Source organism: Camelus dromedarius, chromosome 4 (assembly GCF_036321535.1).
Source record: "Camelus dromedarius isolate mCamDro1 chromosome 4, mCamDro1.pat, whole genome shotgun sequence".
Classification (NCBI taxonomy): Eukaryota; Metazoa; Chordata; class Mammalia; order Artiodactyla; family Camelidae; genus Camelus; species Camelus dromedarius.
This window is the reverse complement of record NC_087439.1, coordinates 3630565-3692309: the sequence shown is the minus strand read 5'-3', so window position 1 is coordinate 3692309 and position 61745 is coordinate 3630565. Positions and strand designations below refer to the sequence as shown.

Below are 61745 nucleotides of genomic sequence, written 5' to 3'. Positions count from 1 at the left end.
CAATGATCTGAAAGAAGGTGCTGAGATCCCAAGACCCTGCAGCCAGACTCCAGGAAACATCTGTGTTTACCAGGGGTCTGTCACTAGCCTCAGGACCTGGCTTCACCTGCCAGTGGGTAGGTAACAGCCACAGTGTCTTCAGGACCCTAACTCCATCCAAAAGTGAGCCAGCACTAGCCCTGGGGGCCCCCTAGGATTCTGCAACCGGGTCCCTCATGACTAGGCCCCACTAAACAACAGCCAGCAGCATCTGCACAAGGCAGGGCCTGGCAACCACCTGGGCTAGGGGCCAGCCAAGCCCCCCCCAGCCCACCCACACAGTCAGCCCACCACAACAGAAGGACCCAAGCAGCTCTCCTAGGGGGAACCCCTAGAGCATACAGCTTGGGTGACAAGAGGGCAGTGCACTGCTTGGACACATAGGATGTCTCCTACAGAAAGCCACTTCTCAGTTTGAGAAACATAACTAACCTACCACATACTTAAAAATACAAGTAGTAACTTAAACAAGATGAGGTAGCAGAGGCATATATTCTAGAAAAAGGAACAAGGTAAAACCCCGGAAGAACTAAGTGAAGTGGTGATAGGGAACCTACCCAAGGAAGAGTTCAGAGTAATGATTGTAAGGATGATCAAAGAACTCGAGAGGAGAATGGGTGCACAGAGCAAGAAGTCAATGAATAACTGAAATGAAGAAATCTGCAAAAGGAATCGATAGTAGACTAAATGATACAGAAGAACGGATCAGTGAGCTGGAAAATCGAGTAATGGAAATCACTGCCACTGGACAGAAAAAAAGACTGAAAAGAAATGAGGACTGTGTAAGAGACCTCCGGGACTGTCAAGTGCACTAATGTTCACATTATAGTGGTCCCAGAAAGAGGAGAGAGAGAGAAAGGGTCTGAGAACATATTTGAAGACATAAAAGCTAAAAACTTCCCTAACCTGGGAAAGGAAACAGTCATTCAAGTCCAGGAAGCGCAGAGGCCCCTACAGGATGAACGCAAAGAGGACCACACCAGGACACACAGTAATCAAAATGACAAAAAATTAAAGATAAAGAGAGGATATTAAAAGCAAGAGAAAGCAAAAAATAACATACAAAAAATAACATTCATAAAATCGATAATAAGCCCATAAGGTTATCAGCTGATTTTTCAGCAGAAACTGCAGACCAGGAAGGAGTGGCCCGATATATTTAAAGTGGTGAAAGGGAAAAACCTAAAACCAAGAATCTACCCAGTAGGTTCTCATTCATATTTGATGGAGAAATCAAAAGCTTTACAGACAAGCAGAAACTAAAAGGACTCAACACTACTAAACCAGCTTTACAACAAATGTTAAAGAAACTTCCCTAGGCAGAAAAGGCCACAACTAGAAATAAGAAATTATGAAATGAAGAAGCTCAGCAGTAAAGGCAAACATACAGTAAAGATAGGAAATCATCCACACACAAACTAGCAGGGAGGTTAAAAGAGAAAAGTAGTGAAAATCATCTGTATCCACAATAAGCAGCTAAGGGATACACAAAGCAATTAGATGTAAAATATAGCATCAAAAACAGTAATTGTGAGAGGAGGAGGGTACAAATGCAGAGTATTTAAAATGCATTTGAAACTAAGAGATCAGCAACTTGAAACAATCATATATATATGTATATATATATACCTATATTGCTATACAAAAAGCTTACAGTAACTGCAAACAAAAAACCTATAATAGATACACACACGAAAAAGAAAAAGGAATCTAAACATAACACTAAAGATAGTCATCAAATCACAAGAGAAGAGAACAAAAGAAGAAGAAGGGGGTGGGGGGGAAGATCTACAAAAACAAATCCAGAACAATTACCAAAATAGCAATAAGAACATATGTCTCAATAATTATCTTAAATGAAAATGGACTATATGCTCCAACCAAAGACACAGAGAGGCTGAATGGATACAAAAACAAGACCCATATATATGCTGCCTACAATAGACTCACTTTGGACCTAGAGACACATACAGACATATACAGACTTACAGTGAGGGGATGGAAAAAGGTATTCAATGCAAATGGAAATCAAAAGAAAGCTGGAGTAGTGATACTCTTATCAGACAAAATAGACTTTAAAATAGAGACTGTTAACAAGAGACAAAGAAGGATACTACATAATGATCAAGGGATCAATCCAAGAAGAAGATATAACACAGGAGCACCTCAATATATAAAACAAATGTTAACAGACATAAAACAAGATATCAACAGTAACACAATAATAGCAGGGGACTTCAGCAACCCACCTACATCAATGAACAGATCATCCAGACAGAAAATCGATATAGAAATACAAGGCTTAGGTAACATGTTAGACCAGATGAACTTGATTGATTTATATAGAGCATTCCATCTGAAAGCAGCAGAATACACATTCTTTTCAAGGGCACGTGGAACACTCTCCAGGATAGATCACATGCTGGGCCACAAAGCAAGCCCCTGTAAATCTAAGAAAATCGAAATCATATCAAGCATCTTTTCTGACCACAACACTATGAGACTAGAAATCAACTACAAGAAAATATCCAATCTTTTCCTCTATCTATCTGGATATATTTGGGAGTCATATAACTTTTTTCCAGCTTTTTATTGGGGTGATATATACATAACATCTCAACAGGAGGCCAAGTTAGAAAATTATCTCAACAATGTCTGTGGATGTGGCTTTTTCTAAGGCAGTGAAACCTAGTGAAATCTACAACAAGGACCACAAGGTTCTTGAGAAGTTTATGTCAGCAGAAACATTGCTATTTGTACTGACAGGGATAGAGAAAGTACAAAATGAAAGTTGGACCCTCTGATTTCTCCTAGCAAGAAGCAAGATGATAGGACTATTCAGGTGCAAAACATATGCTACTTTCTGTTAAAAGGGACATGATAACTGTCCACAATGATTATTTGCTTCATAATTTTTACAGTGTCTCCATTATTTCAAGTGAATTTAGAATAATATTTTTAAGTTATTTAAAATAGAGTAATTGTGATTACAGCCATAATTCATAATAATTATCAACTAACTTAAAACTAAGTGAACCATACAGAAAAGCTTACAACTTAATTCATGGAAATCTCTGAAGTATTACAAATGTTTTTTTATATGGATTTTTAAGACTTCCTATTAAGTTTAAGGAAACTTTAAAGAACAAGAAAGGTAAGGAAGAAGAAAAGAAACACAAAGCAGTTTAGAGACTATAAAAAGATCCAGTATTAAGAATAAAGAAAAAGAAAAGAAAGTTGACCAAGAGTCTACAGGGCAGAGCCAAGAGTGACAGAGAATCTTTTCCCCAGGCTGACACCTAGTGGAGTTTGCCCAGTAGGGTATAAACCTTATGGACCAGTGACTTCTTTTCACTTTCCATCTCCCCCCGCACAGCCCCCTTCCAATGGGAATGTCTGTAACTCTTTTCCTATGCCTGTCCCACCACTGTATGTTGGGAATGTTGGGACAAGGTAGTTAATTTAGTTTCATAGGCCCACAGATGGGAAAGAATTGTGCTCAAGAGCTGTATTTAATGGATTACAGCTAGGAATCTCATCCCCACTTGACTTAGAGGATTTAGATGAAGAGATTTTTGGACTCTGAGCTGATGGGATAATGATATTTAGATTTAGATGATGATGTTGGTTCAAAACCTGGCCCCCCCTGCAGAGGACAGGGAGAGGCTGAAGAGACAGTCACTCCTGATTAGTAGGTGGCTGGTTTAATAAACAAGGGAACTTACAAGGCTTGTCTTGGGCACCACAAGACCCATAGATTTCTACACCTGCCCCACCCCCCGCAAGAATCTTAAAGTTCATGCAGTAGCCTTAACTAGGTCCAGGCATGGAAACCATCCAGATGGTCTCAACAACACCCTCCTCTCTTAGGGCTGTGTCCTTGGAGCAGCATCCACGGAGGGAACTATGGGCAGAACTACATTCTAAGGACAAAGGAGGCGGGCGAGGAGCCTGCAATTGCCCAGGTCTGGCTTCAGGATCAACCTGTGATTATATCCTCTTGATGACTCCTCTAACAGATGAGACTTTGAATTTTAAGTTTAACAAGATAGGACTCTGGGGAACCTTGAGATGTAGTGAATGATTTAGCACTTGGGAAGGACATGAGTCGTTAAGAGGCCAGAGGGTGGACCTCTAATGACCGCTATTCTTATGTAATTCCCTCCTGCTGAGTACAGGAAAGACCTGTGAGTATCTACCCCATGATAGACCATGCTGTAGGGTACCAAGTGAGTTTAAGAAAGGGCTGTTATCCTTGGTGGCCCTGACCCAATCTCATCGAGCAGGGGGTGCAGATGAGTGCACTGGATCTTGAAAGCAAGCTGGACACATTCGGTGACACTTCCATAAGCACCTGACCTCTGATCATTAGCAAACTGGGGGCCCTTGACGGAGGGGTCCTATGTGTCCTCTGCTTCCTCCGTCAGCCCGCGGGCTCCCAGTGGTGACTGCCTTCCACAGACCTGGGGCTGCGAGCTGCGGCCGCCCCCGGCCCGCCGCGTCTCCGTCTTCGCGCGGGCGCGTGGTGCGGCCCGGCCAGCGCCGCGCACACGGGGAGGCGGTTTCCCGGCAGCGCCTGCGCCTGCGCGCGCCGCCCGCCGCTCAGTCACAGCGCAGATGCAGGACCGGCCCGATGGGGATCCCGGGGGCTGGGGCGCCGGGTCCAGGCCGGCGGGGAGCCCGCGCCCTGGCCACGGCCCTGCTCTGCCTGCACCCACTGCTGCTGCACAGCCAGATGGCCTGGGCCGAGCGTGAGTGAGCCGGCGGGTGAGGGGGCCAAGGTCGCCCGCCCTTCTTGCGTCCCCCCTTCAGCACACCGTCGACGGTAGACAGGCGGACCAACACCTGGCCGGGGGCTCTGCAGTCCCTGGGTCCATGGTGAAGGGCGCGGAGGGCATGGGAGGTGGGGGAAGGGACGGCCGTCTTCCCCGCCGGCTCTTTCTGCTGGATCTCGAGCCTCCCTGCCGGCCCCTACACCCTCCCCTCTTCATTCTGAGAATGGCAAAGTACTACTTCAGAAGGGGAACTGTCCAGCAGACTGTGCTCCTTTTGGCCTCAGTGTCCCTAGAATGCTGGGCCAGGTGAGAAGGGTGCGACCACTTAATCTCAGTGGCCTGGAGCCAGTGGCACCACTCTGGAAGGCTTCAGTTTCCAAGCGGTGTGCTTGTCAAGTGAAATTGGTCTGGGAAAGTGGTTGGGACAGCACTGCCTGCAGGCCTGGACCTCCGCCCGGATAGTGTGCTGATGTGCGCCCCCGCAGCCGCCCCCCTTCCCCTCCCCCTCCTCCAGACCCACAGACTGCTTCCTCAGCGCTGCCATCCCAGCGAAGCCAGGTGTCCCTTTGTCACATGAGCCATGTCACTTCACCCTGGGGCTTGGATTTCCTAGCTGCAGCGGACTTGGGTCCTGTGGATGCTGACATATGATGCCAAGGCTGGCATCCATAACACAGGTGCCCCATGGCTGGGACTGTCTCCACAGAGTGTGGGAAGCCTTCCGTAGGCGGGAAAATCTTTGGTGGCCGAGATGCACCTGAAATGCGGTGGCCGTGGCAGGCCGCCCTGTACTACCAAGGCATTCACATCTGCGGAGCCGCCCTCATCAATACCTCCTGGGTGGCCTCAGCTGCCCACTGCTTCCAAAAGTATGTCTTCCCCACAGCCCGCTGCCGGGTGGGACGATGGGGAGGGAGCACAGGTGGGCAGAACAGAAGAGGATGAAGGTTGTCCCAGCCTTTTTGTCCAGGCATGGCCTGGCATGACCGCTGCTGCCCCTGTCTTTAACGCATTGTCCTTTCTCCCTGGAAGGCCATCCCTGCTCCTCACTGGGCTCCAGTCTCCTGACTCTCTGAGTCACACATCCCAGGATGAGGGCCATTTACTTCATCTCTACGTCTGGGGACGCCCCGGTCCCCCACCTCCTCACACTTCAGCGATACTTGCCAAGATGCTGTGGTTATCTGGGCTACATGTACTTTCCTCTTAAACAGCCAAATGGAAACTAGCTCCAGCCGTGACTATCAGCAAATACAGGAAAATGGACTTTAGTTCCATAGCCAGTGCCTCCAGCCCACTCTGCATCTTCCCTAAACTTTAGGAATTAAATCCTGTTCCCATTCCAGGTGGACTCTGGTTTCTGCATCTTGCCCAGCTCTAGACAGTCCACAAGATCTCAGTGAGCCTTACTTCCCTCTTGTGCAAAGGGTAGTGGGTGTGTTGTATCTCTGGCCAGGTACTTGGCACAGGCTTTAGGCTTTATGTTGGAGCCACAGTCCCAGGGTCCCCGCTTCCCGGGGCTGGGGACATCCATCAGTGCCCGGTGTGGGCAAACATCATGCCCACTTCCTACTAGGCTATCTGAAGGCTATCTCCAGCACAACTGCTGGAGGTTTCCCAGGGTCCTGACCACCTGGACCCTAGGGCATGTGTCTCTCTGGAGGTGTCCTGGGGCCCAGCTCCTGTCGTTTCTGTGGAAATAGGAAGCTCCTAAGAGGAGCTGTGGTCACCACCATCCCCACAGGCCAGAGTGAGGTATAAAGCACGTGGCCTCTGTCCAGGAAGATGGCATGCAGCCATCAAGAAAGTGGGCTGCCCGTCATGGGCATCCCGAGCTTGCTCTGTGCCCAGAGGGAGTGGGGAGAGTATTACCCTCCAAGTCAGGAGGCTAGAGCTGCTGGCATCAGGTGACCTTGAGACCCCCTTCAAGTTCCATTCATTCATTCAGCACCCATGGAGAATGTGCAGATGCAGGACCCACCTAGAAGCTTCTTCTATCAGGAAAGGGAGACACAAGCCCAACCACTGTGGTGCAGGGTGGGAGGCCAGAATGTGCCAGAGGAGAGACCCTGGCCACTGTAAAGGGGAGCGCTCTGGGTCCCATCGGAGGAGGCGCCTTGTGGGAGGATCCTGGGTAGGGAGACAGCCCAAGCAAATCAGGTGGGTGGAAAGTTGCTTTTTTTCTAGAAGCAAGAAGCTCAGTTCCACATGCTCCAGTTTCTACTTGCTCCACAAAGACCTGGGGGTGCCTGTCAACAGAGAGGGACCAGCCTTTAGAGAAATCAGCATGTGAGGCCGGGCGGGAGGGGGACGCATTATTCTGGGCTGGGAAACGGGGTTTTTGAGAATCATTACAGGTCACAGGAACTTTCAAGGGTTCTGGTCAGATCTGGGGGCGAGCCAGGTCTCCGCTCATTAAAACTGAAGGAGTACAGTTTTGATGTGCCCCCAACATTTCTTTCCGACACGAAGCTTCTCTGCTCCTTTGATTCCGGGGCATGCTGGGAAAGCCATCAGAATCTTGCAAAAGACAAATGTCTAGAGGCTCTGGATAGGAATCTACCTGCCACAAGAGAACATTAGGAAGGGAGGAGAGAGAACCTTCTGGAATCATGGTGGGGTCTGGTCACTCACCAGCAGGAGCGGGTGGGAGGTAGGCAGCTGGGGTGAGGATGCTGGCCCTGCACTCAGAGGATATGGGTGACGATGTAGCCTCCCCACTACAGGTCCCACAATCCGGCCGACTACCGGGTCCTGCTAGGGTACCATCGTCTAAAAACTCGCACTGCGCACGGCCGCACGGCGACAGTGTACCGGCTCTTCGTCCACATGGACTTCAACAAGCACTACTTCATGGGGCGTGACATCACCCTGTTGCAGCTGCACCGGCCCATGAAAATCTCTGCCTACATTCAACCCGCCTGCCTCCCAACCAGTGACATGCATCTGCCCTCTCACTCCTGCTGGATAACCGGCTGGGGGATGGTCACTGAGGAAGGTGAGCGGGGGTCAGGGCTGCGCAGGGGGGAAGGGGCGTGCCACCGAAGCCCCAGGGGACATGGTTAGGTACGTCACTGCCACCCCCTGGCCGAGCCAGGTCTCCCCGCCTCCACTTTCTGGCCTCTGCTTCTGTCTCCACATAGCAGCCAGATTAGTTGCTTTTAAAACACAAGCAGACCCTTCGGTGGTTCCCCAGGGTGCTTAGAATGGATTCCAAACCCCTGGACCCCGCCATGACATCTCGTCTTCTCCCCCGCCACTCCCAGCCCACGCTGACCGCCCCCCGTCCTCCCCTCCACAGGCCCCTCACGTTGGCTCTCTCCTCTGCCCCATGGGTCTTTTCCCCCTCATCTCCGCACCATACTCTCTGAAGATTTCCCCAACCCTGTCAGTTAAAACGGGCAGCATCTCCAACAGCAGGAAGACGGGCAGGGAGCTGGCCTCTCTCCCAGGGCCCCCCCCCCACATCTGAGCCGCTCTCTCCCCTCCCCACACAGTGATGTTGGGCCCACCCTACACGCTCCAGGAGGCAGAAGTCGGCATTTTAGAAAGCAACCTGTGTAAACTATATTTCCAGGGGCCAGGCCCCGAGGGCTCTGAGTATTCTATACATGAGGACATGTTCTGCGCTGCGGACTTCCGGACGGGAAAGTCCGTCTGCCGAGTAAGTGACACTCGCTACCTCTCCTCCCCGGGGGCATCTGTCCCGTCTCCTCTGTGTCTTCTCTGGACCCAGCCCTAGCCCCTGACTTCTTCCTAAGCCCACCCCAGCCTGAGGTGTCGGAGCTGAAGCCCAGAAGCCCCCAAAGGGTGCTCGTTCCGTTCCATCGCTTTCTTTAAAGCTTTTAGAAACTTTGTTGAAGCCCTGCACCTATAGAAAGGGCAGGCTTTACAAGTGTGCTGTTCGAGGCACTTGTTTAGAAATTGACGCTCACGTAACCAGCGTCCGTGTGGTCTTCCTCATACCCCCTTCCTGTCACCAAGTCCCCCAGGAGAGCCTTGCCCTGGCTTCTCACGCCCTGTGGGTCCGTGTCGGGACCTCCATAAACGCAGTGTCACCGGACACACTCTCAGCGGCTGTCTGCTGGTCACTAGTACAGGTGAGAGGCCTGTCCACCTGGTGAGGAGTTGATAAATTGTGTGTATCTTATTGCCGTCCGGAACTCCTGCTGATCGCTGGGCGAAGACGCCGTAATTTTCTTGATCGGCTCTAGTGCTGGTGCCGTCTGGGTAGTTTCCGCTTGAGATGGTTGCCCATGGCGTTGCTGTGAACACCCTCCTGCATGTCTGTTAGTGTACGTGGGCTCACAGTTTGGTTGGGCGTGACCCTGGGTGTGGAATTACTGCGCTGTAAGATGTGCACATGTTCCCCTCTCCTGGATACAGGAGAGCAGCTTTGCAAGCCTCTTGGACCCCTGTGCGCTCCCACCAGCCTTGGCTGCTCCACATGGCAGCCGCGACTTCACATTTTTAACCATCGCGTGTATTTTTAGTTTGCATTTCTCTGGTGACGAATGAAGGCCAGCACTTTTTCATATGTGCATTGCCTTTTTTTTTGTACCATCGATTCAAGTTGTTCTTGCCTTTATTTCAAGTTGAATTTGCGGGCTGTGATGTACATTATTGGCTGGTGCACTCTGAATGTCTTGTGGTTACCGAAGGCAAGTTCGTGCGCCCGATGCACCGTGAGGCCAAAGAAATTGAAACATTGGAGTCTGGAGCAGAGAAAGGTTTATTGCAAGGCCGAGCAAGGAGGACAAGGTGGCCCATGCCCAAGAAAACTCCGAACTCCCCGAAGGGTTTCAGCAAAGCATATTTAAAGGCCGAGTGAGGGAGGGGCGTTGCAGGGCACGTGATCAGCTTGTGCACAATTTTCTGATTAGTTGATGTTGAGGGAACAGGGTGGTCAACACCATTAACCCTGCCTCTGCTGAGTGTCCTTCAGTGTTCCCTTCACCTCCACCCCCTGGCTGATGAGGGCTGTGGGCTGGCCTTGCGGCTCCTTGGCCTCAGCCATGCCAAGCACTCCGGTCACCTCAGTCTGCCTCTTCCAGAGTCAGGCCGTGTTCATCGCTCCAGTCTTGGGTCAGAGAAGCTCTCTGAAGACCCTCCCCTGGGCACCTCTGTTCCACATCTGGGGCCTGCAGATGTGTGGAATGTATTGTCTGTGCTGTGTTATGTGTCACCTCAGTGTCTCCTGCAGTCACGTTCCTTCAACAGAAGGCTGGAGTGTGTCCTTGGTCCCCACTTTGTGGCCTATGGGATGGAAGCACTATGCCTCATGGTGGCAGGTGCCTTCCTGCCTGGAGTCCCACACTCAATGCCCCCCACATTCTTCTGGGCGCCCCTGGGGGTCCCCTGCAGCTCCAGCCACCCCGCCAGCCTGGGCACGGCGTCACCTCTTTTCCTCTGTGCACACCCAGCAGCTTGGCTTTTTCTAATTCAGAAGCTCAACCAGGAAACTGAGTCAAAACTAGACTCTTAGTCAAGAAGAAAGGCCCTGGGGTGCTGCAGTGGATTTAGGGCTGAGGATTTAGCTAGAGGCCTCCGGGCCGGCCACAGCCATTGTGTCACGCCTTGGGTGGTGCCTTCTCCCACGGGGGGCTGGGAGGGCAGAGCCTGGGGTCCCCCTGTGTATTCTTGTAGGTCTGTGACTGCCGCCCGGAGGGCTGTGCAGGGCCCCCTCTGGAGCTCTGTGAAATGGGCTTCAAGGCCCCCCATTTGTGATTTTGACCTGGGAGGCCTACAGCGGGACACTGTGTCTGGACTTTCCAAATTGCCCAGGCAATCCGGATGAGAAGAGCTGCTCACGCCCCCACCCTGACCCGGGGCTGCCTGAACTCTGCTGTGGTCTCTTCGCATTGCCCGAACAACGTGTGTCCCTCTCTCTCTTGGGCCCCAGGACTCATGTTCTCTCTTTCTTCAGGGAGATTCTGGGGGCCCCCTCGTCTGCAAGCTGAATAATACCTGGTATCTGATGGGGCTGTCCAGCTGGAGCCTGCCCTGCCAACAGCCCATTGGCCCCAGTGTCTTCACCAGGATCACCTACTTCTCCCAGTGGATCGCCAGGCATCAGGCGGGTTCACCCCCGCCCAAACCTTCTGATATCCCTCCGGAAGACAACAGGCACCCTCAGAGCAGCGGCCCTCCCACTTTGACTAACGTCACTTCTCTGGGCAACGTCCCTCAGCCCAGGAGCTTCCAAGCCCTTGTGACTTCACAGGTCTCCTGCCTGCTGCTGACTGCCCTCTGGATGCTGTGACAGGCCACATGGTGCCCCCCCCAGCCCTCCCCCCAGAAGCCCGTCCGCCTTAGCGTGTGTTCCTCTCTGCGCTCTGAGTCCATCGGAAGTCTGCCCCAAGCCTGATGAAAACAAATAAAGGAAGAAGCTTCCTGCTCCTGTTTCTGACTCATCAGACCCCACTGCACCCCTGCTCCGCTATGCTGCGGGCTCCCGCCTGGGCTGGGTGGGGACACTGAACAGCTGGCTGGCCATCTGGAGCGGAATCCTCCTCCAGGAGTCTTCCGGAAGGGTTGGCACGGCTCAGGGCCACGAAGGAAGTGGCATGCCCTAGGGCCTGCAGGACACTGATGGCCAATTTACTGGGGGCAGGATCATCCGAAAGATGAATGATCTGATCTGACCTGGGGATAAAGAAGAAGCTTCCGGGCCCAAAGGCTCAATTTGAAGCAGATTGCAAAGGACTGTGGCCACCAGGCTTAGGTCAGCAGTTAGCTTCCACTCCAGGGCTCAGCTCCAAGACTGTTCCTCCTGTCCCCACAGCCCTGTCCTGGCTGGCCCACCACCCCCTGTGAATCTGCCGTGTCCTCCAGTGGTTGAGGTTTGGCTGACTCGGGACTTGCTGATCCAACACTGAGCCCGTAAGCCATATCCTGAGCTGCCCTAGCAAACACATCTGGGTCACAGACTCTTAACTAGTTAGCAGAACTCCCAGAAGAGTTTTACCACCACCGCCCCTGCCCCGAACCCGTGATTATCAGGGAGCAGCCCCTGGTCGTGGCAGGTCCACTGCATCCATCCACCTTCAGGTGTCCGTGCAAATTCTTTCCAAACCTGTTGTCGCCCACATAACCCTGTCACCTCTCCAGTGAGTGAGAACAGATGAAGTCACACGCACGTGGTCAACAGACTTTGCTGCCACTCATGCCGAGGTATCCTTCCCAGCTCAGCCGTGTCTGGGAGTGAGAAATCCCCCCGCCCCCAAAAGCGGGCTCTCTAATGGGCTCCAGGGCAGGGCTGCGGGCCTGAGGTGCAAGGTAGCACTTAGTCGGTTCCCGTCTGGGGCGGCAGCCACCCGCGGTCCCCAGAACTGCCACCTTCCTTCAACCGCGTGGCCTCATGCTGGCTGTGCTGGATTTCCCTCCCACGGTGACTTCTGCTTTGTCCAGCAGCAGCATGTTTCTGTGGCTAGCATGGAGTCATGGGACTGCTTGCTTCTCCATGAAGTTCCCTGGGCCCCCAACTCTGTAGATGCAGATGCCTTTCCAGGCCACTCTGCACATCTGACAGGTGGTAGCTCCGACACCAGCCCCCTTTCTTCTCACCTGGAATCAGCTCCAGTGCTCAGTTTCATTGTCCAGGTTTGGTCTCTTTAGACAGATCTGGAGCCAAGGCCTAGCCTGGGTAAGTAACTCATCTGAGGTCTATGGGTCATCAGAACCAGAGCAGGAATTCCAGCCCAGACCTCCCAACAGCGCTCAGAAGCCTCTGTTCTCCGAGTGGAGGCCACTCACAGACTCCTCCAGCCCTGGCTGACTTCCTCTCGCAGGACTGACCTGTCCCAAATGTGGCCCAGAATGCCCTCTGGTCAGTGGCAAGGAAAGGTTCCAAATAACAAGATCCAGGTCAGAGTGCAGAGCAGACCTGCGGAGCCGCGGAGTCTGGGGCTGGGGGACAGGCTGGGAGTGGCCCCTGCGGTGGGTTTCACCAGACCTGCCATCAGGACCTCCCCCTAGGCTGCTGCTGCTATCCCAGAATCAACCGTGACTGAGCTGGGGAGGTGACCGGAAACCGAAATCAATGAGAAAAACCCAGAGAAACTGGAGCGAGCGGTGGCTGGGGGAAGAGGGGGGGGGGGCGGCGAGAGGACGGGCTGAAGAGGCCTCGTCCTTGCTCTGCTCTGGCCTCTTTCTGCCCCACCTCCTCGTGCTGGAGGCTGCCTAACCCTCCTCTCGTGCCAGCATGCTTCAGGGTGGCCGTGGCAACTGGTGTGTGGGTCCTACCTGCCACCTTTGAGCACTCGTCCTCCATTCCTCTGCTTCAACCCGCAAGGGCAGGGACAGGACCGTCTAGGGAGACGTGGTCCTTCCACTGTGACTTCTTCTAAGGCTTTAAAGCTGAATCCCTGACTATAGGGGCTGCCTGGTGGGTCAGTAGGGAGGAGAGGTTGAGAGTGGCCCTTTGAGGGGAGGGCATAGCTCAGTGGTCCTGCTTGGCATGCACAAGGTCCTGGGTTCAATCCCCAGTACCTCCATTAAATAAACAAACAAACCTAATTACCTCCCCCTCAAAAAAAAATTTAAAAATAAAGTGGCCCTTGGGTGCCTGGGGCCCTCCACTCTGGGGACACTCCCCTGTCTCCTTGAACTCGTCAAGACCTCAGCCCTTCTCCGGTGCACTGCACCAAACTGAGTGACAGAAGAGCTGCTAACCCCTGGGAAACATGAGCACACATGCCCAAATTATTTCCCCCCCGCCCCGGAGAGGTGGGACTGTCATATGAGATAGACAGCAGACTGGGCATTATAGATTATTTGAAATAAGGTTATTGGAAAAGACAGATCAAAAAATTTTAATAAGCATAAGAAATATCCTTATGGATATAGGAAAATATTCTTAGCAGTAAGACCCGAGACAAAGACACCACCGAAAAAATCAAGTCAAACTACTACATAGGAATGAGATAGTAGTTGAATTAAAGAGCACACTAGATTGAGTGGATGCAGGATAAACATCACCCTGTATGGGCATTACAGTTTGGAGCTGGCACAAAGGGGGATACTCTGCAGAGTGTTTATTTACCAAATTGCTAACCACCAAGGTATGGTTGGGGTATAAGGAAGCAAGAAGGCCCAGAGCAGGAGCAGCAGAGATGTGGCCACCCCTGGGCCCTGACGGTCCAGAGAGAAGGCTGCTTTCAGGCTGCTTTCCACCTGGGAAACCTCACACGAGGGGTTTTCATGGGCACAAATTCCCTGAACACTTTATTTCCTTCCTCAAGTATTCAGCTGAGGCTCCCCCTTGGCTGACCCTAACTGCAGCTAGAAGGAATGGGAACCTGTCCACACCCTCCCACTTCCCACCCCATCCCACAGATCAGCAGGAGAATAGGAGAGTTTACCTGGAGGGAAGATTGGCAGACGACGGCCAGAGATGGTCTAGACAGCTCAGTTTGACTCTCCTGCTTAAAAGAAAGGAAGGAAGGAAGGAAGGAAGGAAATTAGAAGTTTGGATTAATTTATTTTTTAAAAATCTTCATGAAGCAGTAGAGAGAGAATGGGGATCTGCCCGGCCAAATTCTGGAGGAAAGCCTACAATCAGAATGTAATTAACACAGGGAACTATATTCAGTATCTTGCAATAACCTTTTATGAAAATGAATATATGTATATGTTTGTGTGTGTGTGTGTGTGTGTGTGTGTATATATACACATATATATGCATGTTGGGACACTGTGCTGTACACCAGAAATTGACACATTGTAACTGACCATACTCCTATTAAAAAAAAGAAGAAGAATATAATTAGAATAAATTAGAATAACCAAGACCCAAAGTTGTTTTTGCTGCAAGGATATTCTCATGCATAGTCAAAAAAATAAATCTTATCTAAAAATACCTACTATATGCTATTATTTATTTTATCTCCTGTCTCTTTAAAAGTAATATTTCTGGGGAAAAAAATACATGTTTTTAGTAGAAAATTCAGAAATGTTTATCTATAAGAAATTTAAAGTGGACTTTATACTATCCAAACATTTAAAAAAAAAACAAATTGGGCCTCCTCAGATATCTGCAAAGGCAACAGGAAGGAAGCTGTGTTAGTCAGGGTTCTCCAGAGAACCAACCACATGTTTACGTACCTATATATCCAGAGAGAGAGAGATTGGAAGGGGGGCTGGTTTAAGGAATTGGCTCAAGTGATTGTAGAGACAAGAAATCCAAAATCTGTCAGGTTGGCCAGCAAGCCAGAGACTCCGGAAGGACTGATGCTGCCGTTCAAGTCCGTATTAATCATATTTTTTATTTTTTAGATTTTCTCATGGTTTGACATGTTGAGGGGGCATTGCTGGCCAGGGAGTGGCTGCTGCATTGCTACAAATAATAATCAAGCAGGACTTACCTTTCATACGGAAACCAACCATCTCAGATTCCTACCCACAACTGCCTCCTCGATCTAACACTTATTTTCCAAGCCAATATTTCCCCGCCCTAAATCACTGCAGAAAACTAGAGACCACCCCTAGAGCCTAGAGCACACTAACATTATTCGTACTAGCCAATCCTAAGCTGTTTTCTTGTCCATGGAAACCACAAGAAAGGCTCTGGGCCATGCTTTCCCCTCACTCCGGTTTCTGTCTCCTGAGCAGACTGGTGCTTCACCGTGTGGCCCTGCATGGGGTGGAGGGGAGTGTAAGTAATGCAAGTCTTCTCTCAATGGCATTAGCCTGTCTGTGTCATCACCTCGTCACCCACATAAGTTAAAATCTTACAGGTAGACTTTAATACAAAGTCCAAAGGCTGTTAGGCTGGAGACCTAGGAAGAGATAATGTTGCAGTTCAAGTTGGAAGGCTGTCTCTCAGCAAAATACCTTCTTACTCAGGGACAGTTCGTCTTTTGTTCTATTCAGGCCTTCAACTGATTGGATGAGGCCCACCCACATTATGGAAGGCAATCTGCTTTCTTCAAAGTCCACTGATTTAAATGTTAAGCTCATTTAAAAAAAAAATACCCCTTCACAGAAACATCTAGAATAATTTTTGACTAGATATCTTGTCACTGTCACCCAGGCAAGTTGATGTGTAAAATTAACCCTCTCAGGAATCTTAGAGGAAACACTCCCCATGTTACACTGGGACTTCAAAGAGCCTAACAGGATAAGAAATGCTGTAAACTCTCAAGCCCAAGGGCCTGGCAACAAAATGAAAGGAGAAGGCAGAGGAAGGGGTGGATTTGCACTTGCAGACTTGCAGTTTGACCAGCCAGGGGTCACATCAGGCTGTGAACGGGGTCCATGACCCACGCAAATGCAGAGCTACCTAGAGGATGGCACCTTCATTCTTGGTATGAGGAAATCCCTAGCATTCATTTTTTTCAAGAATAATACCCAGCATGTGGTCACACATAACCAACCACAAAAGGAAACAAAACTCCCCAAATAGGAACCAGAATAGGAGAAAGCAGAAATGGACATAGACTTCAGACTTTATAAACGCCAAAGATTTTTGAATACCTCTACTTATGAACCTGCATCCATTAGCTTTTACTGAATGACGGATGACCTCAAACCCCGCCTTGGAGTACCACTTTCAACTCCCCAGTGAAACTGGTAAAGATTCTTTTTCAAAAATTAGTCTCCAGAAATGGCCCTATGAGTATATAGCAAATGAAGAAAAATTTATTCAAGAAAACCTACCAAAAAACACTTAGTAAGAATAGCAAAAATCTGCGGTGCTTGAATCACCACCAGCTGCCTCCCTACCCTCTCCCAGCTCAGCAGGACAGCAAGTCTACCCTGGATGGCTGCAGCCAGGGGCACAGGCTCCCACTCCCTCCAGCCCCCAGTCAGAGGGTTACAACATCCTCCTGGGAGGGCAGGATGTCAGCATCTCTCTCTCTCTGTCCCCAGGTGCCCCTTGCAGAGGCAAAGTGCTGGGCAAGAGTGACCAAGAGATTGGGGCTCTTTCTTCTGTCCAGCCCCTGTTCTGGACACTCTCCCTTGGGTGTGATGCACTGACAATACTGGAACCTCAGCTGTCCTCTCCCTGGCCTGCAAAGCAAGGTGTCCCCGCCAAGATGGGCAAGCCAAGACAGCCTGGCTACCAGTCCCCTCCAGCTCCGAAAGTAGGTGACAGAGAAGTGTGCCTGTCCCCACCTTCCACTCTAGAGCTCTGGTTCAAAGATTTGGCCCAGAGAGAGAAGCAGGTTGTACAAAAAAGAGATCTGGAAGACTTCCCAAAGGAACTGACTTTATTTACAACGCCAGAAAATGGGAACATCCAAGCTAAAGAGTTCCCTCAAAAATAACGGAGCTGGTGGTCAAAAGTAATTAAGAGGAGACTGGTAGATCCATTAGAGATAAAAGCTAGACTGTGGGCTGGCTGGTTTACCAGAGAGAACCAGGGAAAGGAACAGCCACAAAGAGCCCTCCTGGGGCCAGGACAAGTCCCAAACCCTGACTTCAGAAACCATCCCTGCATAGGACCCCAGAAGCTTAACTGGATCAGGCCAGGGGCTGGGCTGCACATTTCCCACGGTGACCTGAGCCTCCACGTGCACGTGCCACCTACGGCACCTTCTCTCCTGTCCTCACGCTCTGTTACAAATCATAGGTTCAAAGATAAAAGTTACTGTGCTGCACATCTCAGCAGAGAAAAGCCAAGAATGTGATATTCTTGTCTCTGGATCTCCGACCCTGGGGGCAACCAGGGAAAGCCCCTCTGCTCCCCATTTGGAAAGGAAGAGTAGGACAAGCCTGTAGCTTAATTATGTAAATTCTCATCAGTCTGTAAGTGATGTAGACCAAGGGTCTTCCCACCGAGCTCTGTGCAGAATATGCTCACGTTGCCCATGGGACACTGTCACCCTGGCCCAGGGTTCATCCATGTCACACACTGTCGTCCATGGACTAAGTCAGCCTTTCCTGGAAGATTCCGGGACAGGGCTGCGGGATCAGGTCTTGAGGGGGCCGTGTATGATGTAGCTATGTCCTTTGGTGAAGAGAGATGCCAGGGGAAGGTGTTTCAGATGCACCTGTGACCCTGATTCAATGACTTCCTGCACGGACAGTCTCCCGGCTGTGAGTGGCACAGAGTCTCTAGGCACAGGAAGCCTGGAAGTGCATTTCTGAAATCCTAGAACATGAGCCCATTTGTTTGCAAGAGAGCAACATTTTTGTGTTTTGAGCCACATAATTCTTAGCTTAGGTGTATGTTTTCAAGATCCTCAGTAATCAGATTCATTGTGGACATTTCTTATGTGCCCTTAAATTGTTTTTAAAAAATAAGTTAAAAAATTTAGAGTTATTACTTTTTAGAGGCTATTTCCAAAGCACTGCTTTTACATGAAGTGTGGGTGAGTATTTAAGACAATACTATACTATATGGAACTAACCTAAATGTCCATCAGCAGATGACTGGATAAAGAAGTTGTGGTGGTTATACAATGGAATACTACTCTGCCATAAAAAAGAATAAAATAATGCTGTTTGCGACAACATGGATGGACCTAGACATCGTCATTCTAAGTAAAGTAAGCCAGAAAGAGAAAGAAAAATACCATATGATATCATTCATATGTGGAATCTAAAAAAGTAAAAAAAAAAGGACACAATGAACTCATCTACAAAACAGAAACAGACTCTCAGTCTTAGTAAACAATCTTATGGTTACCTGGGAAAGGGGGTGGGAGGGGATAAATTGGGGAGTTTAAGATTTACAAATGTTAGCCATTATAATATAAAAATCGATTTTTAAAAAAGACTATATTTGGGGGCCCTGTGACAGTACACCAGGCCCCGTGGGGAACCTGGTGTCTATGCCTGATTGCCCTTTGCTGATAAAGTTGCAGGCCCAGCCAGATGTGAGTCTACACCTACACAGCTAGGAGTCTAAAGAGCTAGAGGTAAAAAACAATCACTTAAAAACTAAAAATAGGGGAGAAGGTATAGCTCAGTGATAGAACATATTCTTAGCATGCAGGAGTTCCTGGGTTCAATCCCCAGTCCTGAGGCGGGAAGCCCCATAAAGACTGCAGGACCCCCAAGCAGGGCCACTACTCTCCTGCCAGCATCATCCGGTTCCCTGGCCCAGAGGTTCCCTCTCACTTGTTGCCTCTGAAACAGCTTACTTACCCCTAAAATTCTATTGGTTCCCTGAGCTCACTCCTGATTGGGTATTTCCTTCACTCCTGATTGGTCCATTTCCCTAACTTCTGATTGGTCCATTTGTAGTACTTCATTTGCATGGAGCTCACTCCTGATTGGTTATTTCTCTCACTCCTGATTGGTCCATTTCCCTCACTCCTGATTGGTTATTTCTCTTCCTCTTGATTGGTCTGTTTCTACAAAGCTTGTTCCCAGTTGGTCAACTTTTGTTATACTTTATTTGTACATGATGTTGCAAAGTGTAAACTGGCAGCCTATAAAGGCTTGTGTAAACCTACAGATGGGGTTCAGAGCTTGGAGTGTTAAGTCCTCTGGGCCCACTGGCGTAATAAATCTGAGTTCTCTAACTCTCCGAGTGCTGCGTGGTCTCTTGCCTGGATCCAGGCTGCTGTCACAACTGAGCTGTAACATATTTTTCTACAACAGTACCTCCATTAAAAAATAAAATAAAAATCTTTCTGAAATCCCGCAAAATAGACAAATCTGATATAAATAAAATGATAACCTTCAGACTTTGCATATGCATCAAATTTAATTCCTTTTCTTCTTCCAGGGAGTCCAATGTTACCACTTCCCCCTTTACCAGCTACCTTAGGAAGAGACAATCACCACCATAGAATTTCATTTGTATACTCATAAATGACACTTAAAATATTGCAATGTATTTGAGGTTGTCTAGGACTGTAAGCTTCTTTGGCTGGAATCTTAATCTGATGAATTTTTTTTCCAAAAACCTAGCACAGAGACAATTGTGTTTGCTAAATAAATTAATCTATTATCATTTTTAGTTAAATGAATAAAATTAAACTAAACAACTCTAACATCAAATGACTCAAATATAAATGACAAAAATCAAAGAAAATCCATGACTAAAATAAGAAACTAAAAATGAATAATTATTATACATATAATACACATATAATATTACACATGTATATAATTATTATACATATAAAATACATATAATAAAATAAGTATTAAGATGAGTTAAAAATAACTCAGAAATGAAATAATTTTAAAAGATATATAATTTAAAATAACTTTAAAGCTGAATCTGAAAATATATAACCATTTAAAGGGGCAAGCTGTAGATTTAGGGGAGATGCTGACAGTCCTAAGATGTTGCCAGGCCCTCCTGGGCTATACAAGATGCTCGCTTTATCAAATAGAACAGGGCAGCTGCTGTGGCATAATGAAAACACAGACCCCCAGAGAGAAGGCAGGAGAACAGAGCTGAGAAAATTCCAGAAGCAAGATACCCTTTTTTTTTTTTTAGCATTTCACAACAATTGCAGGAGAGAAAAGCTATTTACATCCTACTGCTTTTACAAAATTAAGAAAACAAATTTCTTATAAAATTTAGTGACAGGAAAATATTGATGTTGAATCCCAGGTACTTACAGGGCGTGAAGGGGAAGAATATCAGAGTAACACCACTACAGATGATGGCAGCCTTCCTCCTTGCTGTACTTCATGGACTGGAATGTGCTTTCTTCAGAAACAAGGTAAAAGACAGTAAGAAAATGATACAAGACACTAAATGACATCATAAATTAGAATAATAAAAACTCAGATGAAAGGACAGAATTTAGGAAAGAATGAGAAAAAATGGGAAAAAATCACTTCATGCATGAAGTATAAAGTCATAACAGCAAAGTGACAGACAGTGCCTTGTGAGAAATGGAAGTTGAAAAGAGGAAAATGCTAAAAAAGGAATCAAGCAAGAGATGATAAAGATTTGTGAGAAAATGTCGCAATTTGAAGATAAGCATGGAAGTTGAATCATTGGACTGCCTGAAAAAGAAAACCAAAGGCAAGACACAAAGCAAACATTAAACGTTATAACATATCTTATAGCACAGGGAACTATATTCAATATCTCATAGTAACCTATAATGAAAAAGAATATGAAAAGGAATATATGTATCTATATGTGTGACTGAAACACTATGCGGTACACCAGAAATTGACACAACACTGTAAACTGACTATACTTCAATACTTCAAAAATAAATAAAGAAATGTTGTAATTCAGAAAATTTCAGAATGTAAAGAAGTACATTCAAAGTGCACCTGGACAGGCACACTGGGCAGTGACTCAGAACCACCAGCAGCAGGACGTGGTCTAGTGAAGAAATCCTTGAGCATCTGGGGGAAAGGGGCAAATGATACACTGTATAAAGGAAAGAAAATGAGGATCTCACTCACGATTTCTGAGTGCAGTATTTTGTGTCAGAAGGAAATGGAATTACATATTTAAAGACTCCCAGAAAGAACTATGGGCCATGAGTTTTATAGCTAAAAAATCTGACCTACAGATATAAACCTATTGACATCCAAGTCGTCATGCAAGACCTCAGGTGGCATTGTTCCTGGGACCCCTAAAGAGGGATGATCAAACTACTTAGCACAGTGAGATGCCTAGGAAGGGCATGGGACACATGGTCAACCCTAAATCCACACTGACTTTGTCCAACTAAGAGTGCGTGACACAGATACTAACTACTATGTGTAAAATAGATAAACAAGAAGTTTCTTATGCAGAGCACGGGGAACTACATTCAATATCTTACAGTAATCTATAATGAAAAACAATGTGAAGAAGAATGTATGTGTGTATATATATGTATATGTGTATATAGATATGGCTAAAATGTTATGCTGCACATCAGAAATTGACACAACATTGTAAACTGACTATACTTCAGTTAAAAAAATAATAAATATTTATAGGGAAAAAAAAGAGTGAGTGACAGAGAGCATGATGCCAGTGGAAGGCACAGGGGTAATAGCTCAAGTAATTTCTTTTTGCCATGTGAACTTTATTTTAATTGCAGTATAGTCAGTTACAATGTGTCAGTTTCTGGTGTACTGCACAATGTCCCAGTCATGCATATACATACATATCATTGTTTTCGTATTCTTTATTAAGAGCTATCTTTGTTTTTTATTTTATGTAAAAATATTTCTTAAACACTGGCTGTAAATAGTGTTTAATGTAAAAAACTCCAATGTTAAATATAAAGAAGATCACCAAAACTTATTCTAAATCCATATGACTGAGAAACTGAATACCTGGGGCCACATGAGCTGATCTGTGAGAGGGGTATTCAGGGAAGAGCTGCGGGGGCAGCTGCTGTTGGCCTCGTGGCTGACTGAAGCCCCCACCATGGGTGCACTCCAGCCCCTCTGAAACCTCTGGGCTCCTTGGCAAGTGGGAGTATTGGAATCTGGTACCCGCAGGGAGGCACAGCGCTGAATGGAAGAGAGGCTCACCAGGTATGGAGTGTGGGACCCAGAAGGGCCCTCGGGCCCTGGGGAGAGGACCTGGGCCCCTAGCAACCCCAAGGGTAGATCCATGGGGTACGGAGGCCAGTCTGCAGCTCTGTGCTGACAGCATGATGTGGGTGATGAGCCAGCAGCTGCCAGGGACAGGCTCCTGGACAGTGAGATAAACAGAGGAGAGGAGAGGCTCTAAGTCACCTGGGCTGAGTGAGGAGCAGGTAGTCTCAGGGCTCAGGGACCAGAAGTGGAGGGAGGCCTTTAAATTGCCCTTCATTTTCAACATGTTTCTAGGTCAATCTCTGACTAACAGTGTCTCGACAAGGACTGGTTGTCAGGGGACTTCTGGAAGCAGGTGAACATAAAAACTGGTTCCCATCCCAGCCTGAGGAAGAAATGGCTGCAGGACCTCTGGGTCTCCAACCCGATCCTGCAGTCCCTGGTCATGGGCTACATGCTGACCTGTCTCCTGGCTGGTCTGGTTGGAGAAGTGGAGTTCTCTCTTCTTTCCCTGCCTCCCCCCACCAAGCACCTGGTGTGTCGCACAGGTAGATGGAGAAGACAAGGAGATAGGAAGACAGCTTTGCGTGAGCCTCATCCAGCTCAGGAGCACAGATGCCACATGGACAGAAGGTCACGGCTGCACTTGGATGAAGATGCTCTGCTCCTTCTCCTGATCTTGAACCTTGGGGACCCTCCCCCAATGTGGCCTGGGGCACCTAGTGTCTTCCTTCGCCCTCCTAAGTCTTCCCCTCCTAAGGTCCAGCCCTAGGCTCTGGGTGCTGCTCTTATAATAGAGAAGAACAAATCTGATTCCATATTAGATCTGTTCCTTGGGGCTAACCCTGTGCCCTGTTGTATGGGCTGAGTCATTCTGGTTCCTCACCTTTTGTAAAAGGATGTTGCCTACAGCCTAAAATATACAAGAGACCCCATTCTCAAGGCTCTGACCTTTAAGGGTATGACACTTTCCCACTCATATAAAGATTAAAAAGTTGCAGAGTAGAAAATAACACTTGTCTAGTGGGAGGTTTACAGGGACACCATAAACTGACCCACATGGAGAGCTGCAAGAACAAAGGATTCCAGCACCAAGAAGTTTGCAAAAACCAATCACACTCCCTCTCCTCCCCTTTTTAGTATAAAAGGAGCCTGAATTCTGCCTTGAGGAAGATGGTTCTCCAGGACATAAGTCTGCCATCTTCTTGATCTGCTGGCTTTCCGAATAAAGTCGTTATTCCTTGCCCCAACACATCATCTCCCAATATATTGGCCTGTCAAGCCGTGAGCAGAAAGAGTTTCGATTTGGTAACACTCACCCATGGCCACACTGGCTGGCTGTCTCCCAGTTCCTAGAGACTCCCTGATGATGGCATGGAATCTGTGATCTGAAGATTAAGGATTTCTAGGAAATCAGGTCAAGAGAAGGGAGTTTCTGGGGTGAATAAGTGATGTTTTCCAACTCAGCAGTCTCAACGTTTTGTTTTGCAGGGGAACTATTGACACGTCCAGTGCAAACAAATTTGGTTCGAACACAATGTATTTCACCCATATGCCTGATCTGAAAGGAAAATTCAAACCACAATTTGTCTTATACTTAAATTTACTCAAAATGATGACCTAGACTTGCTCCCTTGCAAACAGCTAGGACCTATTTTAACTGGCCAGCTCGGTGGGAACCTGCCCTTGCTTTTCCTCTCCCACTGCTGCGCTTTCCTTCCCCAGCCCTGCAAAGCACCACCTAGTCTTTTGTCCTCCGAGGAAGGAAGCCAAGTGCCCACCTTGATGCTCAGTCCCTGGAGATCTCTTGCTTCTCTTGTTATCTGACAGTGTTTCTTGCTCGGCACACAACAACCGTGGGTAGCACAAGTGTGAGAGGGAGAGGGAGACAAGGGGATGGCATTTCCTATTATTGGCAACATTATCTGAAGTGCAGTATTAGACCCCAGCTGGGGAAATTTGGAGTGCGTGTCCCCCAGCTCTGCCTAGAGGTGCCTTCTTTCCCCAGATTCCTTCCAGAGCATGGGGGTATCCCAGGGGTGACCTATAAAGGATGGGGCATGGCCCCAGCACCCCAAGCTTTTTAAATTGTGGGAAGGTTATTCCGAAGTTGCCTGTAATCAAAAAGGTTTGGAAATGAGGAAAGGGGCAGGAGTGAAGCATCAGTGCAGCGAATGTCCACTTGATGCTAAAGCGTTTGAGGCCCCAAGGACCGGGGTGACTGCGGCCTCAGGGCTGGCTCCTGCAAGGAGGGTCTGGAACAGGGATTAAAATCAGAATCAGCGCCAGACTCATAGTGGAAATTTACAGTCTCTTCCAGGCAGTCGAGCCGGGAGACAGTGCAGCACTGAGTTCCCGTTGCTGGTGGTGCAACTCATTCCGTTCATGCACCCCTCAGACCTGCGTTTCCTCAGGCGTCAAACAAAGCCGTTTACAACAACTTTCCTTGTATCATAACCATCAGATGCCATGAGTGGAGCAGAAAAGCATGCTCGCAGGTGAGATTCATTATTAGAGGAAATTATTCTTGACTCAACAGCAGGGATTCCGAAATACAGTTTTGTCCATTTACCACCTGGGACCTCTTTCTTGAGCGGTCTGGGGTTTTTCCCAGGTCCACCGAGGGATCCCCTGGCACGCAGTCAGCGGCAGAGGCCTGAGCAGCACCAGGCTTCCCTTCCCTGGAGACGCTGCTTGGAGTCCAGGTGGGTGTGCGCCACTCACCGTCCTCGTCTGTGCCTCTGGGCCCACCTGGGAGGACTGCCCTCTGTGGAGGCTCAGCCAGCCCTGGATATAAGAATCACACCAGCATGTGCAGGAGCGTCAGCAGTGCCGACCCAGTGCGGAGGTTTAAGCAGCTCTTAAGTCCATATAAGGAACTATACTCTTGCCCATTTAAAAGTATAGATACAGGTTTTAAAACTTGACTATATTTCTTGCCTTGCCTATTTGTTTTAAAATATAGGTTTTATTATTATTTAGGTATGCAAGGTGATTGAAAAGATACCTTGTTATACTCATCGGATCTTAAGAAGAGGGGCACGTCATGCCATGCAGCGCCACGTGGGGGAGCACGAGGGTCAGTTAGGAGGCAGAGGAGCCGGGGAAATGTACCAGCAGCTAAGGAGAGCCTCTGTGCCCCCGGCCCGCTGCAGCTAGCCAGCCCTAAGCCTGCGGGCCTCGCCCTGCCCGGGCCTCCCACGGAGACCGTAGTTAAGGCTGTGCCTGTATTTCCGCTCCTGCTCCCTCTGTCTCCGGACTGACCCCGGTGCTTCTGCACGCGGTCCTGCGTGGTGTTCCATGCCTCCTGTTTCTGGGGAACTGTGGGTACAAACCTCTTCCTCCATGACAGTCATTTCTGCGTCTGTGGGTCTTACCCTACCTGGTTTTAAAACGGCAAAGAAGTTGTTCACGTCGGCATAGACGTGAAGTTCTTCTATGTGTAGTGCCAGACTTCAGAGATTTCCATGAATTAACATAATGAGGATGAGAAATACTTTCATAGTAGATCACATATCAGATTTCATGACAATACATGTATTGGAGAAAGAGTCAGTGAATTAGGACTGATGAAAGCAATTTTTACATATTGAAGTATGAGGAAGCCATTGTGGCTTATACATGAGTTAACCTGAATTTTGTGCTAACTGAAACAGTCTGCAGCCTATCAAACATACATTGTACAGCTGCTTTAATTATTAAAGAAAAGGGTTCATTGCCTAGAAGTAAAAAATGGCCATCCTAAAATTAAGGATTAAATACCTCCCTTCCTGGGACACCAATGCTGGTCCTCCTTTGATGATGAGACTCCCTGGCCAGGTGCCAAGGCCACACTGACTCACTGTGTACGTGCTGATCTGTGTGTTTATTTTTTGAAATATTGAAGGAATGTGTCCCTGACTTATTTGATGTAAAACTGTGCTGAAAGCCATGCTTCTCCGGAGCAGTTCCTCAGAGTTATCTGAGAGGCTGTATCCTGTGTTATAGGCTTCAGTCTGTCTCAGATAAAGCTCTTTTCTCTTCCTATTATAGATTGTTGATTGATTATTTCTGTTGACAGGAGGCAGTACCATTTGTCAAGTTACTGTTGAATCACAACCATAGGTTGGGTACAGATGTAGAATTTGGTAAAAATCAACAAAAGCTTATTGCTATATGGAATTTACAACATAGAGCATATATATTTTATTATTATTTGCAAACTCTGTGCAGTATGAGCTTTATACATAATAAACCACGTTACTTATAATAAAGTGATATATCTGTTTATTATCAGTAATAATATATATTATATACAATTTTTTTCCAGAGAGCTGATTATTAAACATTTAGTTGCCCATCATTGTATAAACCCCAGCGGAGATGCTGCAGACATTTCCAAGCGCGACACCCTCCCTCGGCTTGGCAGTGTTCCCCTGCTGGGGATTCATCCATCTCTGTGGCTTTGAACTTTCATGATTATATTTAGCTGGGGTCCCGCAGAGGTCTGGTTGCTGGTCAGGAGATCAGCAGAGCGTCCAGCAGTTCTAACTGGAGGAAACATAGCCCCTCATTGTCCTTTCCCAACAGCAGACAGTCCAGGTGAAATGAGAAAAGTCTATGCTAAGCTTATAGAATCTAATTTTAACTGTTCAAATCTGAGTTTAATGGAAAGGCCCATCACAGGACCTATTGCCTGTGTGTTACAAAGCTGCATGTGCCGGAGTGGTTTTTGCAGACAGCAGAAATTGGAAATACATGCCGAGGCTGGTTTTGAGTGCTCCCGGCCAAAAAAAATTCAGCTGCTTCCAGGCTAGAAGAGGGGCCAATTGTGATGTGGCTGAAAGGCACAAGAGGGCTCCTCCTGCAGGCGTTTGCTGTGGCTTTGATTTAAACTCCAACCCAGGGATGGGCTGAACGGTCTGAACAGTCAGGGGATTGAAACCACATGACTGGTATAAATCCTCGTGGTTTTCCCTGTGCCTTCTCTCAGTGTCCCCATGTGGGTCCCTCAGCGAGAGCACACATGGACATGTGGTGACAAATCCTACTTTTCTAGGATGCACCAGGGTAGACTGAGTGAGAACAAAAGCTGGCAGGGAAAGAGTGGCTTCTATAAACAGTCCAGAAGGGAGAGAGCTGGTTACCGCTTTCTCCAAAAGGAGGACCCCTCACTCTCAGTCAGAGTGAGCAAACCTAGGGTGTGAAAAGGCTCATTCCTGGGATGGGGGCAGTTCTGAGATAGCAGCCCAGGAAGGCTGTCTGTATCTGCTCTCCTCAACAGCAGGAGGCAGATAAGATACGTGACGCATTTATGTGAAGCTTCCAACCGGAGCCCAGAATCCTCTTTTGTCTCCTGGAAAGTTTCTACTTTTTAATGATCTCTCTGAACATCTGGGGTGTCCTTTACAAGGAAAAGAACTTTCATCCTCAAATTCTTCAGGCACTTCAGAAAAAGCTGGCTGCTAACTTTTCACAATTCCTGTTCTTTTCAGAGCTAGGTAGGTCAAGGTTTCTCAATTAGTTAGTTAGACAGTTAGGTGCATGGATAGATAGATAAGTAGATGAAATGGTTAATTTGGCTTTCTTGCTTAAAATCGGGAATTATTCTATTAGGAGGAGCCACAATCCTGGTTCTTGATTTTCTATTTAAAATGTAAATGAGTATTTATATCTTAGATATTCATACTATAAATAAACACATCTTGGCTTTCCTCCTTACCACAACTGTAGCCTCTCAAGTGTGGAAGAGCCCTCTCAGTTCAATTTCTTTAAGTGTAGCTAGATTTGCAGATACTAACTACTATATATAAAATAGATAAACAACAAGTTTCTACTGTAGAGCACAGGGAACTTTATTCAATGTCTTGCAGTAATCTATAATGAAAAAGAATATGAAAAGGAATATATGTATATATATATGGATGACTGAAACATTGTGCTGTACATCAGAAATTGACATAACATTGTAAACTGACTATACTTCAATAACAAGAAAATGAGACAATGTATCTTTTTGTCTGGCTATGTTTTTCAGCACACTTCATATTGGTATAAAAGTGCCTAAGATAGGCATTTTGTAAACATTCCACACATAGCATAAACATATTCATTAGGTTCTTAGGATAAATTTGCCAAGTCCATCATTAGCTTTCTTCTAGAATAATTAAGCAGCAATAGAAGGTACTGCTCAGAATGTACCTGAAACTATTTAAAGACAACTGTGACATCAGAAGTCATTATTACCCAGAAATATTTATATCCCAAAACTTGAATAATTAGTTTTTCATGAACCATAGTCCAAGTCAACCCTTTACTGAATTCTACCCTCTTTTTCTTTAATACTCATTTGAATATTACATTGAATTCCTATTTTCATGGCCAATGGTGGAAAAGTTTGAAAATGACAAAGTAATTTACAATATAGATTTTGATAATAATTGGACCTAGAGATTATCATATTGAGTGAATAAGTCAGAGAAAGACAAATATATTATATAATGTACATGTGAAATCTTTTTAAAAATGATACAAATTCTATTTACAAATCTAAAACAGACTCATGGACATAGAAGACAAACTATGGTTACCAAAAGGTAAAAGGCAGGGAGGGGTAAATTAGGGGTAGGGGATTAACAGAGACACATTACAATATATAAAATAGATAAACAAGGATCTACTGTACAGCACAGGGAACTATATTCAATTTCTTATAATAACCTGTAATGAAAAAGAATCTGAAAGGAGAAAACATATGTTTGTATAACTGAATCACTTTACACCTGAAACTAACATTGTGAATCAATTACACTTCAATAAAATTTTTTTAAAACACAATATATCACACACAGAAATAAAATTAATTATATTACATAGGCTTATAAACTAAAGTGTGTTTAAAAAGCTGAAAAACTCAATGGAAATACCATCTATGTGTGTGCTTTCAAAGTGGACATTCTAAAGTGCACAGCTTTGTGTGAGGGGGCCTCCCCCAGGTGGCTAGACGCCCATGTGCCCCACCGTGTCCTGGGGGCTGGAGGTCCTCACTGATCTGTACATCATTCACTCCTTTCTCCCACCCATGCTTGAAGGGTGGTGCCGCCACCCCCAGCGGATGGTGGACCTTGTGTTTGTTGGCTTCGTTAGTGTGTGCATGTGTGTGTGTATGTGTGTGTAGCAGCCCATGTAAGTCAGCAGACTTCCCATTTCAGTGCTCACACCAAGAGCTCTCTCTTCACCTGCATGTGCAGTGTCCTGGTGTCCAGGAGGAGTCAAAACCACACTCAAGGTCGAGGCTCCTCAGCTGAGCACTGAGACAGCCCTCTCCGGACAGGGACATTTCAGTGTTGAGTGAAAGATACTTTTCTGCCCACAAAAGCACTCCAGTATATGTAGTTTTATATCACACGCCTGGTAAATCTTATGATGGCCTTTCCATTGAACTCAGCTTTGAGTATTGTAAAGGAAATTCTATGAAGCTTATAAAACAGCAATATGTTGATCAGCTACTTTAATTTAGGCTGTAGAGTCTATCTTAGAGTCCTTTTCTCACTCATAATTTCTTCTTATTGGATTCTTATTGGCTTGTTTGCCTGAATTATTTGTAATATTCTTCTTGTTTTCACTCCTCTGATTTCTGATTATGGTATCTGTCCAAACAAGGTCGGTTTAATCAGCCTGGAGCTGAAAGACTTGACAGATGGGGTTAAGAAACATCTGACTCCTAACCCTGTGTGGTTGGCGGGAAGGCAAGCCCCTTAGCCCACTTTCTTTGCCCCAAGTTCTTTACACGCTGGTTTCAGATTGGGGCTCAGATTCGGTGGCTGGCCTGCAGCAGGGAGGCTGTGCTGCCTGGCGGGCTGCGGGGGACCAGGATCCGGGGGGAGGAGGACTAGCCTCTGGCCTGGCGCTGTCAATTCTCTGGGCTAAATCCTCAACCCGCCTGCCTTTACAGTGAGTTCTGCTGAGATGATCTCCTTTTACGGAGATGTTGGTGATAATCCCAAGAAGTGCTAATTGTCCTGAAAAAAGGCGTCACAACTGAGCTGTTTGCAGAGGAAGCTGGAGGAAAGGCAGAGGGGTGCCTGGCTGCCTGCCTCCAGCCTGAGCTCCATCCCTCCCACCCTCTCTGCACCTTCTCGCCTGGCTTTCTCTGTCTAGGGAGCATTTTGGGGCAGCTGCTCCTTGCCAGACTCAGAGCACAGCGGTGCAGGGGACACCCATGTGGCACCGCCACTTTCCCACCAAGGACTTAGGGACTAGTTGAGTGAACTAGTGAAGGAACGATGTGAAGAGTAGCTGCGTCTACTGCCCATCTCTGCCCGGCCTCAAGAGGCGCTTAAAAGGGAGCTGCTACCGGGAGGGGCCCCGTGCTTGGTCTCCTCCGAAGTCATCGGAGCTTAGGGTTGAATAGGCTCTAGTGTTTACTCCCGCGCATCTAAGTTGTTTACCTTGAAGTACCCAGGAAAGCAAGAAAGGCTTTCTTGAAAATGTTTATTAAACGATACAAATATGCATCTAACGCGCCAGTTTATAAGAAATCAAACAAATCGGTTACTTCCAACATAGAAAATCAAAGAGGCCGCCCAAGCCCGGCCCCCCCCCCCCCCGCTCCTTCCCGTGGCGCCACCCGGCTCGGCTAGCTGGGTGGCCGGGCAGGGTCCCGCCGCGGCGGAGTCGCAGGTCGGGTCAGCAGGCTCCCGCCTCGCTGAGGATGTATTTCAGGAGGAGGCAGGGCAGGAGGATGAGAACACTCCGTGTGCGCCACGCGCTTCGTGCATTAGCGTGGGAGGCCAGGAAGTCTTTCAGATCTGGGGGAAAAAAAAATCCCAAGAGTGTATAAGACACGCTGCGGCAGGCTTGCTTTCAGAGGGTGAAGCTTGGAGAGGGTGTAGTTCAGTGGCAGAGCGCATGCTTAGCATGCATGAGGTCATGAGTTCGATCCGTTAAATAAAAAATAATAAATAAATAAACCTAATTACCTCTCCCCTCCACCAGAAAAAAGGAAGGAAGGAAGGAAGGAAGAAAGAAAAGAAAAGAAAAGAAAAGAAAAGAAAAGAAAAGAAAAGAAAAGAAAAGAAGAGTGAATCGGAGATGTTTGCACCTGCTCTGGTAAAAGCCCCTTTCTGCCTGCGCCTCCTCACTAGACCTTGCCCAGCGGCAGGCTAGCTCATACATCCCCTTCGGCTTCGTCCGCAAACAGCGGGATGTTTGTGTAACTTGGAGAGCTGAAGGAGAATCTGTTTACTGTTTTAAAGGCTCACAAAGAAACAGGCCTTCAGCTCCTCTCATTTTGCGCAGGAGCTGACCAAGGTGATCTTTGAGAGTTCCATGCCAAGTCATTTAGCAATCAGGGACAGGTAGATCTGATTTAAAATGTCATCGAATAAAACTGCTTGCCTCCATCCATTGCAAAGAAGGTCCAACTTTTCCCTCAGTTAGTCCTAACACTACTGCTTTGACTAGGAACCATTTATTAAAAGGGAGGAAAGTACCCATTTCTACAGCAATGGCAGACATCCCCGCGGAGGAAGTGACAACCGGACGCAGCTGCACAGCACTGGGGGCTGGGCCCCACCTGGAGTGCCCCTCTCCCCAGGGGTGGCAGTGTGGCTCCTCCACTGCAGGTCTCACTCTGAGCCCCAGGGGTCCGTGAGTCTGGCTTTCTGGATGGCTGGGACGCCAGCCCAGAGGTGTTAAGTGGGAATCTCTGGGGTAGTGGGACCAGGCTTAAGTCCCCTGTGGTGAGTGGTTACTAACAGGTGAAGCTGACAAGCCCCACAGGCACGGCCACAGGCAGGGGCACCAACCCCACTGAGGATTCTCACAAGCAAATCTGGAGCTGGATGTGAGGCGGTCTGGGCAGGGAAGCCTGCAGATAAGGGCGAGCCCAACTTACAGGGAGCCTTCTCCCCAGGGCCGCTGGGCAGAGGCCAGCCTGCTCTTCCCCTAAACAAACCCTCCCAGCTCCGCCCTCTAGGGTACCTTCAGAATATGCCCTCTGTGCGTAAGAACCTGTGGTGCGCATAGACCGGTAGAAACTAATGAGTAATGACAAAGACAAGCCACTGCAGCAGGGACCCGCCCTGCATCTGTCCATAGGTAACTGCCATGGGAAAGGCCAGGAGGTCACGCTCAGCACAGGACCCAGGCCAGGCCCACTCCAGACCCGGGCACCCTTCCCCACACCACCCCACCGTGGGAGATGGTCATTCCAGGGTCCAGGAACCCCACGAAACAGGAACCTTAGCATGTGGGCCCAGAGGTGGCTCCAGGAAAGCTGAGGGTCTGACAGGTGTTCCCAATGGGAGAAGCAGCTTTGCAGGTGAAGGAGGGGTCAGCCTCTAATGAGCTTCACTGTTGACCTTCCCCTGGTGGAAGGGGCCAGGCTGCCCCTAGAGAAGGATCCAGGCCCTATTGGCAGTCTTTTCTCATACATGAACTCAAAGGCCATTGTTATGGTCACAATGACTCTAATGACAAAGTCAATACAGAATTTGGTTAGGCTGATTCAGCCCCTCAAGCAGGGGTCCCCAAACTGAGGCTGTGAGCACCATGCAGTGTCCCTCCCAGGGGACCCAAGGTCACCCACTGAGCTTAGAAAGAAAATATTAGAACTTCCACTATATATTTATAGGAAATTTTTAAATAAGCTTTATTTATATTTACTGATTATTAGAATGGACGGAATCAATGGTCCTACGGCCCACCATTATTTTATGTCACACCAAAAGGGAAACTCTGCTGCTGGTGGATGACTTACTATAACCTAGGATTTTAATGATATATTTATCACAAGCCCTTTTTTTAGATTTAGACACAGCAGAGATTTTTCATCACGTATGTTAGTCTTACACGTGCGTAAAAAGGACGACAAAAGCGAAACCACGCTTGCGCATGCTCAGTGTGGCACTGTGGCACCAGCACTCAGCGCGGAACGTGCTCAAGTGCTTTCACTGATGGGGCGAGGATTTTAAAAAGTTTGGATGAGGGTAACATTACATTTCAGTATGAAGTCCAGAATCAGCATTCCCTAAACTCTCCAATTTGCAGATATCCCTGGATGCCCGCTGACTTCCTCTCTCATTACGACACCAGAGAAGCTCCCCCACTAGAATGGCACCTACCATGGGAGAACATCCCAGAGGGGTCTGACAAAGGGCCTGACCTCTCCCGGGCAGCACACCCAGGCTTGGAGCCAGCTGGGGCCAGGACCTGGGAGGGGGCCATCCTTCCCACAGGCCCGAGACCGGCTCCTGCCCGAGACCGGCTGCGGCCCACAGACATTGATTTGCTTGTCGATTGATTGGTTGATTGATTTGTGCCAGAACTATAATTTTTTTTAATTGGGTTTGAAGCAAATGAGGTGAGGCTTGATCTGACCCCAGTCTGACATCAACATGACCTGTTTATCACTGAAGGCATTCCAACCTGCTACTTCTGGTGTCAGCATCTAGGCTCTAAGTTTTAGAATATAATAGTCCTTGATGTTAATGAAATACTTAATTCTCTGGGCTGGGACAGGAAGAATCTCCCTCCTGGTATAATGAGACTTTGGGCTGCTTCAAGGACTAAGCAAACGTCCCTCAAGCTTCACGCTTGTCTAGATTTTTTTTAAACCCTAATTGAAAATGCTCATCAAAGAGGGCGGGTATAGCTCAGTGGCAGAGTGTGTGCCTAGCAAGCACAAGGTCCTGGGTTTAATTCCTCGTACCTCCATTAAAAAATAAATAAAATCTAATTACCTCCCCTCCCAAAAAAGTGTACAGTGCTGTATGTCAATTACATCTCAACAAAACTGGAAGAAAAAAAGAATGATTTTTTTAAAAAAAGAAAAAATTGCTCATCAATTATGGCATAGCGGGTATCATTCACAACCTAAAACACACATTTTGGTAGATATGCATATACATGCTAGATTATGAAGTAATTCTTTCTAACCTCATTGTACTGACTTGAATACTATTGATGGTGATGGTAATAATGTAACAATAATTTATTTTATGTATAATATGAAACAGTTATAGGGCCTTTTCATCTTAACAAGTCAATAGGGTAAGTGTTGCTGCTGTGGAGATTGAAGCACAGCTATTTAACCTTTCATAAAGATCATAAACATTACCACAAGCAATCTTGGTGCTGGGAGGGTATAGCTCAGTGGTAGAGTGCGTGCTTAGCATGCATGAGGTCCTGGGTTCAATCCCCAGTCCCTCCATTAAAAAAAAAACAAAACATATTCTTGGGGATTTGAACAAGTACTTTGGGGGATTTTCCATGCTTTTCTATCATGCCACATTGCCTCTTTTAATGCAAAATTAACAAATGTAAATGAAGAAAATAATAGAATGGTAGCTACCTGGTCTAAAGCATATGGTATTTAGAACAGTAAAAATTAATTATTTTAATTATAATATAATAGTAGCTAATAACTTATATGGTGTTTCTTCTTTGATGCTGTATTCGGAACTAAAAGGTCAAAGGTCACCCATTCAATATTTATTCAGAATTATTTTGCTCAAAGCATCATTTTAGGTCATGGAACAGAAAAATTTAAAAATAGTTCACACCAACAAATATGACTATTTTGCACAAATTTTATACTTCCACATCTGGGAGGGCGGAGGGTAGGTTATCCTCATTTCACACGAGGAAACTGGGGAAGAAATACTGTTCTTCTGAAACAGAATGGCAAACATGCCTTTGAACAGATATTATATGGGGATTAAGAAAGCCTGTCATTCTTGGACCCACAGAGTATCAGAGCCAGGAGGGCCCTTGGAGACCCTTTGGCTTTCGGGTCCCTGGAGGAACAAGAGGAGCAGGATTTTGTCGTATGTTGTTAACTTTTTGTGATCCCCCATCCATATGTCTTTTCACATCATTAGAATTATACATACAGTTTTCCTTTCTATCTTCCATATATTCTTCAAAATCATCATAATATCCCATTAAAGGATTTAAAACATTTACTTACCTATTATTCTGCTGCTGGATTTAGAACATGGACAGATTTTCAATATTCTAAATAACACTATCAAAAATACCTTCTTTAAGAGCCCAGAAATAAACCTATGCACTTACAGTCAATTAAACTATGACAAAGGAGACAAAAATATACAATGGAGAAAAGACAGTCTCTTCAATAAGTGGTGCTGGGGAAACTGGACAGCTGCATGTAAAAGAATGAAATTAGAACATTCTCTAACACCATGTACAAAAATAAACTCAAAGTGGATTGAAGACCTAAATGTAAGACTGGATATTATAAAACTCCTAGAGGAAAACATAGGCAGGATGCTCTTTGGCATAAATCACAGCAATATTTTTTTTCAGATCTGTCTCCTAAAGCAAAGGAAATAAAAGCAAAATAAATAAACGGGACCTAATTAAACTTAAAAACTTTTGCATAGCAAAGGAAACCATTGTCAAAACAAAAAGACAACCTACTAAATGAGAGAAAATATTTGCAAATGATATGACCGGTAAGGGGTTAATATCCAACATACATAAATAGCCCATACAACTCAACTTCAAAAAACCTTACAACTAGATTGAGAAAATGGGCAGAAGAAGTAACTAGACATTTTTCCAAAGAGGAAATGCAGATGGCCCACAGGCACATGAAGAGATGCTCAATGTCACTAACTATTAGAGAAATGCAAGTCAAAACCACAGTGAGGTACCACCTCACACCTGTCAGAATGGCTATCATCAAAAAGAACACAAATAACACATGTTGGCAAGGATATGGAGGAAAGGGAACCCTCATACACTGTTGGTGGGAATGTAAACTGGTGCGGCAACTGTGGAAAACAGCATGGTGGTTTCTCAAAAACTGAAAATAGAACTACAATATGACCCGTCAATCCCACTGCTAGGTATATATCCAAACAAAAACAAAAACACTAATTCAAACAGAGACATGCACCCCCTGCGTGCACAGCAGCATTATTTACAATTGCCAAGGTGTGGAAGCAATCTAACTGCACACTGACAGATGAATGGATAAAGAAGACATGGCACAAACACATACACACAATGGAATACTACTCAGCCATAAAAAGAATGACATTTTGCCATTTGCAGCAACATGGAGGGACTTAGAGGGTATTATGCTAAGTGAAATGAGCCAGACAAAAACAAACTCTGTATGATGTCACTTATATGTGGAATCTAAAAAATACAACGAACTAGAGAATAAAACAAAAAAGAAGCAGACTCACAGATACAGAGAACAAACTAGTGGTTAACAGCTGGAGGAGGGGAGGGGGAGGGGCAATAAGAGGTAGGGGTAAATAAAAGGCTTATTATGGTATTATATGAAATCATGTGTGAAACTTTTGAAAAATGTAAAGCACTATAGAATTTAAAGATTCTTTCATTCAATTAAAAAAAGACATATTTAGGGCAAATCTACTCAGTGGCTCAGAGAAAAGTTTAATAAAAAATGTGATTTTGCCAATAAAAGTTATGATTATATTCATAATGAAATTTTAGTGTTTAAAAAAACACTCAAAAAAAAACCCTTCATTTTATACTGATAATTATAGGAAGAGTACAGAATAGTAAAGGGGTTCAGAATCAGACCCCAAGCCCTTGTGCACTTTTGGTGGGAATGTACATTTGTGCAGCCCTTATGGAAACCAGTATGGAGGTTCTTCAAAATATTAAAAATAGAACTACCATATGATCCAGCAATTCCATTTCTGGGTGTTTATCTGAAAGGAATGAACACACTAACTTGAAAAGATACATGCACCCCCATGTTCATTGCACATTATTACAATAGCCAAGACATAGAAGCACCTAAGTGTCCACTGATGGATGAATAGATTTAAGAAGTGTGAGATATATGTGCAATACATATTATTGATATAGAAAATGTGAGATATATATAATAAAATATTGTTCAGCCATTAAAAAAAAAAAGAAAATCTTGCCATTTGCAACAACATAGGTGGACCCTGAAGGCATTCTGTTAAGCAAAGTAAGTTAGACAAAAAAGACAAATACCATCTGATCTCACTTTTTTGTGGAATCTAAAAAAAAAGAAAGAAAGAAACCAAACTCATAGATACAGAGAACAGCCTGGTGGTTGCCAAAGGTGGGGCAGGGAGTGAAATGGGTGGAGGGGGTCAAAAGGTACGAACTTCCATTTATAAAATAAATAAGTCCTGGGGACGTAATGTGCAGCGTGGTGACTATAGTTAACAGTACAGTACTGCATATTTGAAAGCTTCTAAGAGATTAGATCTTAAAAGTTCTCATCACAGGAAAAAAAAAGTATCACTACATGTGGTGATGAATGTTAGCGAGACTCGCTGTAGTGATCATTTCTTAACATACACAAATCACTGTGTTGTGCACCTAAAGCCAATACAATGTCATACGGCAATTATATCTCAACTTAAAAATCAAGTGTTTGACATAGTTCAGGGATGTGCTTATGTGCTCTGTGAATGGTAGCAGTTTTATTCACAGATTAACATTAATTATATATGAATTACCATTATGTCAATGTTTATATCAATATAGTATGTTAATCTATAGTATCTTTAAATAATTTAAATGTTATTATAAAACATCATAGTGTTTCTAAATTAACAACTAACCTGGTGATTACCTCTTAAGTAAAAAAAAAAAGAATCATCCTGTTTACTAGCTGGAGGAGTTAACCACTCTGAGCCTCAGTTTCCTCATACATAAAAGGTATAATACTATTTCATAGGCTTGTTAATAAGAGAATTGAACGGGATTAAGTGTATAAAGTGCCTGAAATATGCTGAGAGCTAACAGACAGGTATCATCACAATCACTGTCATCACATCACCATGACCGCTGTCAGCACAGCCACCACCATTGTCGCCCACCCCAAAGCATGATCAATGGATCAGAGCACAATCCGTCACTGTCCTTTTTGCAAGTGACAAATTACTCTGAAAGATGCCTGCACTATTTTGTTCAACTTTGATAAGCAGAAGCCATATTTTCGGAGTCACTGTCACTGTCCTTGGCAGAGAGCAGTCCCAGTCTTGATGTTTCCAAGAATGTGAAATTGTGAGCGGATATCCTGGGACCCAGTCCTTGCTCTGTTGCTTCTGAGCCCGAGCTGGCGTTGCTTAGGAGACTGGAAACTATCCCAGCCAGCCCCTTCCCCACATCGCTGCGGGCAGCCCCAGTGACAAGCGGGAAATGACTTCACCTGCAGGGTTACACAGCTACCACCTGCAATTCCAATGCCTAGTCCTTCATTTGTGTCCTCTTTTCTCTGGGGCATGGAAGGAGCAGCCAGTGAGCAGGACCAGCAGATGGAGAGCCCAGTAGGAGAGGGCAGGAGGAGCAGGACATTGTCCCATAAACACACTCGCATCTACAGGCACTGCTGGCACCACGCAGAGCTGGCTGAGAAGAAGGGGGAGCAGGAAGCGGGGCTGAAGGGCTCCACCCTACAAGGGCTGCTCCTCTCCTGCAGCTGGGACAGTGCACAAGGGGGGCTGATGTGGGGCTGAAGGGCTGCACCCCCATTAGGAGCATCCCTAGACTGCTAATCCTCCCCAAAGGGGAGGAAGGGGTAGGGAGGGGTGAGAAGGTGGCTTTAAAGCTGAGCATGCATGAACTGTGTCCTCCATTCATGGCCCCAACCAGGGCATCCCCCCGAGAGGGTGGGAGCAGGAAGGTGGCTTGAAGGGCTCCCCCCACAAGAGCTGCCCTCCATTGCGGTCGGGACAGTGCACAAGGGGATGCGAAGTGAGACTGGAGGCTTGTGCTACCGTTGAGTGTGCCTTAGGTTGTGGGATTTGCCCAGAGCTGCCTATGGTGCAAGGAGGAACAGGAGAGCCGGCGGAGGGGCTCCACAAGGCCCAGGGCTAACAAAGGGGGCTGAAGGGCTGTGCTGCCGTCAGCTGTGCCCCCTCTCCGCTGCCCCGGCCAGCGCTTACTGAATAGGGGCCGGAGCAAGGACGAGGGGTGCAAGGGCCGTGCCTCCTTCACCTGTGCCTCCGGGCCCTGCCCCAGGCGCCATCTCAGCAGAGCGGCTGTTTTCGGACCTAGGAAATCCGTGTTCCTTACTCAGTTTTACAAGGGAGACATTTGCATTGAGTTGGAAACTGCTGAGAATCTTCACAAAATGAGTGTTCACCCCGCATGTTCTCCACACCCCGCTGGCTTTTATCTATTTACGCGGCAGGCCTGAGCCGTGGGTACAAGGCACCTTCCTTCCCAGGGGGCACGGACGCGGTGGCCTTGAAGAGCAGCGCCTGGCGGCGCAGGCCTGTTCCCGTCCTGCCGCAGGGTGTCCTTCGCATGCCACAGTTGAGAACGTGGTGTTGATGTCATGCAAAGAAATCCGACAGAGATTTAGTTTGGGGAAACTGTCTGCCTGGGGTGGCTCTGTTTACCAGCTTGTGCGTGCCCCAAATTCTACTCTCTGTAAAGGACACTGTTTGGACATCACGATGAAGCCCAATAATTGAGATATGGCAAATTTAGGAATGAATTTTTAAATGGTAATACTGATTTTTTTAAAAAAAAACAATTATGTGATTCACAGCGAATGTGACTTTCTCCAGGAATGAATGGCCCCAGATTGCTCATTCCTGTGTCTCCTGGCACAGGTAGATTTCTATGGATCCATATTATAAAGAAGCAAATGCATGCGTGTGTGGACTGTGAGCCCAGGACGCGGGTCCGCTTACCGCAGCGGCCGGGTGTCTGGCGGGGGAGGCAGTGCAGGGCCGCAAAGACGCACCTGCAGAGGCGGCAGCCGCGGAAGGTCCAGGCTCCGTGCACCAGGGCGCCGCATTCGCTGGGGAGGCCCAGGCCCGGCGTTAGAGCGGCCGGCGCGCCGCCATGGCCCTGCCCCGGAGCGCGCCCCTGCCCCGGAGCGCGCCCCAGCCCCGCCCCCTAGCATCCAGGTCCCGCCCCTCGCACCTCCCCTCACCCCGCCCCCGGCGCACTGCTAGTCCCGCCCACTGCCCCCGCTCCAGCCCGCTCAACCCCGCGCCTACCTGTGCCTCTGGTCGTGCTCGCAGTAGCGACCGGTGAAGTGGGCGGGGCACACGCAGAAGCTGCCCAGCACGCAGGTGCCGCCGTTCCTGCAGCAGCGCGGGCGCGGGGGCGCACCTGTGGGGTCGTCTGGGAGTCAGCTCCGCGCGGCCCTCTCCGTTTGACATGTCCGAGGAGCGCCGAGCGAGATCGCCCCGGGAAGGCAATAAAATTAGTTCCCTGCTAAGAGTGTTTGCTCAGGTAAACCCTGCTTGTTAATTTAAGGATTAAAAACAAACTACCGGCGGTGCAAGCGGGTCGGGGCGAGCCCTATAACAGGCGGGGAACCCCTGCCCCCTGCAAGTAGGGTTTTCTTTCTTCCTTCCTTTCACATGGTAAAGTTAGGCTGTGAGTTCCCACAACAGTGCTTAAACACAGGCCTCCTGGCGGGGACCACCCACGGGTGCGAAGACGCCAAAAAAAAGTTTAAATCCCTCTCCGCCCCCACCGCCCCTTCCCCAGAGGGACACGACCTGGGGACCGCGGTCTGGAGCCTTAGAGTCTGCAATAAACCTAGCAAAGGTCCGCTATTATCTTAGGTTAGGATATTTGCTCTGGACCTACAGAGAAAAGGCATTTAAGAGCAAATGCAACTTTTACCAATGAAACAGTAAAACATTTTTTCAGAATAAAAGAACACCTAGCTATGAAATATTTTTTACTTTATAGCGTATCATCATTTGAAGATGATAAAATGTTATCTCTTGGGTTTTTCTTTTGATCCTTAATTTATCCTAGGGTTTTGTTTTTGTTTTGTTTTTTTTTTCCAGATCCTAAACTCGGAGTCCACTGACTGAGATGACCTTTGTGTCAGCATCGCGACTTACGCTCCTGCAAAGCCGGGGAGTGGGGAAATGCACCCCGCGGCCTCCAGCCGTCTGCGCTGTCATTCATCTCCCTAAAATTATTCAAGGTCCAGTTGAGTGTTTTCTGCTGGAGCTTCTGAGCTGGAGCATTGTTGATTTCTTCTCTACTGCGTTTGTATTTCTCTCTTTGATAACCTTTTCAGAAATTTAAAACGTGAGACTAATAGTGATTGAGAAACAAATATACAATAAAAACCAAGAGACTATAAACAGAATGCTTCTTACTGTTTCCCACGTGGATCATCTCTAATGCCAAACTGATCAGAAACAGAAGCCTGGAATATTTAAAGAAAATTATTGAAGTTTCAAATATTAAAAAGTATAAGCATAAATTTACATATGTATAAAATGTCATGCAATCATATACAAATATATAAGTATATAAATGTATATGTTTAATGCATAATAAATGTTACCCATTTTGTAACTTGTAGAGTTTGATTAATGTTGTCAGTCCTTAGAAAGATTTTGAGACCAAGAAAGTGTACATACCCCTTGATGAGAAGCAACGCTGTAGGCGCACTGCAATCTATTCGAGGCTCTTGAACACCCCTCTTGGCTATAAGATCTGGGTGACATATGTCCTTACCTAACAGAGTGCCTCCGGGTCATTTTCCCACTGACACGTCTGGTATAAAAGGCTCCTTCTCTCATGGATACATTGCAGATGGATTCCAAGGAAGTTGAAATTGAAGAGTTTTTGTATTTGCAGGTATCTTTACCACAAACCCTGGAATAGCTGCATCAGAACACAAGACGGATAAGTACAGAAGATGCAGGTGTCTCCTACCCTCTCCCCAGGCCGAGAAACAACAACGAGAAACCGCAGTGAGGTCTCTGAGTTCTGCTGGGCAACTCCCTTAGGCAGTGGTCTGCTGTGACAGTCAGGGCCAGCGCAGAACCTCAAGGACCAGCCCCTCAATGAGACCCGGCAGGGGGCGGGTGATGGGGGCGGCGCCGGGTGGAGACACAGGCTGATTCTCTCCCCAGCAGTGTTCACAGTGCTGATAGCAGCCTGAGCGGTCAACCCCTGATGCAAAACATCGGTGACCAAGGCAACAAGCTTTGCCCTCCCCCAAAAAACAAATAAACAAAAAATTAAAACTCCAATTTGAACAAATAAGTTTTCATAGGAAAATGGAGATTTTATATCGCACACTTCTTATACTGAAAAATGGTGAGGGGGCCCAGCAGGAGAAGGGAGCTGTTGTGTGGGATGTGGCCAGCAGCCTTGGGTCCCAAAAGTCTTGAGCAGAGAACATGAATTTAAAGGGAGATAGTTCAAAACCTGCTTTCTGAGGATTCATCAGTATTTTCACCACCTGGTCCTTTTCTTTTCCCAGCACAGTGGCGAATATGTCATAATAATGACCCCCTTAATTTAGCGCCCCTCTGGGGAGGCACGATTATTACCCCCCAAAGCAAAAGGCGAGGAAACTGAGGCTTACAGTTTAAGCCCAAAACTTTTGGCATTTAGATTTTTGACAAACAAATGCACAGAAATTAAGAAGGCTGCAGGGCACTCGGTATCTGAAGACCACTGAGTGCCAGGGTCACTGCCACCCGCTAGTGTCTGGTGAGCAGCTTGCTCTGAATCCCAGAGGGGAGTGATTGTCAGTGGGGGTGCTCTTCTGGAACTTGCTAATTTCAGTTTTTCTAATTGCCAAAATAGTGACCGAGATCCTTTTTTCAGCAGCACAGAGGACATCCTGCAACTCTGGTACAAATTGCTCTATGATTTTAGAACTGCTTTCTAAACATAGCCTGCTTTCTCCAAAGATGAAATCGTCTTTGATACTGATTTAATGTTTTAAACCTTGAAATGGGAAGTTAATGAAAAAGGCTGTTAAGTAAACCAAGAACTGGGTGAGCCTGGCTGCCGTGTGGCCTCCCAAGAACTGGGTCTCAGTGGCAACAAAGCCTGCAGGGACTGTCTCCTCAGCCCTTCATGAAACTTCTATAATGGGAGTCACGACAAGTATACTTTTAGACTTAATGAGTATTACTTGTTAATTGCATAATTTAGTTATATCTAAATGTGAGTACATTTATGACTTTAAATCAATAGGAACTTTTTTATGAGCAACAAAAATCACAGATAAGCAAAAGTATTATATTTCTTTGAATGAAAAGTTTTAAAACTGTTCAATTTATAGGATGATACTGAATCCAAATCTTTCTGGTAATATTAAAGTTTTACAAGTGTTGCTCAAATCTGATTTTCCCCTTCAGTTTCTTTCATTGCATTTTATATTTTCAAATGTACACAAAAGCTAGGACGATGACCCAAAAAAAACTGGGGTTCAACAATTTAGTATCAACCTTTGCTGATTTCCTTTATCATCCCCCACACTTTTTCCCCTCTGAGGTTTTTCAAAGCAACTCTCAGATATCATGATATTTCCCATGTCAAATAAGGTTTTGAAAACTTGCATCTTGTAATAGATGAAACTGTAGAAGAAGGAAAGGAAGTGTCTTGCCAGAAAGACAGGGCTGAGAGGCTAGAAATAGCCATGAATGTCCTATCTCTGGCTGTTTGCTAAACCTCTGAAGTCAGCTCTGAGGAGGGAAAGGAAGGGCTGATGGCCTTGGGGTGATAAAACACTCTGTCACTTGCTCTCATTTACTTAAAGGTCTTATGAAAAGAGTTTTGCATTTCACTACCCGAGGAGCCTGTGTTTGCTTAGTGAACAAGGCCCGGCTGGAAGAGGTTGCCTGGGGAGTGGCTGGAGGCTCCCCGTGGTGGGCAGGCAGACCCCCTGGTCTGGGGAAGGTCCTCTTTCTTGTTATCAGTTGTAAACAGATAAGACTGGAGCCAGGCCGGCCACCCCTCAGTGCTCCAGTGGAACTTCTGGCTCATTTTGAGCTGACATAAGGTGTGTGGGAATTGGCATGCCCTGTCTCGGGACTGGAGACCATCCCACCTCTGCGTCCTCAGTACAGCAGTCACCGAGGAAATGTCCCACACCAATTAGGCAAGAGGGAGTTCTCCGGGACTGACTTTTGAGCAGTGGTTGTCCTGTGTGCTCACTGGGGTTTCCAGGAAGCTCTTGAACTGTGCTTAGGCCACACCTCAGACTCTGCTCAGAAGACAGAGCAGTTATCTCAAAATAAAACATTTAATCAGGCAAAAAAAAAAAAAAGGCCTTACATACTAGAAAACCTTGAAAACACTCCATTTGTGCTGGTTTGGGGACTCTGCCGTCAGGGCTGTCAAAATACTATGGGGGGAGCTACCATCAGGATTTTTAAAACCTGCCCAGGGGGTTCCAGTGTACAGCCCAGCCTGTGACCGCATCCAAGCCCTACCTGGCTGTGTGCCCCCAACAATGGGAACCCTCGTCTTTGCACCCCTGCCTTCTGGCACAGTGCCTGATGCAGGGTACCACACAGCAGAGTCAATGTGCTGTCACACTTACACCCACTTGTCAGTGAGGGACTGCGATTTAAGAAGCTAAAAAAGCATCTTGGGGATTGTGACTAAGAAACAGCTGTGCAGAGACTCGAACACAGGTTCGTCTGACCTCAAATCTGTGTTTGCGGACATAGTGAGTAATCTGATGGTGACAGGGCAGGGGGTGGAAGGGATAAATTGGGAGTTTGGGATTTGCAGATACTAACTGCTATATGTAAAGTAGATACACAAGTTTCTTCTGTAGAGCACATGGAACTATATTCATTATCTTGTAGTAACCTATAATGAAAAAGAATATGAAAACAAATCTATGTATGTATCTGTTTGACTGAAACATTATGCTGTACACCAGAAATAACTGACGCACTGTGAACTGATTATACGTCAATTTTAAAAATCTGTGTTTGATTCAATTTGCTTTAAAATTATTTAGTGTTTGATATAGGCTAGGTATACTGTCCTCACTGAGTTGCACTGATTGTTTTGTTTTATGGTCATCACATCCAGATGACATAGTTACTTTCCCATTTTGTAGGTGAGGAAAAATGAGGTTTCAGGAGTTGAGGACTTGCACAGTGCCTCCCAGCAGTGACGGCGGTCAGAAGCCAAGCTACTGAGCCGGCTGAGGGCTTCTGTGGGACACAGTGGAGGGCACTAGATGGAGGGACACTGCCCCCCTCCTGCAGGGAGGGATTTAGAGAGCAGAAAGCATTTACAAAAGTGGGACGATGATGGAGGTTACAGGAGGTGCGGGGAGGAAAGTTGAAAGCACTGACTTGACTATAGAGGGAAGGACGAGGGGGAGGGGACCTCAGGAGGGGTGGAAGGGCAGGAGGAGGAGGTGTGTGTGGAGACATGCGATGCTGGAGGAACTGTAGCATAGAAAGGCCAGAGGACCAGGAAACTGGAAGCTCCTCCAGGGACTCACACAGACCTGAGTAGGGATCAAATGGGATTAAAGAGAAAAGAGTAAATTCTAAACATATTTTTAATCACCAGTGTCATTTTCTCTGATTATGAAGAATGTACACAGGGAACTATATTCAATATCGTGTAGTAATCTATAATGAAAAAGAATATGAAAAGGAGTATATGGATGTATGTATCTGACTGAAACATTATGCTGTACACCAGAAATTGACACAATATTGTAAGCTGGCTATACTTCAGTTTAAAAAAAAACGTAATGCATTCTGATGTTAGTCAATTTGGGAAGAACAGAAAAACACAAAAGAGAAGGTAAAACTCACTCGTATTCTCATTGCTCGGAAATGACTATTAGCTTTTTCATCCAAGTCCATTATTATCCCCCTTGTCAAAAATGAGGCAAGTGAGACTTAGAATTCAAGTTAGATTTTGGGAAAACATGAACTGTGCATGTTTAGAAGAAGCAGCCTGCAAGAAGCATGTGCAGTGTCTGAAGACCACTGAGCACAGGGGTCACTGCCACCTGCCACTGTGCCTTTTTTTAGATTAATCCTGGGTGATTTTTATATTTTCATTTTTTTGTAAATGATACGATCTTTGTTATGTGATTTTTCTCTTTGCCGTTTGTATTCAGGAATACAACTAAGTTTTTTTTAATTGTGGTAAAATATATACAACACAAAATGTCTTACAAGCTGCTGTAAAAACTTACCATAGACTTGGAGGCTTAAACAGCAGACATTTCTTTCTCACAGTTCTGGAGCCTCGGAAGTCCAAGATCAAGGGGCCGACAGAATGGGTTCCTGGTGATGGATTCCTCTCTGCCTGGCTCGCAAACACCTGCCTTCTCACTGTATCCTCATGTGGCAGAAAGGGAGGGCAGGAAGTAAGCTCTCTGGTCTCTGCTGACAAGGGCACCTATCCCACCTTGAGAGCCCCATCCTCATTACCTGATCTGAACCTCCTAAAAGTCTCATCTCCAAAATACCATCACATTGGGGGTTATGGCTTCAACACATGAATTTGGGGGACCCAATCCAGCCCATAGCAAAATTTGCCATTTTATCATATATAAGTACAATTCAGTGGTATTAATTACATGCACAATTTGTTTTGCAGCCATCACCACAAATTCAAAACATTTTCGTTACCCCAAAAGAAACTGTACCCATCAGGCAATAACTCCCCATTGACTGCCCACTTGGCCATAGGTAACCCCTAATATACTTTCTGTCCTTATGAATTTGCCAATTCTAGATACTTCATGTGAGTGGAATCGTACAATATTTGCCCTTTTCCTTCTGGCTCATTTCACTTAGCTTCATATATTCAGGTTCATCCATGTTGTAGCCTGTGTCAGAACTTTATTCCTTTGCATGGCTAAGTACTATTCCATTGTATGTATAAATACCATATTTTATTTATCCATTCTTCTGAGGATGCACATTTGGTTTGGTTCCACCTTTTGACTACTGGGAATAATACGGCAATGAGCATTGGTGTGTAAATGCCTGTTTTGAGTTTTTTGTTTGTTTTTGTTTGTTTTTGAGTATAGTCAGTTACAATGTGTCAGTTTCTGGTGTACAGCATAGTGTCACAGTCATGCATATATATAGATATATTTGTTTTCATATTCTTTTCCATTAAAGGTGATTACAAGATATTGAATATAGTACCGAGTCCTTGTTTTTTAATTCTTTTTGAGCATATATACCTGGAATAGAATTGTGAGGTCATATGGTCATACTGTGTTTAACTTTAGGAGGCGCTGCCAAACTGATTTCCACAGTGGCTGCACCATTTTACATTGCTACCAGCAGTGTTCTAATTTTTCCACGTCTGCACCAACATTTGTTATTTTTTCTTTTCTGGTAATTGCCACCCTAATGGTTGTGAAGTGACCACGATTATGGTTTTGATTTGCATTTCCCTAATAGCTAGTGATGAGCATCTTTTCATGTGCTTATTGACATTTTTATATATTCTTTAGAGAAATGTCTATTCAAGTTTTCCCTGTTTTTAAATTGGGTTGCTTTTTTTTCTATTGTTGACTGGTGGCAGTTCTTTCTATGTTCTGGGTATGAGCCCCTAATAAAATATACAACTTGCAAATATTTTCTCCTGTCCTATAGATGATCTCTTCGCCATTCTTGTTAATGTCCTTTGATGAATGAAAGTTTTTGGTTTGGGAGTCTAATTTTTTCTTTTGTTGCCTGTTCTTTTGGTGTCATACTTAAGAAACTATCACCAAATTAAAGGCCGTGAAGATTTCCCCCTATGTTTTCTTCTAAGAGTTTTATAGTTTTAGCTCTTAAGTTTGTATCTTTGATCCACTTGGTTAATATCTGTATATGGTGTAAGGTTAGGGCCCATCTTCATTCTTTTGCTTGTGGATGTCCAGTTTTCCTAGTACCATTTATTGAGGAGACAATTCTTCTCCTCGAATGGTTTTGGCATCCTTGTTGGAAATCAGTTGACCATAGATGAGAAGGGTTATATCTGGGCTTTCAATCCTGAGCCACCGGTCTGTCTATCCTTATGATAGTACCACACTTTTTCCCCACACATCTTGCTTACTCTAGCTTACTATCAAGATTTGAAATTGAAAAGTGTTAGTCCTTGTGTTCTGTTCTTTAAAAGATTGTTTTGGCTGTTTGATGCTCTTGAATTTTAGGATGGGATTTACTGTTTCTACAGGAAACATTGTTTGGATTTTGATAGGGATTGTATTGAATCTGAATATCACTTTGGGTAGTATTGGCATCTTAACAATATGAAGCCTTTCAATCCATAAACATGAAATGTCTTTCCTTTTATTTAGGTCTTTCAAATTTTCTTTCAACAATGTTTTATAGTTTTCAGTAGACACGACTTACACTGCCTTGGATAAATTTATCTCTTTTTGATGCTAGTGTAGGCTTTCTTAATTTCCACTTTTGGATTGTTCATTGCTAGTATATAGAAATAAACTAATCTTGTGTGTTGATTTTGTATGCTATAACTTTGTTGAATTCATTTATTAGCTATAACGAGTTTTTTTGTGGAAGCTTTTTTGTGAAATTCCTTTGTGATTTCTCCTTTGTCATGTCAGTTCTTTGAGTGTGTTGTTTAGTTCCCACGTATTTGTGAGTTTCCAAGTTTTCCTTTTATTGGTGATTTCTAGTTTCATTCCGTTGTGGTTGGAAAGATAATTTGTATGACTTCAACCTCTAAAATGTAGTAAGACTTTTTTTTTTTTGTGGCCTAACATATGGTCTACCCTGGAGAATGGCCCATGTGTACTTGAGAAGAATGTTTTCTGCTGCTGCTGAATAGAGTGTTCTGTATGTCTTTTAAGTCTTAATAGACCTGGTTGTTCTAGTCATAATTGAAAACAGGATATCACATTCTCCAATTATTATTGTAGAACTGTCTATTTCTCCCTTCAATTCTGTCAGATTTCACTTAGTGGAACTCGTTGTTAGGTGTGTGTATGTTTATAAATTTGTGTATCTTCTTCATGGATTAGAACTTTCATCAATATATAAAAGTACTTCTTTGTCTTTTGCAACCTTTTTTGCCTTAAAATTTCTTTTGTCTGATAATATAGCCACTGCTGCCCTCTTTGGCTACTATTTGAGTGAAATATCTTTTTCTATCCTTTAAATTTTAACCTATTTTGCCTTTGTATCTAGAGTGAGTCTTTTATAGATAGGCCATGTCCTTTACATTTTAATCCATCCTGCCAATATCTGCCTTTTAATTAGAGAGTTTAAAATAAGATTTTAATGGCTGCAAAGTATTCTTTTTATAAATCTACCCACATTTTTAAAATATCCTATGCTGGACATTTTAATTATTTCTTTTTTTTAAACAATTTTGGACAAAAATATGATGAACATTTTTATCCACAAATTTCTGTGGATTATTTAGAGTAATAATAACTTAGGATAACTTTCTAGAAATAAAATTATTGGTTCAGACTCCTAATAGCCAAAGCAATCTTGAGAAAGAAAAACAAAGCTGAAGGCATCATGCTTCCCAATTTCAAACAATATTACAAAACTACAGTAATCAAAACAGCATGGTATTGGTATAAAGACAATTGCATAGACCAGTGAAAGAGAATAGAGAGCCCAGAAATAAACCCACACATATGTGGTAAATTAATTTGACAAAAGAGCCAAGAATATACACTGAGGAAAGGACAGTCTCTTCAATAAATGGTGTTGGGAAATTGGACAGCCATGTGCAAGAGAATGAAACTGGACCACTATTTTACACTATACACAAAAAATTAACTCAAAGTGGATTAAAGCCTTAAATGTAAAACCTGAAACCATAAAACTCCTAAAAGAAAATATAGGCAATAACCTCCTTGACATCAGTCTTGGTGATGATTGTTTGGATTTGATACCAAAAGCAAAGGCAACAAAAGCAAAAATAAACAAGTGGGACCACGTCAAACTAAAAAGCTTCCACACAGCAAAGGAAACCATCAACAAAGTGAAAAGGCAACCTACAGAATGAGGGAAAATATTTTCAAATCATATATCTGATAAGGGATTATTACCCCAAATATATAAAGAACTCACAAAGTCAATAGCAAAATACAAACAGACAAACAAACAAGCCCAAACAAGTAACAACAACAGCAAAACCCAGACAGTCTGATTTAAAAAACAGACAGAGGAACTGAATAGATATTTTTCCAAAGAAGATATACAGACAGTCAACAGGTATATGAAAAAGTGCTCAACATCACTAATCATCAGGAAAATGCAAATCAAAACTACAATGAGATATCACCTCACACCTGTTAGAACGGCAATTATCAGAAAGACGAAAAAATAACAAGTGTTGCTTTCATGTCTTGGTTGTTGTAAATAGCACTTCTATGGATACTGGGGTTCTTGTATCTTTTTCATTAAGAGTTTTCAGCTCTTCTGGATATGCCCAGGAGTGGGATTGCTGGATCACACGGTAACTCTATTTTTAGTTTTTTAAGGAAACTCCATACTATCCTCCATAGTGGCTGCACCAATTTGCATTCCCCGCAGCAGTGTAGAAGGATTCCCCTTTCTCCACACCTGCCCAGCATTTATTATTTGTAGCCTTTTTTGATGATGGACATTCTGACTGATGTGAGCTGGTACCTCATTGTAGTTTTGATTTACAATTCTCTAATAATTAGTGATGTTGAGCATTTTTTCATGTGCCTGTTGGCCATCTGTATGTCTCCTTTGGAGAAACGTCTATTTAGGTCTTCTGCCCATATTTTGATTGGGTTGCTTGTTTTTCTAATATTGAGCTGTATGAGCTGTTGTATATTTTGGAAATTAACCCCTTGTCGGTCACATCATTTGCAAATATTTTCTCCCATTCAGTAGGTTGTCTTTTCATTTTGTTTAGGATTTCCTTTGCTGTGCAAAAGCTTACAGGTTTGATTAGGTCCCCTTTGTTTATTTTTGCTTTTATTTCTTTTGCCTTGGGAGGCTTATCTAAGGAAGTATTGCTGCAATTTATGTCAGAGAGTGTTTTGCCAATGTTCTCCTCTAGTAGCTTTATGGTGTCATGCCTTATATTTAAGTCTTCAGCCATTTTGAGTTTATTTTTGTGTATGCTGTGAGGCAGTGTTCTAACTTTATTGACTTACATGTGGTTGTCCAGCTTTCCCAACATCACCTGTTGAAGAGACTGTCTTTTCTCCATTGTATACTTGTGCCTCCTTTGTTGAAGATTGACCATAGGTGTGTGGATTTATTTCTGGGCTCTCTGTTCTTTTCCATTGATCCATATGTCTGTACGTGTGACAATATTATGCTGTTTTGATTACTGTAGCTCTGTAGTATTGTCTGAAGATTATGCCTCCAGCTCTGCTCTTTAGGAATCCTTAGGAATGCTTTGGCAGTTCTGAGTCTTTTGTGGTTCCATATAAATTTTAGTATTATTTGTTTTAGTTCTGTGAAAAATGTCCTGGGTAATTTGATAAGAACCACATTGAATCTCCAGATTGCTTTGGCTAGTATGGCCATTTTAATAATATTAATTCTTCCAATCCAAGAGCATGGGATATTTTTCCATTTCTTTCAATCATCTTCAGTTTCCTTTATCAATGTTTTATAGTTCTCAGTGTATAAGTTTTTCACCTCCTTGGTCAGGTTTATTCCTATGGGGTTTTTTTTTAGGTGACTTTAAAGCAGTTTTTTTTTACTTTCTCTTTCTGATATTTCATTGTTAGTGTAAAGAAATGCAGCAGATTTCCGTATGTTACTCTTGTATCCTGATACCTTGCTGAATTCATTTATCAGCTCTAATAGTTTCTGTGTGGAGTCTTTATGGTTTTCTCTGTAGGGTATCATGTCATCTGCATGTAATAACAATTTTACCTCTTCCCTCCCAATTTCGATACCTTTTGTTTCTTTTTCTTGTCTGATTTCTGTGGCTATGACTTCCATTGCTATGTTAAATAGAAGTGGTGAGAGTGGACATCCTTGTCTTTTCCAGTACTTAGTGGGAAGGCTTTCAACTTTTCACTGTTGAGTACTATGTTGGCTGTAAGTCTGTCATAAATAGCTTTTATTATGTTCAGATATGTTCCCTCTATATCCATTTTGGTAAGATTTTTTTATCATAAATGGATATTGAATTTTATCAAATACCTTTTCTGCATCTGTTGAGATGATTATGTGGTTTTTGTCCTTTCTTTTGCTATTGTGTATCACATTTATTGATTTGTGTATGTTAAACCATCCTTGTGAAACTCAAATGAATCCAACTCGATTGTGGCATATAATCCTTTTTACATACTGTTGGATTTGGTTTGAAACATAACCGTCCTTCAACAGATGAACGGATAAAGAAGTTATGGTGTGTACACACACACACACACACACACACACACACACACACACACACACACAGAGGAATGGAACAGTACTTAGCCATGAAAAAGAATGAAATATTGCCATTTGCAGCAATGTGGATGGACCTAGAGATTATCATACAAGTAAAGTAAGTCAGAGAAAGACAAATATCATATGATATCACTTATACGTGGAATCTAAAAAAAGATACAAATGAACTTGTTTACAAAGTAGAAACAGACACACAGATATAGAAAACAAACTGTGGTTACCAAAGGACAAGGGGTGATAGGAATAAATTGGGAATTGGGGATTTACAGATGTACACCACTATATATAAAATAGATAAACAATAAGGACCTACTGTATAGCACAGGGAACTATATTCAATATCTCATAATAACCTATTATGGAAAAGAATCTGAAAAAGAATATATATTCTACATACATATATATATATACATATATAAACTGAATCACTTAGCTGTACTCTTGAAACTAACACATTGTAAACCAACTACACTTCAAATAAAAAATAATAATAATAACAAGTGTTGGCAAGAATGTGGAGAAAAGAGAGCACTTGTGCACTGTTGGTAGGAATTGGTGCAGCCTCTATGGCAACCATTATGGAGGTTCCTCAAAAAATTAAAAATAGAACTACCATATGATCCAGCAATTCTGCATCTGAGTATTTATCCAAAGCAAATGAAAACACTAACTTGAAAAGATATCTACACCACCATGTTCATTATAGCATTATTTACTGTAGCCAAGACATGAAAAAAATTTAAATGTAGCCAAGACATGGGAAAAAACTGAAGGGTGAATGCATAAAGAAAATGTGATGTTATATATATACATACATATGATATTATTTAGCCATGAAAAAGACAGAAATCCTGCCATTTGTGACAACAAAGTTGGACCTTGAGGACATTATACTAAGTGAAGTAAGACAGAAAAAGAAAAATAATGTATAATCTCACTTATTTGTGGAGTCTAAAACAAACAAACAAACAAAAGTTATAGCTACAAAGAAAAGATTGGTGGTTGCTAGAGACTGGGGGGTAGAGAGTGGGAAAAATGTGGGAAGATGGTCAAAAGTACCAACATCCAGTTATAAAATAAGTAAGTCATGGAGACGTAATGTACAGAATGGTGACTATATTTAATAATACTGGGAATTTGACACAACATTGTAAAATGATTATAAATCAATAAAAAATGTTAAAAAAAAAATACTGTATTATGTATTTGAAAGTTGCCATGACAGTAGATCTTAAAATTTCTCATCACAAGGCAAAAGAAAAAATATTTGTAACTATGTGTGGTATCTATAAAGAAAACTTTGCTGGCCATGTTCCATTTTTTACGTGCTGTCTGGGGCTGCTTTTGCAGTTAGCTGAAGCAAATCAGATGCAACACTCTTCACTTGGAACGGATGCTTGGCGCACTCAGAATTGCACTGAGTAGGCTATAACTTGACAGCTGTTTCAGTGCCGCGCACTGTGACATTATATTGACTTTTATTACTGACACATGCCCATTATGTCAACAAAAAATGAAAAGTGGACTTTATGTTTCATTTTTAAAGCACACAGAAATGTAGATTATTTAATTGGATGGCAAAACATCATGTTCATTATGCGACAGCAACCTGGCTAAAACAATAAAATAGGTGTTGAACTTTCCAGTCTAAGCACTCACCACTACATTCCCAACTCACAGGAAGATGACAGTCAGACATCAGTCACTCATATGTGGAACAGAAAGAGAGAAAGAGAAAGGAAGAAAGGAAGAAAGGAAGAAAGGAAGAAAGGAAGAAAGGAAGAAAGGAAGAAAGAAAAGAAAGAAAGAAAGAAAGAAAGAAAGAAAGAAAGAAAGAAAGAAAGAAAGAAAGAAAGAAAGAAAGAAAGAAAGAAAGAAAGAAAGAAAGAAAAGAAAAAATGACATGAACTCAACTACAAAACAGAAACAGACTCGCAGACATAGTAAACAGTCTTACAGTTACCAGGGAAAGGGATACATTGGGGAGTTCGAGATTTGCAAATGTTAACCACTATATATAAAAATAGATTAAAAAACAAATTTCTTCTGCACAGCACAGGGAGCTATATTCAATATCTTGTAATAACCTTTACTGAAGAAGAGTATGAAGATGAAAATATGTATATATATGCATGACTGAGACATTATGCTGTACACCAGAAACTGACCCATTGTAACTGACTATATACTTCAATTAAAAAAAAAAGTTTTTTTAAAGGAAAACTGGAAAATTTTAAGTGAGATCTCTCATCATAGCAGAATTTTTTCACAAAAATAAAAATGAGGCTGCAACCAAAGTCAGTCTCCAAATGTTGGAAAACAAGAAAAGTCATTTAACTGATGGTGAGTTAACTGAACTGATTTATTGCAGTAACTGAAAATAAACTTGTTTAAGACTATTGACCTTTCAGCTATAACAGCTGAAGAGTTGAGGACATTGGGAGCAACATTAGCAGCCAATTAAAATAAGGCAAATGTTTTCAAGTGATCTTCCCTGGCCCTTGATAAGCCTAACGGTGTTGCTGATACTGCCTGGTGTTGTTTATTTGAGAAACCACTTCTGAGTCTGAAGTGCCTAAAGAATTAGGCTGTAACGAGGACATTTTCAAAGAGGCTGAGAAAATGCAAATCCAGTACAACCTAAATGGAAACTGTTAAGGTGTGCTACAGCTGACAATGGTAAAAACATTCATGGAGCAGGAAAAGGCTTGGTTGGACAAATTTACAAAGCTTCTGAAAATGTAACGCCTTTCAAATGAATGGTTGCTCATCTTATTAGTCAACAGCAGGTGCTTTGCAGAAAAAATTTCAATCTGTCATGTGTTGTTGAACCAGCAGTATCAGCAGTAAACTTCGTCTGGACCTAACGGTTATTAGTTTCATGAGTTTTTGTCAAAATAAAAGCTGAATCCTTGAAATTGATGAATATTGAAAGAAGTCATAGAAAGATGAGCAACTGTAGTTTGGAGAAATTTTTGTATGTAGCTGAGGCATAAGCAGATAAATTATGGGTAAGGAAACACTGCTACATTTTCCTGGTTGAATTAAAGTTCACAGTTGAAAAAAATAAAATAAAATAAAAGCTGAAATCCTAACTTGCCCAATCACACAGCAGTTCAATAGGTTAGGAGTGGGGAAGTTTTATTGTGATTTTTTTTTTTTAATCTCACGGCTGAAATTGAATTTTTTTCTGAATAAGAAGAACCACCCTCAACCACTATTATCAAACATCAGCTGAATTTACAAATCAGCTTTGGCTGCACATTTGATAATGTTTCTTAATGAAATACAAGCCCAAAACTATAGGGCAAAACAGAGTTTATATGTGAAACTTATACTGTAGTAAAGTTATTTAGACAACAGCTAAGGTTTAACTCGCAAGTAATGTTAAATTGCTTATACACTTCCTGGGCTGTCGAAATTAAAACAAGAAGTGTGATCTCCATTCCCATACAAATTTGCTGTGGGTCTGTGTTCTGAGCTGAAACTACAGTTGTAACAGTCTTTTTTTGGACTTCAATTAAAGTGCAAAGGAAATGTCCTTATTTCAAAATCCATGTATCTGTGCAATAGAGGAGTTTCCACCTAGCTTTCAAATTGGAAGTAATTTATCTGCAATGTAACAAGCATACTAAAAGGCAGACCTCAAGGGAAGACTCTAGCAAAATTCTACATAGACCTTCCAAGTGATAAATACTTTCAATTAATGCCATATCTTGAGGGATCAGTATTTGTCAGTACTTAGCTGTGTGAAAAAACATTTCCAAAGATAAAATACATAAAATCTCATTACAGATCAGCAGTAACAGATGAACAATTGCGATGAATTCTGGTGAGAGGAAACAGTAACTTTGAACCCCAGCCAAGCAAGATGTTATCCCCCAAATACTTCCGTTCTTTCCGCTAGTATTCCTATACCACAAAACATCGTGTCTGTTACTGTTATATTTCTAATTTTGTCAATAAAATCTTGTGGAAATTTGATTTCTCTCCTGTCAATGTTGTCTTGTTAACGTTGTGAATGTCTTGTCTTGTTAATGTTACATATCATGCTAATATCATCGATTTTGCCTCCTCCCCTAGAAAGCCTAAGAGAGATTTCCTATCTGGCTCTTTATAAAAAGCATTGGCTGACTCCTGGAGGGGAGATTTGGGTCTCTGTCTCCAGGAGTTTACAATCTAATTTGAGACAGACAAGACAAATGCCCACGAAACTGCAAACAATCCCAGTCTCTTCACTTTCTTTATTCTTAAATTTAAAATATTCTTCAGAAGTACAAAAAAGCTAAGGAATCTTGACCACCCACCCTTCTGCACACACAGTGCCTTTTCCAGAGGTCGCCCAGAGGTCATCTTGCTCCCCACCCATAGTCTGGCCTCACTCAGCAGCTGGAGGGATCCTGTTAACAAGTAGGGTCTGGGGAGGGTATAGCTCAAACGGTAACATGTGCTTAGCATGCACAAGGTCCAGGGTTCAATCCACAGTACCTCCATTTAAAAAGAAAAAAAAAAAAAGCAATTAGCAGCTCTGGTCCCCTCTGCCCTAAGCCCTGCAGCTGCTGCCCCATCTTATTCATGGTGAAGCCACACCCTCACTGGGGCCTGGCCAGACTTCAGGAGCCCACACGCTCAACCCATCCCCACCTGCATGGTGTAGGCCACCCTGCCCTTTGATTTTCCTCAGCACACTCCTTTCTTAGGGCCTTGGCACAAGCTATTCTGTCTGTTTGGAACCGGGTTGCCTGATTTAGCAAATAAAAATACAGACTGTCCAGTGAAAACTGCATTTCAGATAAACAAATAATTTTGTTATAACTCTGCCCCAAATATTGCATGGGACATACTTACATGAAAAGATCACTCGTTGCTGACTTGAAACTCAAATATATCTATGTGTCCCGAATTTTACATGATGGCGCTACCTGGAATGTTCCTAACTTCTATTAGTTCTTTGCTTGGAGGTGTTCTCAGTGAGTCCTATCCTTAGTGCCCCCCATTTACCACTGCTACCCAGGCCATCCCCTGCCAGGCCCAATCCCTTCAATTTGCTCTATTTTTCTCCCTATAACATTCATCACCCTCTAACACACCGGATAGTTTGCTTGTCATGTTTATTGTTTATTTTTATCTCCTCTCATTCCAGTGTAATCTCCACATGGGTGAGGACTTGGGGGTGGCAGGGAGACAATGCCCTAATCTACCCCAGGCCCTAGAAGAGAGCCTGGCCCAGAAAACTGTTCAACAGATGTCTGTTATCCAGTCCCAAACTCATTCTGCTTGCCACATGATAGGCCAATAAATTGGGAGACAAGGTGTTGGGGCAAGAAATAATGCTTTTACAAATGGGAACTAATTAAACTTACAAGTTTTTGCACAGCAAAGGAAACCATAAGCAAAACAAAATGACAACCTATGGAATGCGAGACAATATTTGCAAAAGATGAAACTGACAAGGGCTTGATTTCCAGAGTATATAAACAGCTCACATGACTGAATAAGAAAAAAACAAACAACCCAATCCAAAAATGGGCAGAAGGCCTAAACAAGCAATTCTCCAGGAAGACATACGAATAATCAACAGGCACATGAAAAAAAATGCTCAATATCATTAATTATCAGAGAAATGCAAATCAAAACTACAATGAGGTATCACCTCATACCAGTCAGAATGGCTATCATTCAAAAGTCCACAAATGATAAATGCTGGAGTGGCTGTGGAGAAAAGGGAACTCTCCTACACTGTTGGGAATGCAGTTTGGTGAAGCCATTGTGGAAAACAGTATGGAGATTCCTCAAAAGACTAAAAACAGACTTACCATATGATGCAGCAATCCCACTCCTGGGCATACATCCAGAAGGAACCCTACTCCAAAAAGACACCTGCACCCCAATGTTCAAAGCAGCACTATTTACAATAGCCAAGACATGGAAACAACCTAAATGTCCATCAACAGATGACTGGATAAAGAATTTATGGTATAGTTATACAATGGAATACTACTCAGCCATAAAAAATGACAACATAATGCCATTTGCAGCAACATGGATGTCCCTGGAGAATGTCATCCTAAGTGAAGTAAGCCAGAAAGAAAAAGAAGAATACCATATGGTATCACTCATATGTGGAATCTAAAAAAAAAAAAAAAAAAAAAAAAGACAAATGAACTTGTATATAAAACAGAAACAGACTCACAGACATAGAATACAGACTTGTGGTTGCCAGGAGAGAGTTGGGTGGGAATAAACTGGGAGTTCGAGACTTGCAGATACTGACTGGTAATATATAAAATAGATAAACAAGTTTATACTGTATAGCACAGGGAAATACATTCAATATCTTGTAGTAGCTCATGGTGGAAAAGAATATGAAAATGAATATATGTATATTCCTGTATGACTGAAGAATTGTGCTGTACACCAGAAATTGATACAACATTGTAAACTGACTATAACTCAATAAAAAGAAAGAAAGAAAGAAAGTGTGACTTTATTCAGAAAGCCACCAGACTAAGAAGATGGCAGACTCATGTCCTGGAAAACTATCTTCCTCAAATCAGAATTCAGGCTCCTTTTATACTAGAAAGGGGAGAGGGTGTGGCTGGTTGTTACAAACTTCTTGGTGCAGGAATTTTTTGTTTTTGGAATCCTTTGTTCTTGCAGCCGTCCACCTGGGTCAGATCATGGTGTCCCTGTAAACCTCCAACAAAACAAATGTTGTTTCCCTTTCTCTGATTTGTTATCTTTGTATGAATGAAAAGGGTTAAAATCCTTAAAGGTCAGAGCTTTGACAATGGGCTGTCCCGTATATTTAAGGCTCTAGGCAACGTTCTTTTATAAAAGGTGCAAAACCAGCATGATTAAGCACAGGAAACAGAGCTAAAAGCACAGGGTTAGAGCTAATATGGAGTCAGATTTGTCCTTTTCTATTACACGTCTGTTGGAAGTGTAATAGAAGTGACAAATGAGTGTCCTCTGAGCAGCACCTGAATGTCCACAGGAAACAGTTCCACCTTGAATTTACTATATTTTTGTCAAGCTTTTTTTTTTCTGCCCATTCATTCAAGCTAGAAGGTTGGTGTCACTCCCAAATCCTCCCTCTCTCTTATCCTGCCTTATTCCTCTCTCCAAAATTATTTGGTATCTACATCCCCCTGCAATTCCTCTGCATCATCCCTCATCTGTCACCTGCTCACTGCCTCATGATGATTGTCTGGTTCCAACTTGGCCCTTTAGGTGTCATGTGTTACCTGAAATTCTCCATGGGTGTCCTTGCCTCCAATCCAGCGCCATCTGATCCCTTCCTCACACTGTATCTTGACAATCTTTCCAAAATGAAAAACAATGAGACATGAACAGAAACCACAATTTGTAAAACAAACTGTGTGAGTCTCAAAACTGAAAAACTGTCTCACACCATGATGAAAAACTACCTAAGTTCACATTGGCTTACCACAAGCTCATTCAGACCTATATATTCCAAGATAAGCCGTTAGTTCAGAGACTCCACATAAACTCAAGGATTCCAAAGAATGAGACTGTGTCAGCAACTCCCCTGGTTTACAGATGCTAGTGAATCCCTGCTGCCCAGATCTGCCTCAGAACCATGTGAACCCTTTCAGCGTCCTGCCATCACTCTCCCTTTGAGATGCTACCAAGACTTCCCAGGTGGAGCTCACTCTTGTTCAGAAAGTTGAATAAACTCAGTTCCATGTGATCCATTCCTGCTGGTCTCAGTGGGAGCTTTACAGTCACCTCTTAGTTTTCTGTGTAAGCTCACTTCACGATTCCCCGTGGCCTGCAGAGTGGTCCACCAGCCCCATCATGGTGCACAGATTGTGCCCAGGAAGCCATCTGCTCCCCTCTCCCAGCAGTCCTACACCTGTCCAGACCTGGTGGTGGCTTTGTTCTTTCATCTTCCCCTGACTTCACAGATGATAAAATCTTTTTTTTTTTATTGAAGTATAGTCAGTTACAATGCGTCAATTTCTGGTGTATAGCATAGTGTCCCAGTCATGCATATATACATATATTCATTTTCATATTCTTTTCAAAAATTATTTTTGCACCACAGATTTGTCTAGAGTTGCTTACAATCACCATACCTTATCGGTACCTCTCTCAGTACCTCTCCCATTCAACTACTCTGGGTGCCATCCCCTTCCTCCGCCTTATTCCAGCCACTATTAGGCTCGCCTAGAAAACTGCAGAGTCTCCCAGAACATTTGCTGACACAAATAACAGCCTTCTTTTCCCAGTTCTCACGTTCCCTCCTAAATATCAGCCATAATGATTTTTCAGTCCTTCTCATCTTCCTCAGCAGCAGTTTGCTGAAAGGATAAACATAGGATAAACCTTCACCAAAATGAAGCAATTTAATCACAAAATTGCTTTAATAGCACCCTTTATGATATAGAGGAAGAAAACCATTAATAATCACGCTATCCTAAAATATTATCAGCATTTTTATGTATCTGTGTAATCACAATATAAAACTTTGCCATAATTTTTCCTGAAATAAATATCCGTTCTATATCCAGTGGGTATAAAGTCATCTTGTGGTTTCCATAGTAACTTTTCATAGACCTCAGTCTTTTTTTTCCTAATTTTTTTTAATGGAAGTACCATCAGTTACAGTGTGTCAATTTCTGGTGTACAGCACAATGTCCCAGTCACGCACAGACATGCATACATTTGTTTTCCAAAGACGTCAGTCTTACCTCCTCATTTTTTCCACTAGATTCACTAAGTTTCGTCACTAGTACTCATACGGTCTAGCACTTACAAGTTATTCTTCCATTTGTATTTTTAAAGTAACTATTATATAATATATAGAGACATACATACATACATATATCATATATCACTTCATAAAAGTATAGAAATTATAGAAACATATAGATGAGAGTAAAATTTACCCATAACTGCACTACTGAGAAATAACCACACTGATTACTTTGGAATATATTTCCCACCCTTTGAGGCAAAATAGGCTGACTTCAGCTCCATAGCACACATAAAAGTAAGGGTTCTAAGTCAGTGAATAATAAAATGCCTTTGACATAAGGGGTAGTGACTTGATTTATGACCTTAATATATTAATTACTAAAACGTATGTTTATAGAATGATAAATGTACAAGGTAATCTGAGTTATTACATACTTATATTTTCCTTTCAGTAGTTTCATATAAAGGAAAAAAGCTTGAAAATAATAATACCCATAGGACAAAAGTTATACTGTTACTGAGAATAGCTTAGGTCTCATTTAGGTACATTTGGCTTTTGTTTTAGTGTTAAAACTTTGAGAAAGATGATTTTAAATAAAGCTTCTTACTAACACAACATTGTGAATCAACTATACTTCAATAAAAAATATTTTTAGTAATGCTGTAACCTCAT

General features: G+C 44.0%; 1 protein-coding gene across 4 annotated transcripts; it reads right to left on the bottom strand.

The window, feature by feature from the left end:
* Positions 1–30730: 30730 nt before the first annotated feature.
* Positions 30731–61224, bottom strand: LOC105090756 (cryptic protein). Of its 4 annotated transcripts, none has more exons than XM_064484655.1 (8): positions 58542–61224; positions 46165–46310; positions 41700–41849; positions 41336–41385; positions 41072–41245; positions 40208–40322; positions 39896–40005; positions 30731–31012 (listed from the first exon to the last, which is right to left on the bottom strand). In XM_064484655.1, the coding sequence occupies exons 1-8, from the start codon at positions 58782–58784 to the stop codon at positions 30891–30893; spliced, it is 1110 nt and encodes a 369-aa protein (XP_064340725.1). In that variant the 5' UTR covers positions 58785–61224; the 3' UTR covers positions 30731–30890. The 4 variants fall into 4 exon arrangements, with proteins under 4 accessions (XP_064340725.1, XP_064340727.1, XP_031307032.2 ...); XM_064484657.1 differs by having other exon boundaries at positions 59596–61224; XM_031451172.2 differs by having other exon boundaries at positions 46165–46303; positions 59596–61224.
* Between the last annotated feature and the right edge of the window lie 521 nt (positions 61225–61745).

Coding starts and splice junctions, on each gene's coding strand:
- LOC105090756 (XM_064484655.1), bottom strand. CDS start 58,784: ATGTTGTATCAATTTCTGGTGTACAGCACAATTCTTCAGTCATACAGG. Junction 46,311..58,541: donor CAAGTCTGTATTCTATGTCT/GTGAGTCTGTTT, acceptor CTGCCACATGAG/GATACAGTGAGAAGGCAGGT. Junction 40,006..40,207: donor GAGCACGACCAGAGGCACAG/GTAGGCGCGGGG, acceptor GGGCCTCCCCAG/CGAATGCGGCGCCCTGGTGC.